This window comes from Akebia trifoliata, chromosome 3 (genome assembly GCF_017979445.1).
Source record: "Akebia trifoliata isolate Shusen 1 chromosome 3, ASM1797944v1, whole genome shotgun sequence".
Lineage (NCBI taxonomy): Eukaryota > Viridiplantae > Streptophyta > Magnoliopsida > Ranunculales > Lardizabalaceae > Akebia > Akebia trifoliata.
This window is the reverse complement of record NC_141377.1, coordinates 50,464,570-50,536,658: the sequence shown is the minus strand read 5'-3', so window position 1 is coordinate 50,536,658 and position 72,089 is coordinate 50,464,570. Positions and strand designations below refer to the sequence as shown.

At 33.7% G+C, this 72,089-nt stretch overlaps 4 protein-coding genes across 11 annotated transcripts; 3 read left to right on the top strand and 1 right to left on the bottom strand.

The window, feature by feature from the left end:
- The first annotated feature begins 4,035 nt into the window (after positions 1 to 4,035).
- On the top strand, positions 4,036 to 25,149 carry LOC147407742 (uncharacterized). Of its 8 annotated transcripts, none has more exons than XM_086436467.1 (18): positions 4,036 to 4,100; positions 4,219 to 4,276; positions 8,664 to 8,714; positions 8,852 to 8,933; positions 11,730 to 11,880; positions 12,419 to 12,554; positions 13,534 to 13,948; positions 14,123 to 14,306; positions 15,776 to 15,877; positions 15,964 to 16,293; positions 16,491 to 16,574; positions 16,668 to 16,826; positions 17,846 to 17,929; positions 18,072 to 18,206; positions 21,687 to 21,799; positions 23,173 to 23,339; positions 23,421 to 23,513; positions 24,869 to 25,149. In XM_086436467.1, the coding sequence occupies exons 3-18, from the start codon at positions 8,672 to 8,674 to the stop codon at positions 24,952 to 24,954; spliced, it is 2,364 nt and encodes a 787-aa protein (XP_086292593.1). In that variant the 5' UTR covers positions 4,036 to 4,100; positions 4,219 to 4,276; positions 8,664 to 8,671; the 3' UTR covers positions 24,955 to 25,149. The 8 variants fall into 8 exon arrangements, 6 of the variants coding, with proteins under 6 accessions (XP_086292593.1, XP_086292592.1, XP_086292590.1 ...); XR_015176870.1 differs by lacking the exons at positions 4,036 to 4,100; positions 4,219 to 4,276 and adding exons at positions 4,772 to 4,915; positions 24,545 to 24,610 and having other exon boundaries at positions 23,430 to 23,513; XR_015176869.1 differs by lacking the exons at positions 4,036 to 4,100; positions 4,219 to 4,276 and adding exons at positions 4,772 to 4,915; positions 24,545 to 24,610.
- A 9,822-nt stretch (positions 25,150 to 34,971) lies between these two features.
- LOC147407741 (AT-hook motif nuclear-localized protein 10-like) lies at positions 34,972 to 47,862 on the top strand. Its single transcript, XM_086436461.1, has 7 exons — positions 34,972 to 35,195; positions 35,379 to 35,454; positions 35,677 to 36,141; positions 37,285 to 37,337; positions 40,883 to 41,014; positions 42,355 to 42,516; positions 47,379 to 47,862. Exons 3-7 carry the CDS (start codon positions 35,694 to 35,696, stop codon positions 47,616 to 47,618), a joined length of 1,035 nt encoding a protein of 344 aa, XP_086292587.1. The 5' UTR covers positions 34,972 to 35,195; positions 35,379 to 35,454; positions 35,677 to 35,693; the 3' UTR covers positions 47,619 to 47,862.
- Positions 47,863 to 53,041: 5,179 nt separating this feature from the next.
- On the bottom strand, positions 53,042 to 60,791 carry LOC147407740 (uncharacterized). The gene is made up of 16 exons (XM_086436460.1): positions 60,624 to 60,791; positions 60,101 to 60,293; positions 59,513 to 59,596; positions 59,328 to 59,399; positions 59,168 to 59,239; positions 58,841 to 59,077; positions 57,867 to 57,977; positions 57,668 to 57,781; positions 57,155 to 57,277; positions 56,931 to 56,999; positions 56,661 to 56,767; positions 55,101 to 55,184; positions 54,830 to 54,926; positions 54,437 to 54,556; positions 53,848 to 54,032; positions 53,042 to 53,576 (listed from the first exon to the last, which is right to left on the bottom strand). Exons 2-16 carry the CDS (start codon positions 60,212 to 60,214, stop codon positions 53,264 to 53,266), a joined length of 1,902 nt encoding a protein of 633 aa, XP_086292586.1. The 5' UTR covers positions 60,215 to 60,293; positions 60,624 to 60,791; the 3' UTR covers positions 53,042 to 53,263.
- A 2,023-nt stretch (positions 60,792 to 62,814) lies between these two features.
- LOC147407739 (beta-mannosyltransferase-like protein) lies at positions 62,815 to 67,566 on the top strand. The gene is made up of 2 exons (XM_086436459.1): positions 62,815 to 63,306; positions 67,086 to 67,566. Exons 1-2 carry the CDS (start codon positions 63,127 to 63,129, stop codon positions 67,257 to 67,259), a joined length of 354 nt encoding a protein of 117 aa, XP_086292585.1. The 5' UTR covers positions 62,815 to 63,126; the 3' UTR covers positions 67,260 to 67,566.
- Positions 67,567 to 72,089: the final 4,523 nt, after the last annotated feature.

Here is a 72,089-nt window from a genome sequence, read left to right as displayed (position 1 = left end):
CCAGACCATGAATCATAAATAATAGGGTTGCCCAACTTTCGTCGAACTCACAAGTATAAATATATAAAATATTATCATTTTTAGTATTAAATTCTTGATTGAGTTACTAGTTCTAGTATTTATTCAATGGAGTAACTTGGAGCACCTCCTTGTACGTTATGTACTCAAAAATACTAGATGAAATGTCCATAGATTGCTTTACTCCAAACTTAGATCAGAAATCTCCCTTCAAACTCTGTTCTCATCAAACTCCCCAATCAATTCAATCTAACCTTCTACTTACCCTATACAAAGAAGATTATGTCAAAGCTCAGACCCATTTCTTGATTCGAATATCAGACCACTAAGTAATCAAAGCTCAAATATTCATGAAAACAACAACCAAAAAACAACTATCCGTTAAGACGAGGGATTATAATGCATAATTCTTTCCCTTTTCTTAAGCAAATCACTTGTCTCAAACTTCTAAATCACACAAACCAATAAGAGTCGTTCTAATCAAAGGTGGCTATTCACACCCCTCAAACTTGAATAGTAACGACTCCATCAGATCACACAGTACTATATCCACCTATAGACATCTCATTGTTGTACTCGTCTGATTAACCAATTCATCAACTCAATTGTGATGGTTCCGGATGATAAATAAATATTCTAAATTTTTTTATTTGTTATTAGATGTGTTTTTCAAAACTCAAATGAGATATTTCATACAAATAAATTTTATAAATCATATTACATTAGGAAAATATGACCCAAAACATAAAAATTATTATTTTGAGATAAAATGAAGGTTTACAAGAAAAAATATTAAAAAAACGATCAAATTATCAAAATACCCCTGACACCAAAAACATCACTGGAGGTTACATTACTTTAGGATAATCATTTCAAACACATAAAATAATAAACTAAAATCAAATAAATTATTTTGTCAATTTTTTAAAAAATGATAAAATTACTAACATGCCCCTTATAAGGTTCATGATCATTTCATGTCAAAAACTCATAAGTGACACAAACCAGCATTCTCATTGAATTCCTTACAAAAAATTAATTATGAAACATTTCAAAATGTCAAAAAAGACATTCCAACTCAAAAATCTCTTTGAGGCTAAAATGGTAAATTTCTAACCCTAAAATTTGAAGATCATAACTTAATAATTAAAATATTAATTAACATAAAGTAAAATCTTAATAAACCAAATTAAAATTTTTAAACAAATAAATTTAATTAATAAAGCACATGGGCCAATTTTCAAGTGGTAACCCATTTATTCAAGTGGGGCCCACCTAATATTTAATAAAGAACCTTCCACCGGGGGTCCCAAAGAATTCAGAATAATTTAACAAATAACTGAGAAATTCTCCAAAATTTCAAAATTCTCAATCTACATAAGTCAAAGAAATAAAACCCAATTAAAATCTTATCTAAACCATTTAATAAATTAGTTAGAGATGAATCTTATCTCTAAGATACCTAATCAAATTATAATCTGATCGATAAAACTCTTTAAAAAGGAGTCTCCACCACTAAATTTTGTAGGTCTTGATAAATCTTAAAAACCAATGTCAAAAACTTTCCAAAATCTTACAAAAACTCAAAATCTAAAGCCCTAAGTCAGTACATAACCCCAAGTCATAATTTTCAACCTAAAAAAACTTATAAACTTTGAAAAACACCCCAAAAAGTCATAAAAACATCCAGATCTAGAAAAAGAAATGTCTTATCTCGAAGATCGGAAGCAGATCTAAAAATAAAAATAAAACTAGAAGATTCGCATGTGGAATGCTCGCCACCAACTTTTAAGGAACCGACTATTGTAATCACTTAGGTAAAAAAAATATAATTTTTTAATTTTATTTTTATTCTGAATTTAGGTCGTCTTTACAATGTAAATATTTGAGAGGAGTAGAGACTGGCTTTCGTCGGACGAGATTGGTGACTAATACTTTTCAATCTCATAACCTGATCTTTATACCCAAAATCCATTTGTAGTTTAGTGTTTTTTTTATCCATTTAGAGTCGTCATTGGTTCCTTAGACCATAAAACTAAGTGGCGACTCCCAAAAAATAAAAATGAGGATCCACACACATAGATCGAGAATGCGCTTTCACCACCACATATGTATTAAGGAGGTAAGGGAAAGGGATGACGAAGACAGATAAAAAAAAAACTTACCATGATTTTTTCCCTATTTTATTTTTGAGATAGATATGAAAAAATAGAAGTTTGGTAGAAGGGAAAAAGATAAGAAAAATGAAGAAGAGGAGATAAGACTTGGGCCTCATAACCTTGGCTGCACGTAAGACATTTTTTTGGGAGTTGTAATTCCGATATATCTAGTTGAGAGTTATAATTCCCTTAAAAATGATTGTTGAGGGTATTGTTATAGTTGCAACTCCATGTAATTGACGAACCAAAGAACCAATTGAAATTTTAATGTAGGAGTTGTCACTCCAACTCCCACCAACTCCAGTTTCCAAACACACCCGAAAGGTTGAAGGGATCCTTGATAAGTAATAGAAAAGGAAATACAATAAAGTTAAAAATTGTCACTGAGATTCGTATAGAGATCAAATCCCAATCCCTTTTTACAGGGGGATGTATGGAGTTGGGTTGGATGGATATCACTGGGAAGTATTAGAAGAGGAAAGATATTAAAGTTAAAAATTATCCTTGAGATTAGATCCCAATTACGGAATGGGTACACCATTGTGTTTTATTGTGGATACATTTTATTGCCACCAACTTTTATTAAGAACATCTCAAATATGTGACATCAGATAAGAATTAGTACACATCTTGGGGTATTATTTGTAAAAGTTGGCGTGACAATAAAAACTCCATCATCATATAGATAGACTAGAACTTGTATGTGCCTACTATAAAGTAGTATTAAAAGAATTACAATAACTTTGGAGGGGCATTATTGAAAAAATGAGTATTATATGAAATACAATAATGGTGGTGGTGGTGGTGGTGGTGGTGGTGGGGGGGGGGGGGGTGGGGGGGGGGGGATTCTTGAAAACGAGGTAGAAGATAAAAAGCAATAAAATTGGAAGGGTGTTATTGAAAAGTAATAGAAGAGGAAAGACAATTAAATCCTAAACTCTCATTATGAGAGGTGGGAGATAAAGGGAGTGGGATTCATTGATTTGTTTTATCATATAAACTAGATTTTTCCCATGTCTACTGGCACAGGCATCCTCTTGGAAGAAGTAAGAAAATGAAGTTATATGAGTATTATTGAAAAGGGGAACTCGACAGTAAATAAAAAGTGGTGAACTTGACAATTAATAGTGGTGAGTTTGACAGTAAAATTTTTGAACTCGACACTAAATAAAAAAACGTCAAGATCGACAATAATTTTTTGAACTCAACAATACGATGTACCATTTAGAAAGAAAAACTTTACTAAATGTTCTGTTAAGCAACCGTGCAAAACTTATGGACTATTTAAAAAGAAATCCTTCAAGTAATTTTTCAAAAACTAAAATACTAATTTGGGGATTTTGAAGGTCAGCTATTAAAATATATTTTTATAATTTAAAAAAAAAAATATTTTTATAATCGTGATATTAAAATTTGTTGATTTTTGACAAAAATTACTTACATGTTAGAAAGTTTAAATATAAATGAAGGTGCGGTCATTTTTTACCTTCTAAATTATTCTCATGTGATGTCACTTGGTTCAGTTTTATTAAATTGACACCCTAATTTTTCGTCCAAAATCTTCGCCCTGACGGCGGATTCACACCAGTTGAGAAAGTTGTTGCAGAGGTTAACATATGGAAAATGGGGGTTATATGCGATTTTCGCGCGCATAACCATAAATGTGTTTCCTCGAGATACAATAAAAAAACATCTACGGCGTGTAAGTCCTATTTTCACCCCAGCATTACTCATAACACATATCAAATTTTAATACAGCGGAAGTTCCACTCATAGTTATATCAATTTTAATATTAAATAAATTAAATTAAATATTAAAAACGAAAAAACAAACAAACGATATATTCCCATCCCGCCTCAATTATTTCGAATAGTAATGGCGGACACCTCTCGCAGAGACTATCTTCTCGAGGCGAACTCTCGGTTCGTCTTCGTTGCTTAATTCTTTGTAGACAAACATAGATTTTCGATCATAGAATTCGTCATTTCTCTTCGATCACTTCCTGCATGGCGTCTGATAATCTTCTCTGCAATTCTCTAGGTTTTGAACTGATGTGGTTCTGAAAATTCCGTTTTAGGGTTTCGTTGCCTCTTTAAAGGTATCTTTCGCTGTGAAACAATGCGATTCCGAGGTATTAGGGTTTATGTTCTTGTTCTTGTGATTATCGACAGTTGAACTGTTGCAACTAATCTAAAAAACTTAAGTAAATTTGTTTGTTTTTTCTGTTTTTGTTTATAATTCCGTTTCTAATTTTTCTTATTTTTCATAATCGAGTTTATGTTTGTTGTTATCTTCTTATGTTCTTCTTCTCGTACAAGGATTCTGGTTTGGTTGGATCCACGCGGTTATAATCTATCTGTATTTAGGAATTTTGGATGGACACAATTACTTTGATTTATTAATAATATAGTAGGTTTCAGGTAGTGTGCCTTTTTCTACTATTTCAAAAGGTTTCACAGTTTTAGCATTTTTATGGTACTTTGTGTGGTTTTTATAGCAATTTTTCTTTGGCTTGGAAAGTGGGTTTAGTACTGTTTTTAGGAAGGTTTGGAGTTTTGGATGGAAGAAAGTTGGTTCTGTTTTGGATTGAAAAGCTCAATCGCTTAAAGTATTAGTCATGGAGGATTGGAATACTAAGCATCACGATATGTTCTGAAACATTTGTCGGCTAAATGACATTGGAGTGCACATATGGCATGTGAAGACTTCTCCATAAGAGGCCCAGGACATACTTGGGGTAAAGAACTTGCTTGGAAGGAGGCAAACTAACAAAATTTTGAGAAGGGGATTGGTTCATTCTCACAATATAGTTTTATATTTTTGTTATTTATTTATAATTTTGTTGCAATTGTTGTTATCTTAATATTCTACACCTTAATTGGGGTCTGCAGCATGAAAAAATCTTATTTCGCTATTCAATTCTATACTGAGCTATATATTCATTCGAGTCATGTGTTTTCATACATATCTTAGTTCCTCCATCCATGTCATTTTTGGGGTTTATTTTCTTTCTGTTTTTTAGAACATTCCATTTGCACCAAAGTGCCTATTCTCATTGATGTTACTATTGATTTTCCTTCATCCTATCTTTTATCGAAGTTTTTCTAAATTTCACCGAATATTCTCATCCTGATTTTCCCGCTCTTATCTCACACTACTCATCCATCTCAAGAAATTTTTTTTTTGAGAAGAGATTTGGTTGTTTTCACACTATAAATTATCTGTTTCTTGAAGTTTATATATATATATATATATATTATTTTTTTTTTTTTTTTTTAATTGGAGTAGTTGTTGTGGTCATAGTAATATTCTACGCCTCAATAATTGGGGTCTGCAGCATGAAATCTTATTTCACTATTCAATTCTATATTTGTTCTTATTCTATTATCAAAGTTTTTCCTAAATTTCACTGCATATTCTTATTCTGATTTTTCCCCTTATCTCACACTACTCATCCATCTCAACATTCTTATTTTTTGTTATGCTCTTTCTTTGAATCTCTTTTCTTGTTACCAACATTAAACTCCATTTAGTGTGGCTGATCCTTGTTTTAGGCATTACTTTCAGAGACATTGTTGGATTGCTTTTCATTGCTTAGCGGAGATAGGAGAATAATCTAGAGGGTCTTTGAGAGTTAAATGTGAATAAGAAAATGTTTCCATGATTTTCATTCATCATCATCATATGCTTTATCCCAAATATGGGGATTGGAAACATGAATCCTGTTTCCCTGTTCCATTTTATCTTAGGTTATATTTTGGAGTCATGCTGGAGTGACCTCAAGATTGTACGTGATATCACACATCTTGGCGTGAAAGTGTGTAGGAACCATATATGCTTTCTGACTCATATCTCAATGAAAGCATCTATGGTTCCTATACACTTTCATGTCAGGATGTGCGATATGAGGTACAATCTTGAGGTCACTTCATCATTTTTTTATATTTTGCCTCATAGCATGAATCGTCATATTTTTCTTACTACTTTCCATATTGTTTTCGAACTCCCTCTTGTCCTTGTCGAACCATGGGCTTGTATCATTATACCAAAATACTCATTCTCCTTGATGTTATTAGATGTCAAGGCATAAGGTGAGGTGCTCATCTGACCAGTGCGAGGCATAAAGCATAAACCTCACATGCATGTAATTTTTAAACAAATAATATAAAATATATAAATAATCAATATTGAAAATAAAAAATAGGGCAACAATGAGATATTTTTGATTTTTAGGTTTCAAATCCACATAATAGAAGTCTAAGTTTTATACCCTTCATTAACAATAAGATAAATATATATATATAGGGAATGGTTCAGCAGCCCTAAAGTTTGCCAAGTTTGGTGCCAAACATTTTTCAAAATATGGGTTAGAAGCTTTGGAATGGGCTGATTTTTTGTGAGGATGATCTCTATGATGAGGAGATCATCCTCACCAAAAATCGGCCTATTCCAGAACTTCTAACCCCATCAAAAGTGATTTACAAAAATTGGATGGTCCACGATTCTTCAACTTGTAAACTAGGGTTAGAAGTTTCAAAATGAGCTGATTTTTTGTGAGAATGATCTCTTCACCGTAGAGATCATCCTCACAAAAAATCAGCCTATTCCAAAACTTCTAACCCCATCAAAAGTGATTTACAAAAAATGTTTGGCACCAAACTTGGCAAACTTTAGGGCTACCGAACCGCTCCCATATATATATTTTAGAACACTTTAACTGCCTAATGTTAAATACGACAAATTATTTATGAATCAAATGAATTCAACAATTTAGTATATATTACTATTTTTATTCTAGTGTATTTCTAAATTTTCCAATCATGTTGCATCCTAGCACAACAACAAAGAAATAGAAGAAAAAAAAAAGGAAAAAAAGAAAAGAAGTAGGGAAAGCAAGAAAATAAATATACATAAGTTAAAAGTAGTAAATGAACATAAAATCCATGTAAAGCATATGCCTCAGCCAAAAGGTGTATGCCTTTTAGTCCGTGGTGTAAGCCTTGGCTCCCTTTATGTTTCCTCCTTGCTCCTCAGGGTGTTTTAATGATTATTACTTTGAGGTGCACCTCGAGGTGTAAGCCTTAAATGGTTTTAAAATATTTCATATTCTAGATCTTTTTTGTACAAGCATAAACCACATGAATGAATTTTCCTATATAAAATCTTTACTATTATAATGAGAGAATGCAGAGTAGAAGTGGTTCGACACCAAAATTTGAGTGGTCATAAATGCACCCTCTTTTAAAAAATTTATGAATTAATATAATCAAGGTCACTTTATTAAAAAACCAATAAATAAACAACCATATAAGTGTGAAAATAAAGACCAACAACATTTCTTTTGTGCACCTGCAAGTTTTTAAGGCCTAAGAGTGAAATCAACAATATTATACATGGAATTGGGAATAATATTGTCATACGTCATATAAAACACTGGCCTAATGAACGAACTGTTAGATTCTATATTCATGCATTATTATATTATTATTATTATTATTTTTAAATATGTATGGATAAATTAGTAATCTATCCAACTAATTATAACAATGACAATTATTATATAAGCACTCCTATATGAACATACTATAGGCTTAGAATATATAATGATATAGATACCTAAACAATTCTTAATCATTTATACTAATAATTGAGTATTATATGTAATCTTTGTTATTATTATTATTATTCTGTGTAATTTTTGAACCTTTTCGCAAGCAATTATAAGTTCTGTTGTTTTTTCTTATAAACTTCATCAATATTTTTAGGATAAGTTTATTAAAATAAAGAATATATCGATCAAAGTTAGGTTTGATCAAAATATTTCAATCAAAATTCATTATGTACCCTAGTATTTTGTGAAATGAAATTTCCACCTGCATGAATGCAAAAGAAACTATCGGTTAGTGCTGGACTTTTTGGAAACGAAAATATTTGGGTATATTTTGTGGAAATATGTTAACATTTAATACTATGGTTTCATTAACCAACACTACATCATTTTCACATGGCATACAAAAAAAGAAGTTTGCTGAGAATGTAATCAAGACAAAATATCACAAATGGAAAACATTGCTCTTATTAGAAGGATGAGCATTGAATCTTAAAATGTCATTAAAAATGTTTTAAGATAATTTAAAAACAAACGTATGTGCCTTGAAAATTTTCACATTTAATGTTGATTTTTTTTATTTGACTGATTTTATCTCTAGGAATTAGGAGTATGTTTAGTACTTAATTTGATATATTAAAAAATTATTCCAATATATTTCAAATATTTTTTTTTATATATTGATATATTTCGTGAAAAATAAGGAATTGTTCTAGAAAATGTTAAAAAATGATGATTATTATTTTTTGCTAAAAGCATTCCAGCACGAAATGAAACTCTGAACCATGTGTATGATCATTGGGATTAGGCTTAGGCAATGATGGCTTTGTTTTCAGTTCTGTTTCAATTTACTTATGCATGACATCCATTTTCACAGGTAGTAGAATGCAACACATGCGTTTGAACTTAAATGAGCTTCCAATGGAAGGTAATTGATCTTTTTCTTCTTGTTTTTAATGCTAAATGAGCCATTGAAACTTTATTTTTTTCCCTTTACTTTTATGTGTGTATATATATATATATATATTAATTCTGTTGTTGTTCTAAGGCATGCCATTTATGTAGATGGTCCAGCATGTTACGTCGATCTGAAGAAAGATAATAAAAATATATGCCGCGTTCAATGCATTAATCCACCATTTGAAGTGTAAGTCAAGCTCTACTAATGCAACTTTGACAGGAAAAAAAATTTTCCTTGTCAGTAGGACACCAACTTTGATTTTTTATTTTTTGAAAGGAACTAAATAAAAATCTGTAGGCTACTTTCACATTGTTATTCTCATTGATTTGATGGTTTGCATGTGATTTTGATACTGGTTTTTGCTGGAATATGAAGCTTTGTGACATTGATTTGGGTTCTTAATATCTAGGTTTCCACATTTTCATTCCATTTTTCAATTAATTTGGAGGTATTCCTTGTTTGGATGGAGGATGGATATAAGCCATTCACCCATTAATTTATTCTTTGTGTTTGGGGTGATGGTGGAAGTAACTACCATTTAGTTACTCCCACAAATGTGGCATTCAAGCCGAGTTGAACTTGATTGGATCTTTTTGATTCTCACTTATAATATAGTGAAAGTCAAGAAAAGTAGATGCAAAAATCATACTTTTATATCATATGGATATGTCACACCTCAAAATCCCAACGTGAATCCTCTTGATCTCGCATTGAAAATTTCGAGGTGTGAGATATTTCCCAATATAATGAATAGTCAGTTATAATTCAACAGATTCTAAATTATATTAATAATAATGAACAAATGGATTGGAACAACTCTTAACCTATGCGATTAAACAAGAAATATAAATACTTGCTTGTCTTTTGGTAGGTTTGTATTTCTTTCTTTTGGTTGGTCCTCTCGACCTGCATTTTTTATTAATGAAATTATCTTTACCTAAAAATGAAAAGCTTCGCCTAAAAAAATCCTTGTATTTTTTGCGTTAGTTGGATTGATTAATTCCTAATGTATATTTGATAAGGAGCTTGGAATTTGTTCGATATTTGAATTCATAAATACATTGAAAAGATATTTCCTAAGGCATCACAAGCAACATCAGTCCTGCTATTTAAGAGGCAGGGAAAATGATATATCCTTTATAATAGAATCAATTGATTCTTGAAGTTCTTGAAAGGATTAAGATAATTCAAATTGGCCATTAAACTGAGACCCTAAGTTAGAAATATTTGGCAATAGTCCTTTAGTATTGTACCGTAGCCTAGGTTAATAATTTAATTGCCTATTAGATTGGGATTAGAATGTGATTGAGATGGTTTGACTGGGTTGGTTTAGATGGGATAGCAAAAACATAGGGCTGAGGAAGGTTCATGAGGATGGTAGAGGCTGTTGTTGGTTTAATAGGGTTTAGAGGGGCTGGAATAAGGTTATATCTAGGTTTAAGGAGGCTGAATGAAAATCTGTTAAGACCTATTTTGGAAAGGATAGTTTAATATGGCTTGAGAATCAATATGAAGAGTGCAATCACAAGCCAAATGTTCCCAAGTGCTAAGGATTTGGACAGCATGCGTCTTGCATTAGGAAATATCATGTAGTAGGCTCACCAAATCTTAGTGATTCAAAGTGCCAGAAAATGATTCACTTTTGGGCGGGCAGCGTCACAAGTAACTCAACTAATTTATGACTTGAAGCGGAGTGGCATGTTGGTTAGAAGATTATTCTTGCCAGGCCCCAAAGTCCTAGTTATCTAGGGTAACTTGGCCAGGTTGGGGATCTACTTGAGCCCAACCCAAACTTGATCAACACCAAGCCACTCCTGTGCCCAACCGAACCTCGGGCATGAAATGCTCATCCTGATCCCAAGCGAAGTCGGGTTGCTTCAAGGTTCTCATTAATGCTAGATAATTTAGTAATGATAAGGGCTTATATAGAGTTAAGTGGTCTAGTGCTAGAAATTTGTTTCAATGTTTACATACATGAAATTATAAGCAAATTTAAAGGATGATTAACTAATGTAACCACCTCTGCTTACATGAAATTACTGTTAATCACAATTTCGAACAAGACAAGCATTTAAAGTTCCAATATAGTTGTTGTGTATAGAAGTACTCAAATTAAAAAATTAATAATGAAGCAATTGATTATTTAATGAAAATAATCACATGTAGTTTTGATATATGGATAAGCAAACAAAAAGCATACATACCGAAACATCAAATGTCAATGAGAGAGAAACAGAGATAAAAGAATGTTTTTAGATTATAACATACTAAGTTAACCGGGCAACACGATGCTTATGCCCATGCCTACCCCGATTTGATTCAGTCTTTTTTTTTCTTTCTTTTTCTGCCCAAACCTGTGCCCTGACCTGACCCAAGCTAAGGTTCAACCTAGTGCGTTCGGGTTAGGCACGCCCATGTTGCTGCCCTGCATTTATCCATTGACTTATCTAAATTCAGTTTTTAGAACGGAGACATGCTATAATTGACTGACTTGTCAACCATATTCTTGTATCTCCAAATGTCTTGTTAAGCTTGACTTGTTCGTCTTGTTTCTCCCAAATAATATCAGTCCTTAAATTTGTGCAATTTTTGGTCATTACACATTTGCTTTTGTATGTGGGACTCTCGTTGTTTCCTTATTGGTTCTATTATGTAAAAACTGAAATCAAATACTTTGTATATTGCTGCAATGGTAAGTTTGATGTATTCGATGCTTTAATTTGTTTGCTTTGCTCTGTGTGTGCGGGACTCATTTTTATATTCTTGAAATTGAAATATAATCATCATTATTTATGCCTCATTTTTAATATCGTTGTTGGGAATGAGTGTCCAATTTTTCTGTTCAACTTCTTTCATACTTTGAAATGTGATTATCTATTTCAATAGTACATTTACACATCTTTTGTAGTATTATTAATTTTACATTTCCTTCTGTCGGCTGTATGAAAATGTCTTTTTGCTGACATTCAATGACTTCTGCAGTCCCACTTGTTGGAACATATCTGATATAAAAGCAAATACAGTGTTTCATCTGTCTGGATTGCCTCGTTTTTTTCTGCATCCTGCTTTCGAAGATGTTCATCGGCAAAGAGAGTGGGGGTTGTTTACAAGTTTCCTCCAGCAGTACAACAAGGTACTGATGTAATGAAATGAAATGCATTATTCCTAAGTTAGTCTATGGATTTAATTTTTTAGCTGCACCTCATCATTTCAAATCTTTATCAGTGGTTGTCACCATTTTCCAGTAATCAATTGCGAACTCCACATTGGGTGTCGTCCTTTAAGAGTTTGTTCTATCTTTTTCCTCTGTTGTCTTCAGAGGGTAAAGTTTAACGATCCGAGTTGTGCTATTCCTAACTCTCTCATGGATTATTTTTGGGTATCTCATGCTCAAGATTTTATAGCAGCAGACATTTGTCTTGTTTATCCCCATTTTTTAACAAGCATTCTGGGGATTTAACTTTCTAGAAGTTTAGGGTTAAAGTGTGCATTCCACTCACTCGTGTTGTCTGTGATGTATTTGTTCATTCGTAATGACCTGTTTAACATTAATTTTGAACTGAGTTTTAACACATTGTTTTTAGAAAATGATTTAAAATTCCTCTTCAGTCATGTTTGTTCCACGTTTTTTTCTTCTATTTCCTGAATATTGAGTGCATGCTCTTTCAAAGGTCGCTGTTGTGCGTTCAGAGTCATATGAGTTTTACATACTTCCTCCTGATGTGGGTACAAATTTTAGTGATGCTGTGGTTTTGTTTCGGGAGGGGGCAAACCATACTTTGGATGATCGCAAGCATGATATTTCAGGTGAGATTTATTACTTTTGGCTGTGTACATTTGTTATCTGCTTTTGATTTGATTTTCCATTCCAATAGAATATGTAGGAACTAATTCTGTTTGATTGATCACATAAATATTTTATTAGAAATGGGAAAGAATTTAACTCTGTATATTGTGCACTTCCCAAATTCCCCAACATAAAGTAACCAACAAAAGTTCCAATAGTAGTTTTCCCTTTCACGAAAAGTTGCCCGACCAAGAAAGAGAAAGTGTCTTCTATATTCCTTGGAAGGACCCTTGCAGTCCCAAATAAATAGTGGAAGAGACCCCATACTTCCCTTGCATACTTGTGCAATAATTGAAGATTTTTTCCTGTGATTGAGCCTTGCTCATTACAGTGGTTTGTTGCCATCTTTGTACTATGTGAGATGATCCATTGTCATTGTCATCTTTGTAACAACGATTGAGATGATCCATGATCAATGTTTAGTGATACATCATTGTCCATTTGAATTTCGTTATTATTATTATTATTATTTTGATAAATGTATATTTTATACATAAGAGGACAAGAACTCCTCAAAGAAAACAAAGAAAGCGATCACTCCTTATTGAAGGTCTTTATTTTGGGAGTTGAGTTCCACTAATTTGACCCTATTAAGCTATTCTCCCTCACAAAACCTGCCAAGGACTCGTAGAAGAACCGATTGGAAAATATAACCTTTGAGACCCTTCCCAGCATGGAATATTATTAGTGTTTCTTTTTCTCTTTTATACGTTTTAATTTTACATATCTTGTTTTAGTGAGAGTTGATAATTTTTTTTGAAATAAAACAGGAAAGTAATAAAATTATGTGTTAATGTTGTCCCATGCTGTGTTTTGTATTGGTTGACTGGTTGAACCTGCTGCTAGTCGAGTTTTTAAACATCGGCCAAAGTATGCAAAAAAGTCTAAATTCAAAACTTGTTATAGGTCTGTAAAGATTTCCTTGTCTTCTTTTCCTAGATGACACTGTTGTGGAGCCTAGGCCTTTACCATCTTCAGAGAAATTTATGCCGAGAAAGACAATACATGGATTTGTACAGTCAGGCAAGGCTGCGACCCCGGATTATACCATGTATGAGGAAACAGGAGAGAGTTTGGATACAAATATGAGGGAAAGAGATTCTAATACAGTTTTGGCGAATCAAGCACCTAATCTCAAATCTTTACGGAGAGATGGGGATCAACATGCTTGTGATTCTAGAGAGGCGACTTGTTGCAAATCTCAACCTATGGCATCGAAGCAAGACCACTGTTTGGAGAAAAATTTTGTACGAGCAGATCCAAGTTACTTAAGAACTCTGGGTCAATCTCATGGATGGATTTTTGGGGCAGCTGCTGAGCTTGTCGACAATTCAAGGGATGCTAAAGCATCGAAGTAAGCATATTTTGATCTAAAATGTCTTGATGTGTTACTATATGTAGTGCCAATCACTCTCAGTTTCAGCTACTTTTCATATTCTTTTTGAATGAATTAGTTGTCTTACGTTTCCAGTGGCTGCACATACTCAATTTCGTTACTGATGACTGTCAATGGCTGTGCTCTGTACAGATTGGAAATTTCTATTGAGGCTCTGTATTCAAGAAAGGATGGGAAAGATATTCCCATGCTGTCAGTTGTTGATGATGGCCATGGCATGTCTCATCAGGACATTGTGAGAATGCTCTCTTTTGGCCGCAAAGAACCTGATGGAGTTGACCCTGATTGTATTGGAAGATTTGGCATTGGATTTAAGGTAGCTGTGCTGTATATTTTATTGTGTTTGATGTTTAATTTTGATGATTTGAACCGTTTTATGTCTTTCTAGTGTTTGTACAAATTTTACTTAGGTAGCATGATTGTGAGTTGGTGCTGCAAACATGGATAAGAGATGTTTTTTTTAAAAAAAAAATTCCTTTTGATTTTATTGAATTGGATACTAGTTATTCATTTTATGTTGTTTATGTGGTTTATAATTTAAGAATATCAGATTAGGGTTAGAGAAGAAAAGAATGGAGAAGTGGGAGGAGTTGAACTTGACTCTCACTATGAATTGTGATATATATATATAATTAGAAAGCAAATGAAATTATACATATGCCCTTATGGTACGCATATAAAATGCCGATATATCTAACAAGAATTAATTTGGCATTTATTTAAATAATGCTTAAATATTATTGTCGTAGAAGAGGAGAGGAAAAATAATAAAGTTGAAGGAGGTCAAGCGGAAAGGTAGTAAAGTGGGCTAGTGTGGACCCCACTCCACTATAGTTGGTGTGGGACATTTATACCCTACAAAATTGCCGCTGGAGTGGAACCCATGTCGTGTTTTATTTTAGAGATTAGAGTTTGCATGTGCCCACTACATGAGCATCCTCTTTGGGGTTAAGGGGGTAAAAGTGAAGAATAATAATGTTCGAGAGGTATTTTAAATTTTTTATTAAAGTTGTAGGGCTAGTTTACAAATCTTTGAGGCTAAGGGGTAAAAGTGGAAAAATAATAAAATTGGAGGGGTATTTTAATAATCTTTGAGGTTAAGGGCTAAAAGAGAAAAAATAATGGGTTGAAGAGGAAAGATTGTAAAGTTAGAGGGGCATTACTGAATAAGGGGGTAAAAGTGGAAAGATAGTAAAATTGGAGGGAAGGGGTGAAGAGTAAAGGCACTATAGCTTAATGGGATGTTTATCCCTCACAAAACTTTACCTGAAGGGATGTTTATCCCCATATAACTGTGGCAACTGTGGGCTCCACAGCTGTGTTTTATATTATATATATATATATATATCTAATAGCCTGCTCAGGGCCTCCAGTTTCTTTTCAAGTGGGAGCAAGTGGACCTTGGTCTTGGTCAGATGAGGAGTTTTCTTGGAACCTTGGTCTCAGGAAAAACTTCAATGAATGAGATGGCTACATTGAAGAAGAAATTGTGGATGATGTTTTAATGTTCCTTTTAACAGTGAAATACATTGTATTTTAAACATTATTTTGCATTATTTTTCTTAATTGGTTTTTTTTTTTTTTTTTTCTTTGCTTTTTTATTGCGCATAAATATTATTGGTAAATTGATTCTGACTGTATTGGCAGATATTATAGGTCTGTTTTAATAATTTCTTTGATGGTGGAAATGGAATCATTTTTGTTTTTTGCTGGAATGTATTTAGGGTCCTGGGATGATCTTTTCATGTGCATTTTAGGCTGATTCTGATCATTATGATTTCGCAGACTGGATCTATGAGACTTGGCAGGGATGCCATTGTTCTTACACAGACGACTAATTCTAGATCCATAGGTTTTCTGTCACAATCGTTAAATGAGGGAAAAGATGTAAGCCAGCACCAACTGTCTTTCTGTATTTTTTCTTCAGTTTTTCTGTTATTTTTCTAAGTGATGGTACTGTTATATTACTGCAGAATCTTCAAATTCCTGTGGTAAGCTATTGCAGACGGGGATCTATAATGGAAGTCGACACAAGTGTTCAGGATGAAGTTTGGGCGAATGATAATCTGAAATTTATAAAGGATTATTCACCATTTAATGAGTATTTAATTGGTGAAAAATTAGCATTATTTCGTGAGAAAGGTACTGGAACACAAATTTACATATGGAATTTGGATGAATGGGGGTCGGATTATTGTTTGGAATGGCAGAATGGAAAGAGTGGGAATAATTCTTCCCATGTAGGCGACATTCTAATTCGCTCTAGAAGGATCAGGGTACGCCCTGGTCAAATTAGCCAGAAGGTTCGTCATACTGTTCTAATTATCGAATTTGATTATTTTGTTACTGATGCACTTATGTGTGGCAAGTCTGGTAGTTTTGACAATGTTGGATAACTGACTTTTTTCCCATAGTGCAGTTAATATTTCTTTGGTTAAATTATTTGTGGCTCTATTTTGTTGATTGATGCGTCGCTTATTTTTCTGTCTCTGGTTTTCAGGTCCCTTTGGATTATTCACTTCGATCATACTTAGAGGTTATTTTCTTAGATCCACGAATGAAGATTTATGTCCAAGGATCATTGGTAAATTGCTAGTATCTGGTAAATTTTTTTGCTTGCATTTTATAAATTCAAATGAACCTGACTACATCATGTTTGTTTTATGTTTGCTTTAAGGTCAAAGGTCGTCCATTGGCCAAATCGCTGAATAAGACGGTCATTGTTAATGGCGATGTCATGGGAAAACCTGTTCAGCTGACTATTGGTCGCAGTCAACTAGAATGGGAACAAATGAACTGTGGAATATTTTTGTATTGGCATGGACGATTGATTGAGGTGAGCTTTGGCTTCATGATGGAAGATTCATTTTTGGTGTTTGGTTGTATAAAATGAAACAAACTAGCTTATGTTTTTAAGATAAATATTTAGCTCTTTAAAAGTGGTGATCAGGAGACTACTGCCTTATAATTTTTATTTTATCGATCCTCAAATACTGAAAAGGATTTAGCATGATAATATTTTTGCTGACTGGGTGTCCATAATTTACGGATGGGATTTATCCAAGTGATTATGTGGTTCTTGTGAGTGCGTTTATGGATGCAATATCATTAGCTTTTCTTATTTCCTTGATGTATATACATTCACACCTACATCAATTTCTCCAAATAAATTGCTGATATTTTTCTTAATTATAAGAAAAAATAAAATAGGCGCAAGTCTCCAGGCCATCTGGCTTATTTGATGCTTAAACCGTCACCTTTTTTGTTTACTCTTCCACCACAATGGTTCATGCAGGCAATCGATAAAAACATTGAAAATCTTTCGGCCTTCATGGAGGGCCTTCTCCTTCACCTCATTCGTGTTGTGTTTGCTCGGTTTTTGCCTAGAGTTCCATCCGGAACTCTCTCTCTCCTTTTTTGTTGGCTCCTTGTAATCCATGTCTCATTTTTCATAGTGCTTTTGATGTTATGCATGATGTCGTTACTTGTCTGATCATGGGTTCTTAATGCAGTTTTGTTCATGTACGTGGCATCGTTTTTTCTATTCTCAAAACTGTTTGCATTATTGTTTATAATGGTATCATTGTATCTTGTATGCTATAGCTTACCCTTTAGAATAATGCTTCGATGACGACTTACTTGTATAATGATCATCAGATTGTTTGAAGCAACACTTTTGGCATAGAATGGATGCCATGCTGACTTCTCTACGTTGGAAGCATAAATTTATCATGAAAGCTTGTTCCCAAGTTTTCCTTTTCTTGTCTGTGCATCTGATATTTACTTTTGATGCATTATTATTTTTATTTATGACATTGCCATGGTTCTTGACGTCTTTTCTCCCTCCCTTTACAGGCTTACAAGAGAGTTGGTAGTATGGTCCATAATCCAGACTTGGGCCGAGGGGTAATTGGAGTTATAGATGTCACAAATGTCATGGTAAGAATGCTTGTGTATGACAATTTTTGGCATTTTTTTCCCTTTGAGCTTAAATTTTTTTCCCTTTGGGCCGAGGTTTAAATTTTTTTGTTAAATTAATTTTATCATACTAAAGCTTTGCTTTTCTTTTATCTTGATTCAGAATAATGGTAAAGAGGTGTGGGTTGTTAACCACAAGCAAGGATTTCAGGACTGTGAAGCATATGCCAAGCTGGAAGAGTGGCTAGGTCACAGAGTAGATGAATATTGGGATCAAAATTTTGACTCACTTGAATTGGTAGTCCTTTCACTTCATTCCTTGTTATTGCATAAAACTTATTTTCTTTCCAATTTGAACATCATCTTTGCAAATTGTTTTTATGCAAATATTGTGTTTTGTCAAACAATAATCTACGAAGATAGAAGAAAATCTAAAATTACACCTTCATACATCTATACCTGGGTACTTAATTGCTATTATGCAAGTTGTTGGATGCACAACCTTAGAAAGTCAAGACATAAGCAGCTTAATACCACTACGTCACAACTTTTAGCATAATTTTCAACAGTCCTTTTCTTTCTAGAGGCAATTTTTATTTGTTACTCTCTCTCTCTCTCTCTCTTATATCATATCTTCCAATTCCCTTGGGTATTGTCATTTCCCTTTTTATCATTACTTTTCTTCACTTTAGTTTTGTGTTTGCATTTCATTTTCCTTCTTTGATTGACATCTCTAAAATTAATTATCCCTCTTGTTGGATTCAACCACTTCATTCTTGGGAAAGAGACACTATAAGCCAGGGTCATGTACTTCTCCAAAAGATCTCTTTTGAATCCATTTGACTCGGGAATATTCCTTTTACTTCTCTGGTTGATGATTATTATCTTTACATTTTTGTTAGAAAGGGAGTGAGAAATTGTATTCAACACCCTCTTTCCAATGTTGTCTCATTTAGTTTATAGTCATCTTCACACAAACTTTGACTACTTTCTAAATGGGTGTTCATTGTGAAGTAAGTCAAATGGTTTAGTAGAGAAATGTAAAAGGTGCAAAGTCAAACTTGTTGCCAAGGAGCAAAATTGGGCTCTTCAATAGTTTGATGCGTGGAATGCCTTTCTTCATGGCAACTTATAGGAGGAGAATGACATGAGTATGCCCTTTGTGTGGAATTCTCATCATCTAAAAGAAAACTTTTTAAATTGAAGAAAGATTTTTATGGGTTGAACTTGTCCTTGCAAGCTTTGTTTGAATGATTTAGTTGAGCTATGGGAAAAAATATGGATATAACTAGAGTAAAGTTACTCGCACTTTATTCATTAAACGCAATCAAAGGAAAGTTATTGCTCTCATTGTATATATGTATGGCATTGTAATGATTGGAACTGACCATGAGGAGATGACATGGCTAAAACATCTGCTTGCAATTGAGTTTGAATGAATTCAAGGCTCTTGGGCACTTCAGGGATTTTCTTGGCATCAAGGTGGCTTGATAAAAAAAAGGATCTTTATCTCTTTGTTGAAGTAGGTTCCTGGTGTTCTAGAGGAGACATGTATATTTGGTTGTAAGCCCATGTACACACCCATTAAGTATAATCACAAGCTTGGGGATGATGGTGGACACCTGTTAACTGATACTATTCGTTATCAGATACTTGTTTGTCGTCTTATTTATCTCTCTTACTCGACCTAGTGTAACGTATGCAGTGTATTAGCCCCTATAGAATGTCTTTTGTTTTGTTCTCATGGTCACATACTAGTATAGGTCTATATTGAAGTGGATTGGGCGGGTTCTATGACTGACGAACAATGTACGCCAGAATGTTCTTCATTTGTTCGGGTAGTCTAGTGACATGGCAAAATATGAAGTGATTTGTTTTTGCTTGATCCAACAAAAGCTGTGTTTAGATCAATATGTGAGCTTTTGCGTTTGAAAACGTTATTTAAAAAGTTGGGAACTCCTGTCATGGTTCTATGAGTTTGTATTGTCTTAATAGACTGCCATTAGCATTGCTCCCAATTCAATGTAGCATGACATGGTGCAACATGTAGGAGTAAAAAAAAAATGAAAAGTTAAATTCTTGACAAGTGTGCACCCCATTTGTGAAATCTGGGGACCAACTTGTTGACACCTTGATGAAAACAATCTCTGGATCTCTTTTAGATGTATTTTAAGCAAGTTGGGATGTGTGGTATCTATTCATGTAGGGGAGTGTTGTTAATGCTACTCTCTGGGTTAATTTAGTCATATTTTTGTATTATTTTGGTTTCCTTAGAGGCAAGGTCCAATATTGATAAATGTCTCCAATGATAATTCCAAACAACAAACGGGGCATTGAGTACAGTACACGATCACCCCCCTTGCAAAGCAACGTTACGTTTCTTTTTTCCTTGTCTTCTGGGCTGCTTTCTCTTCTGAGCAGTCATAGGTCCATAAGTGAAAGGACAAATGGCCGTGTGAACCGAATCGAATGGTGGGAATTAGTATTCATCCCATTACTTTATAATAAAACAGCGAGAGAGGGAATTGAATGAGAGTTCTCAATTCATTTTTTTTTTTTTTCTTTCTTTCTATTCTTCTTCTCCTCCTCTTTGTATTTTTCCTTCCTTTCACTTCTCTCACAAATAACCCTAGATCTTTACAAACTAAGTGATACTTGGATACTTAATTGCACATTTGCAGGGTGTCGGATATGCAATTCTAGAAAGTCAAGTTTTTAGCTACGACCCATACCTTACAACTCATAAAAGATGTGTTCATCATTCACCCTTTACAAGTAGGGCTGCAGCTTGCGTGGGCTGGTCTGAGCTCAATCCGGGGCTCAAGCAACCCATGTCAACGTGATCCCAACTCTATATAATAAGATTTAAATATTTTTATTTATTTGTAAAAAATATTAATTATTTTTTGTTTAGAATATAATTTTTTTATTTATAATAATTATAAAATTTATTTCCTAATCAAAACAAAATCAGGCATGTTTAACTAGCCCAACACACCCAAAACTACCTAACTCAAGCTTACCTGAGTTTAGAAGCTCAAGCTCGGTTTGAGCTTGGGTTAATGAGCTTAGGCTCATGCTCAGGTTGAAGGATCTTCCATGTGAGTTGACTCCAGGTTTACCCTCTAACCCATCCAGCCTGCCCAATCTGCCTAGGTTGCTGCCCTATTTACAAGCCATATTCCACAGTTCAAAATTATATCTTAAGCAACAATTATTTTGTCACCGTTCGATCCATATGATTTTCAACCTTCTTTATATTTTTAGGCTTCAACAAACTGTGACACTTTATTTTCACTGGTGCTATTATTTCTATTTGTTGTATTTGCTCAGTTCATCTTAACCAGCTGCTTTTATTTTACCTTCATTCTTTGAGATTCCTCAAGTGCGCTTATTTTCTGTTTCTTCCTTTCTAGCATTCCAACTTGTCCTGTATTGTGTGAGAAATCCTCTCCTACTTATATTTGCTATCATTCATCGTCTTGGAGTGTTACTTCTATGTCCCAACTTACACACTTTCCAAAAATTTTGTATTTGGTAACAGCTATGTATTATTTATAATAAATATTCATTTGAAATGCCCAAATATATGATACCTAAAGAATGGGAAGGGCTATTGTTTAATAAATATACATTTCATCCAAACTACTCATGCATTTCCATAAATCCATACCTACTTCTGTCTAGGATATGTTTCTGCAATGGCAGATAATAATAACTAGCTTTTTCTATGATTCAGAATTGTGTTTGTCCTAAGTTCTAACTTTTGTTGCTCTAGAAAAGGAGTAATGCACGCTACAAGCCAGATCATGACTGGGTGCAGTGTGATAAATGTCGTAAATGGAGGATTCTGAGCTCAGGCTTCGACAGCAGCACATTACCCCAAGAATGGTATCCATCTTGATCTCACCCTTTTTATCAGTAGAAATTTATGTGAAAACTCAATTGTAATATGTATTTTGTATTGCCCAATTTGTTATTACTTTTGGCATCTATTTCCCCCCAAATATCCATGTGTTTGCTCCTATGGATTTTGTGGCTATGTGAAGGTCTTAGCTTTGATTATGCTTGGTAAATGAACTCTCCATATTTGGAGAACACTTAAAGATCTTGAAATGGTTTGTGATGCCTTGACAAGTTCCAATCTATGTAACAAGTTCGTGTCAGTTTTAAATATTTGTCATCTTCGCATATATTATCCATTGGATGTGTATGCAAAAGCGATTTAGGACTTCCTATTAGTTTAGATATTCTTATAATTATCCTTAGCTTAACAACTGGTGTGGGTTGGGTCAAACGAAGGACTATCTCAAGTCTAGGATGAGCCTCAATTTACTCAACCCCAACCCAGCCCAACATGTGGTGTTGAAGCTGATTCCAACCCAAGCTTCACAACACTCAGCCCAAACCTTGGATCAGGTTGGGTGGTTTTTCTCAAAGGAATAAAGAGAGAAGGAAGGAGGGAGCAATATATTATTTACATTACATATTCATAGGAGCAAGAGGTTTAGAGAATATTTGTTGTAATTGATGAATAGCATCAATTCAATATAAAATAAGGGAAAGATGTTTGAGATGGTTTGAACACACTCAAGGACACCATAATAATAAACAATTTGTTGGTTTGTACTTTTGTACAATTATATTACATGTTCTAGTCTCATGCACATGTTATAAGCTTTTGGATGGCACAATAAGTGAACACTTATCACTTGCATTGACCTAATAATATTGGCATTGGTGGTATGTATCATTTAGCCACATTTTTCAACCTTCCGTCTATAAAGACTCCATTGTTGTTTACAACTTTTCAAATATACAGTGACTCCGTCTTATATTTATCCTTAATATTGCTTTAGATTTCAAATTTTATTTTAGTGCTCATGGTGAATCAACCCAGGTTACCCTACACTTCAATATGAGCATCATACTCGTGTCAAACCCTTCACATTTAGGATTAAATGCTAAACCCATGATTCTTTTTCCCACGTACGTGTTACAAAGACTGGAGCTTGGCGTTTTGTTCTTAGTAGAACTTGAGAAATGATTTACATACCTGAGATGGAGATAAAATCTCAGTATACATTCTAGAATGCATGAAATAATGTATGGACCTTTAAAACAAGAGTAGAAAATGGAACCATCTGACTCTTGAAACTTGTATCTCTTGCCAAGTAACATAATAAAACTGTAAAATTCATCTAAAATGGTTACATTTTAGTGTGACTACTATGGTGATAGTTTACCGTATTCTTTTTTGCTAGGTTCTGTTATATGCCGCCTTTCAATGGAAAATGTGAGACTCCTGAACTAGAAGTTGAGCGTGGTGTAATCACAGTGGCTGCAAAGCGATCTGGATGTGATCCCACACAGAAGCTTGCATTTTCCTCAGAAGGTGCAAAGAAAGTCAATACCAAGCACAAATTGGAAGGTATGCCAAAACTCGCTCCTTCTTTTGTGTTTATGACTATTGTTAGTTTCCATTGTTCAATGAAAGTTAAAGCTGTCACAGTGGGTGCAGAGCAATCTGAATATGTTCCCAAACAGAAGATTGTTCTTCGCAGTGAAGCAACTAAAAAAGTCAGTGCCAAACAGAAATTGGAAGGTAAGCCATCATATGTCACTCTTTCATTATAGCCTTTATTACTAAACCTTTTACTAAATTACTAATGCATGGTCAAGTTAAAAATTTATCTTAGAAAACTACAAACGGATCCTTGGATTCAGAAGCTGACTTTTGTTCCAAATGGAATGATATTTTGACTGTCTATGACCTTCAGTATACTTGTCATGTAAACGGTACCAAATGGCAGGACTACAAAAATAAGTCTTAGTGGATTCTTTAGGACTAGCAAGTGCCTACTTTCTAATTGTCTTTATTGTTGGATTGTAAATCCTCAAAGATTTAAAGTCTTGAAATTGAATATTGAAGGGACACATTGAGCATTTAGGGGCATCATAAATCCCTTGGGATCACACTTTCCCTTGTGTGCTCCTTTGGATCTGCTAACACGTTCTGTTGTAATAACCATGTTATTTTGAAAATTTATAGAACTTTTGTTTGCGGTCGTATTTGGTCCTTTTGAATCTTGAGGTGACTGTTTGTGGGACCTATTGTGTCATCAGGACTTACTAAAACATCCTCTGGGTAGTGAGAATGTAGAAAAGTTGCAATCCATGGTCACAAGTACTTTTTTTCCCCGATTTTAATCATAGTTGTCTGTTTTGATAACAACTTTTGGTGAAGAACATTATTTCATATCTGAGCCACACTCTCCTAACAATCTCTGTTAGGAGAAATACTTTGAGCATATTTTTAGGGAATTTGTCTTGTGAAACTCTGAATGGTTCTGGCACCAAGGAGAACTAACTTAATTCAGCAATAAATCGATGGTTAGAGATTATTGTAGCACATTACAATGGCCTGGTAATAAGGGATCTCTTCTGGCACTCTCATATCAATATTGCATTTAAAAAGTATCATATCACCCCAATAGTACACATAAATTCAATGTATGTGAGAAGCAAGTTAAATGTGAATGTATTCACATCATGCAAAAGTGAGTCATCAAATATTATGGTTTTATTCTATTGAAGTTTTTACAAATATACTTACTGGTTTTCTTGCACATGGAGGTGGAGGTTGATGCAGCAATCCTGACGACCAATCTTGATTTGGACCCTCTCGATTGGCCACTTTGTGTAATTGTTTTGCTTACCCTTGTAACTCCCATATGATGATGCATTCTGTTGTCAAATATTTCTGATTTTCTTATGCGTCAAATCCTGCTATAAATGGTCTTTAAACCTTGTTATTGCAAGTGAGACCAAAATGGGGTGTTGTTTTTGTTGATTGAGGGATGCTTGCCCATTGTTATATGCGAAACCATTTGATCTGGTCTCATTTTAATGCTTTTTAACTTTCTAATTTTTTTTATTTATTTATGATAATTTATTTAGGTGATAGCGAAGGTTCAAGTCAAACGGTGGAGGAGGAGGTCCAACCGAAATTAAAACGACTTAGAAGGGGGCCTGCAAGGAGATGACATATGGTCTGACAGAATACAGTAATCTTTTTGTTTCCCATTTTCTCTGCAGATATCTCCTTTATGTCGATGATTTTGTAAAATTGAATGTTTTCATTTCATACTCATCCTAGTTTAGCAATTTTTGTAAATATTCTTTTTAGTTTTCTATTTTCTTTTCTTTCTGAAACTAAAACATACAACATAGGTCTTGCATTTCTTTGAGCGTTTATCCTGGATTCTCTTTTAAATTTATATGGAAAAATGATATTCTGAACACAATTCAATGGTTTGGTTTGGGGTACAGGGCTCATTGTCTAGTCAAGATAGCTACATTTTCTAGCTAGGTTGAGGCAAAAATAGTGTTTTCTACATTTTAGGCTATCTGTACGATTCCTTTCAATTGTCATAAGGGTGTGTATTATATGATTGCTTTGAAAATTGCTTTCTTGGGAAAATCATTTCCTTTGGAAATGGATTTCGGTGCAAAATGTTTGCTGACACTATTGAGTGATTTAAAAACTCAAATGATTTTATTTTATCTCCCTTGAATACAAACTTGCTGAACTTCCAGGAAGATCTCAACCCTTAATTGAAATCTAAGAAGAGTTCTTGCTGAAATCTCCGCCCACCATCACCTCTCTTACATCAACTTTCTCTCTCTCAACCTCCATCTAACCCCCTCTTCCCACCCTACTTTTCCCTGGAAGAGGCCATTCTTTTGGTGTATTTCCTTTTTTTTTATATATATTATTATTCTGTTTTGGTCCGACCAGCCAGATTCAAAACTATTTTTCTATCAAAATAATTGAGGGTAATTTATGAAAAAAGTGTGTATATACCACTATTCAGTTTGTCTTTTTGGGTAAAGGACTTTTATGTTTATCTTTTATGTTACCTGATATATGTGGTCTTTTGGGTTATAAATGCGAAGGGCATTTTAATATTATTATTATTATTATTACAATCAATGCCAATAATATTTCTATACATTTATAATATTTACAATAAGGAAAATGCCTTAGACATTGGATCTGTTATATTTACCTACGTAGCATGAAGACTAATATATCATTGTTTTTTTCATTAAAAAACATGTTTTAAAACACTATTGAAAATTGAATATGGCGGAAAATGTTGAAAGTTAGCAATCCTCATATATATCATTTTTCTAAATTTGTTCATAAGATATGTTACATTTATAATAAGGAAAATTGTTTACTGCCTGCGTTGGACACTAGATCTATTATATTTACCTGCGTGGCATGAAGACTAACATATCAATGGTTTTTCATTAAAAAAATTATTCTAAGGTATTAATAGAACTTGAATGTGGCAAAGAATTTTAATGTTCTTGTGAGGTCTTGAAAATTAGCAATACTCATATATATGGGTTGGGATTCATTGACTCCTAAAAATGAAAAAAAAAAAAGTTCTTTAAACACAAAATCCAATGATTGTGATTTATGAGTATCTTTATAATACAAATCTTAGAAATATTTATTTTGAGTATAAATCTTAACCATTGGATTTTGTATTAAAAGGATTGGGATCATGTGTTTTTTTTCATTAGTCATTCTTAAGAGTTAAGGGATCCTAACTATATATATGGTCCCGTTCAGCAACAAACATTTTGACAAATATTTTGGCAAAACATGGGTTAGAGGTTTTGAAATGGGCTGATTTTTGGTGAGGATGATGTCTACGGTGAGGAGATCATCCTCACCAAAAATCAGCCCATTCCAAAACTTCTAGTCCCATGTTTACAAGTTGAAAAATCGTGAACCGTCCATTTTTTGTAAATCATTTTTGATGGGTTAGAAGTTTTGGAATGGGCTGATTTTTGGTGATGATGATTTCCTCATTGTAGAAATCATTCTCACCAAAAATCAGCCCATTCCAAAACCTCTAACCCATGTTTTGAAAAATGTTTTGCCAAAATGTTTGTTGCTGAACATTTCCCGTATGGGAAATGTTCAGCACCCTAAGTTTTACCACACACTTTAACAAACGTTTTTTGTCTTACATGGGTTAGAAGTTTTGGAATGGGCTGATTTTTGGTGAGGATGATCTCTATGATTAGAAGATCATCCTCCCCAAAAATCAGCCCATTCCGAAATGTTTAGCCCCATGTTTACAAGTTGAAAAATCGTGGACCGTCCATTTTTTGTAAATCATTTTTGATGGGTTAGAAGTTTTGGAATGAGCTGATTTTTGGTGAGGATGATCTCCTCACCATAGAGATCATCCTCACCAAAAATCAGCCCATTCCGAAACTTCTAACCCATATAGGACAAAACGCGTTTGTTAAAGTGTGTGGTAAAACTTAGGGTGCTGAACGGGACCCTTCCCGTATATATATATATATATATATATATATATATACACTAGAGTTTACTTGTGCCTACGACATGGGTATCTTTTCTTGAGTTAAGGGGGTAAAAGCAAAAGAAAAAAAATGTTGGAATATGTAGTGGTAATTTCAATACATGTCGTGAATACAACTCAAAATCAACACAAAATTAGTAGATTTTGGTCATGTCTAATTGGGTTTAGGGTATTATTAAATTTTTTTTAAGGTTAAAAAGGTAAAAGATAAAAAAAAAAAAACAATAAAGTGGGTTTTTAAATTAAAGAGGTAAAAAAATGAAAAATAATAAAATAAATTAAAAGGTAAAAAAAGAAATCTAATAAAGTTAGATAAATGAAAATAAAGTTAAGAGGATAAAGAAAAAATACAATAAAGTGATTAAAATGGGACCTACACAAAGGTTTGTGTCTCACAACTATACCTCTCAAGAAAGCCTATAACTTTTAAATCATATAGGACAAATGTGTTGGTTCCCTAACGTTGGCTATCGAACCTGATCCTGTGTATATACTAGAGTTTGCTCATGACAACACAAGTATCTTTGTGGGGTTAAAGGGGTAAATGAGGAAAGATGAAAATGTTGGTGGGTTATTATTAAAATAGGGGAGAAGATTAAAGACGATAAAATTGAAAGAGTATGGTTGGAAAATGGATTTAACTTGAAGGAATTTTCTTGGAATGAAGGGGAAAAGAGTTAGAGGGATATCATTAGTAAGACGGGGAATAAAGACAATAAAGATAAAAAACAATCCTTGAGATACGTTTTATACGTGATATTAGTCACGAGACATAGTGAAATTTGTCCAACCAAATTGAATGAGGCTGTGGTGACAATCTTACCTTTTTGATAATTTTTTTTAAAATCACGTGTTTAGGTTTTTAAAATATTAATTCCTTGCTTGGATCTTTACATCAATAATCGGCTTTGTAGATGAATTCTTATTGTTGGTTTTTTTTTTTTCTTTTAAATTATGAATAAAATTCATGTTTGGCAAAATTACTGAGGATTTTTAAGTCCCTGGTCAAATTGACTCATCTTTGTAGGATGGTGACAGCATTTGTATGGAAAATATGGTGAAAAATTAAATAAAAATTATTATTAGATTGTTCCAACGAAAAAATTCAAGTTGAAACCAGACTTTATGTTAGAAAAAAGTAATGAAACGACATTAATATGGCAGACTCTCTATCTCTCTGTAGCTCAATTTACCATTACTTTGACACTCACTCTAGTTGACCTAAGCTCAATTGTTCTTTCCATTGTTGGTCAAGAACCAAGACAAGTGTTTGAAAGTGAGAGTTCCTTTCTGTTTCTTATTATCTTCATCCATTTTCTTCCTACTTTTTTGGACCTTCAACTTGAATAATTTTTCTAACTAGGGTTGTATTATTGCTTGAATGAAAATTTTCAAATTATTTATAAATTTTCTCTTAATATATTATCTGTTAGGTATTTCTACATTTTCTCAGAATGTTTATTTATAATTTCATCTTTTGTAATATTTTAATTCATTTATATCTACATTTTCACATCTGCTGTGTTCATTTTATTAATATGATGTTTATTTATCATCCAACATTCAATCGTTAAGATTTTAACTTGACTTGTTGATAATTACATTCCAAAGTCAATGGGTCGGTTCCAGTTTGATTCCTAAGGAATTAGAATTATAATCATTACATTTAGTTTGATTGTGGTTTTTTGTCGATTTTGGGTCCGGTTATAAAATAAATGTAATCAGAATCGTAAAAAATCATGAATACCCATCGATTCCACTTCTCTAGATTCGAATGAGAAAAAAAGTATCCAAATCATTATAAATCTTTTTTTCTTTCAAAAATTAACATATTATCATCAGAATTATTGACTTAGTTATAATTTGTTATACTAAAGATATAATTAATGATTTTTATTTTCAAAAAAGAAAATTGATCATTGTTAAAAGTAATAAATTTTTTGAAGTGAACTCATTCTAAGCTTTGATCGATAATTTATATAAAAAATTCAAGAATTTTATATAATATGCATTTATTTTAAAATAAAAAAACATCTTAAATTATCTATAATATGACAAAATAAATCAATTTTAGGTACCCATTGGATAGAACCTAACGATTATGATTCCTATTGGTTTGATTCTATTATAGACTCGATTTTAATAGATTCTAATAAAAAGGGAATCAAAATGGAGGGTTTTCGATTTTCGATTAAATGGATACCCATTAACACCCTTACCTTGCAATTTATTTAAGGGCAAACCAAACCTTGAAAATATAAGATAATATATTTAAAAAATGAGTTGAAACCATGATTCATGAGGAAAATAAAATTTCATGTTTATCAATGGTCAGCATTTTATATTCCCATTTGAATGGGATTTTATCTCGAGGAATCTAATTTCCTGAAAAATATAAAAATGATTTTTGGAAGAAAGGATAAGACAAGTAGGTGAATTGTCCTCTTCTTAGAAGTCAGTAATCGGCTTTTCAATTACCCCCACTTTATTCACGAGCTGTGTCTATGTCATTTTGAGTTGTTCCTCTAAGATCCGTACCGTTAAATGTTCTTTCTAACACACCCACCGAAGGATCTGGGAATCATCCAATGGTTTAGATGTTAGGGACGATGTCTTTCTCAGGATTATAGTATTATAATGTTACCTTTTCACACCTAACAACAGTGTTTGGTCGAATTTCCTTAGTAGTAGTCTTCTCTGTCAAGGTAAGCTTTGAGTATTTTAATTATTTCTTTTCTAAATAAAGAAATAACTTAAACACTAATTTCTCTCCAGCTGTAAAAATAAATAAAATAAATTATAAAAATAAAAAGCTGTCTATTTCTCTGTGGAGTCTCGTCTTTTTCTCCATTGCTATAAAGATTCTCTGTTGAAAAATGCTTGATTTTTTTGCCTACTTTAAAATGTGGTCCTAAACCCATTAATTATAAAGTCCGACTAACCTTACTAATAGGAGTGAGAAAAAAAAAGTTTTACTAAGTCTCATCCACCATTAAAAAACCTCGAGATTCGTAATAATAATTTTGGATGAGATTTAGTAACGCTTTTTTCCTTACTATCTTAGTAAGGAAAGGATTCCTCTTAATTATATTTACTTTTAAATGTACAAGTTGTAAAATATTAACTTATTTTCGGGATTATAATAATCCCACGCCAGAAAAGTAGTAGAATTTTTAAAATAAAATAAGATTCGAATAGAAATCACAACACAAAGGTCATATTTTAATAAGTTTTGCTTAGATTTTTATTAACTAATGCGTCTGTCCAATACATATATTTGGAAAATTTTATTAGTTTGTGAGTTGGGTGAATAAATAATTTAATATTTCTGATTTATACATGAATTATTGGATATAATATTTTATAATAGATATTTTCAAAATTACTTTATTTTCTTAAGCTTTTTTTTTTTTAACATATATTCATATTATATTTTTCCTAATTATACACAAAAATTTTCTTACCAACTAGGGTCTATTTTTTTTACCTCGTGTTGGAGAAACACTAATAAATGGTTCAAAAAGGCATCAAATTGGATAACTTGATTGATATAAAGTTGTGCTAGTGGGCACACATAAGAATGAGAGAATTTGATTTAAAGGTAATATTTTTCTAATTACAGGTCAAATAATTTGATGACTCGTAATGATAATATACACCAAAAGCATATATTACTACTCCAACATTCTCATCAAGTTTGACATCTTTGATTTTGAATAATCATGAGATAAGCACATAAGAGGATAGATGCACTAATCTCTTATTTATTGTGAATATATTGCCAAGAATTCCTTGGAGCCACCCTCTAGGATCTGTTGACCCTCGACTTAACCAGCTGCGTGTAGGACTTTTCAAAGGGGTAGTATGTGTGACCGTCAGATTAGTCTCACCCGAAGGGTGGAGATACCCAAGATAAGCAAATAAATAAATAAATAAAATAAAATATATATATATATGGGTTGAGATCCGTCGATTCCTAAGAATGACTCATGAAAGAAACACATGATCCCAACCCTTTAAATACCAAATCCAATGGTTGAAATTTATAAGTATCTTGATAACACAAATCTTAGAGATACTTATCCCGATGATAAATCTTAACCATTGGACTTTGCATTTAAAGGGTTAGAATCATGTGTTCTTTTCATGAGTCATTCTTAAGAGTCAATGGATCCTATATATATATATGGGTCCCGTTCAGCACCAAACATTTTGACCAACATTTTAACCTACCATTTTTGTCCTACATGGGTTAGAAGTTTTGGAATGGGCTGATTTTTGGTAAGGATGATCTCTACGGTGAGGAGATCATCCTCACCAAAAATCAACCCATTGCAAAACTTCTAGCTCCATGTTTACAAGTTGAAAAATCGTGGACCGTCCATTTTTTGTAAATCATTTTTTATGAGGTTAGAAGTTTTGGAATGGGCTGATTTTTGGTGATGATAATCTCCTCACCGTAGAGATCATCCTCACTAAAAATCAGTTCATTCCAAAACTTCTAACCCATGTTTTGAAAAATGTTTTGCCAAAATGTTTGGTGCTGAACATTTACCTATATATATGGGGCGGTTCAAGGGCCATATGTAAAAACATATGGAAAAACAATGATTTTTCAAAATATGGGTTAGAGGTTTTGGATTGAGCTGATTTTTTGCGATGATGGTCACTATGATAAGAAGATCATCCTCACAAAAAATCAGCTCAATCAAAAACTTCTAAATCCATCAAAAGTGATTTACAAATTATTGATAAAAATTGGTAAAAAATCGACGGTCCACATTCTAAATCACTTTTAATGGGGGAAGTTTCAGATTTGACTAATTTTTTTTCCGGATGATCTTCCCATCATAGAGATCATCCTCACAAAAAATCAGCTCGATCCGAAACTTCTAACCCATATTTTAAAATTTTATTAATGTTACATTGTTTTTACATATGTTTTCTCATACATCCCTTGAACCTGACCCCTTATATATATATATTGCCGAAGAGAAAACAAAGAGAGATACAAAACCTACAATTTAAAAAGAAGACAAAGGAAAATATAGATGCACCATAAATTATTTTTTTTTATTTTAATGAGTCACACTCTAATGGATTTTAAAAAATAGATTGTTATAGAAAAATATTGGTAAAGTAATATCAACTCGTGATCACAAATTTCCATGGAAAGTTCGTAAAGTGTGTCAAAGTAATAATAATTTGGGTAGTAATATTGAGGTCGTGGCACCCTCAATAATCCCTATGGTTATATTAAAATAAAATCATTGATTTATCGGATAAGACACTTAATGATATTTATCATCCTTTTGACATGCAAATCATAAGAATAAAAATTAATAGAACAACCTTCATTCATTTCTATGCTTTTATGTTGGGTTTTTATATTGGCTATCACAATTTCCCCTATATTTCATTCATATAGAAATTTATATGTCATTAAATGTGATCTATCAATTAACTATTCCAACAAAGTATACTTTGTTTCCTAAAGCAATTAAATGTGATCTATCAATCAATAAATCAAAAACATCAATGGTAATGATTCGAACATACAGATAGAGTCGTCTGAGATTCCCTTTATCAATAATAAGAATATAGCTTATTTGGTTTGTTTGTTTTTTTTTATTTTTTAATGACAGGATATAGCTTATTTGTTATCCACATGGCATAACTAAATATTCTAATGACTGAAAAAATATATCTAATAAAACATGATTTTAAAGGCCCACTAGAAAAAAGACTTAAGACATCACTTATCAAAATGGTTATAAGAAAAAGTGATGTCTATGCTTTGGATGGAAAAGTGCATGTAAAATGCAGTTTTTAGACATAAATTTCTCTAAAACTAATGTTTAAAGATCAAACGTAAATCGATGTTTAACGGCCCCCATTTTTTTGTGCGATCCCTACACCCTTGAAAAATACACTTTAGAAAATGTTATGTTTATTTAAAAGAAAGTGATGACTAAAATCTTTTTTGTAGTAATATGCATCCATCTATAATGTTGTAGGGGACCTCTCATCCAGTTATAAATTTGAGGGGTTTACATACTCACTTTAATTCCTTTCTTTTTCACTCTTCAATTTTATTGTCTTTCCTTTCCTCCTCCCCTCCACCCCCCCCCCCTCCCTCCTTCCCTCCCCCCCTTTTCTTCAATAATATCACTCAAATTTTATTATTTTTTCATTTTTTTACCACATTTTCAATAATATCTCTTTAACTTTACTAATTTTCCTCTTTTGCCCCTTTTATTATTTTTTCCCGTCTCCCCCTTTTTTAATAATACCTAGCAAACTTTATCCTCTTTTACCCCTTAACCCTAAAGAGGATGCTCATGCTATAAGCAACAATAAACTTTAACATATGATAAAATGGAGAATTTATGTTGCCACACCTATCTTTAAGAATGGGAGGGGTCCTCTGTGGAACTTTTTTTCTTTTAGTTCTCTATAGCACGTTTGAACAATTGATAGAGTGCCACATAGAAAAAACAAAAAAATGACACTACTTAAAATTGGAAGTCCAGTCGGCGTCAATTTTCAAAGATTTGGATTAATCCCATTCTTTTTGTATATATATTCAAACGTGACTCTCTTTAACATGTTAAGAGATCATTACAAAGAGTTAAAAGAAAAATAGTACCACAGAGGATCTGATCCCTTTTATAGTTCACATTTGTTGTCAACAAAAACTAATGCAAAGTTGAGTAATTAATGCCAGACACCAGGTGTATTTATAAAAAAAGAAAGAATAATCCTTAAGTGATTTTATAGGACATCGTTATCGAGATTGAGTTGATGTGGTTATATGCTCAAGACCATATATGCTTTTCACTCGCAACTCGAGAAAAAAATATCTATGGTTCTGAGCACAACTCCACGCCAACTCAGTGTCGTAGTGTTCTGCGAAGTCATTCCAACATTACTCTTAAAAAAATTACCCAATTTATTAGGTGGAGAGAAAATTGAATGATAAGATGATTAATCTTTTTTGTCATTAAATTTTTATAGTTTTCTTTGTAAGGTAGTATCATTCCATTCATTTTTCAACTCAGCCTAGATTTTTGTTGACATTTTAACTCATTTTTAATTATAAAACTTTAAATAACTAAAATCAAATCAGAATATTGGTGGATCATAATCTATGTACCCTACTCTCCACTTAAAAAAAGAGTTATGCTACACTGACTTCATTTGACATTATGTTGATGTCTTAATGCACAAATAATCATAGATTTATTTTCTAGAGATATAAGTATAAAAAAATATATACGATTCACTGCATCGCCACATCAACGGAGTATTGAATTTCGTAGAATGAGGTGTGGTGATAAGAATCAATGAGTGATTATACTCACCCCAATACATCCAATTTAAAATTTTCATGATGGGTTTTATGATAAAAGATTGGGTAATTTAAAGCAATTGTTAAAATAAAAAAAAAACAATAAATTTAAAAGAAAAAACGCGTTAATTTAATTGAAGTGGAAAGCTTTATAAAAAAGAGATTTTGGATTATTATAAAAGAAAGTCGTAGTTTGGTTGCTGGAGTTAATGCAATTATTTATTTTATGTATTTATTTATTTATTTATTTTTTTGTACGAAAGCAATTTCGGCCTGCTTTACCTGCTTTTTTAATAAAGCCTACAAACAAAGGGAAAGACATGAAATAAAAGATGAAAATAAATTAAAAAAAAAAATTAAAATACGACGAAATGCTTCGAACAATTCACACATTTCTCTGAGAGTTTTGAAACCCTCTTCTTTGTTTTCTCTTTCAATCTCTAAAAATATTCTCTTCTCTTGCTGTGATCTTAGGGTTCATATCTCAGCTAATAGAGTTTTTGTTTTTTGGTTTTTTTTACGGGTAAGAATATGAGGTTTTCTATTTGATTTTCTAATTTCTCCGATTTCCCTAATTTTTCGGATGATATTTTGGAATTTTTTTTAATGCGGTAAAAATCGAAAAAATAGAGAATTTTGGAAAAATCCTGAAGGAGAGAGAAGGATTCGGTTATGAAGATTTGAATTTTATTTGTACTTTTTGCAGGATCTCGGCGTGGATTTGAGAAATTTGGGAATTTTCCTGTTAAAATTAGGGTTTGCATCAGCTTCTCGTTCTTCAGGTTTTAGTTGGAGATTTGTTCTTCTATACTTAATCTTGGTATAATTTGAGTAGAAGTGATAGATTTGTAGGTCTAAATCTTATTCGCGAGTCTCAAAGTTCAGACCTTTTGAGTTCTCTCCAGTTGATTTTAGTGTTCTCTAGGGTTTTCGAAGTTAAAGTTTTGTACTGGCTGTAGTTCTCTTTGAATCCAAAGTTTTATAGGTTCGTTAATGGTATTTAGGGATTGGTACTCCATGTATGATGTCTGGATCTGAGACAGGAATCATGTCGGGTAGGGAATCATTCAGTGTTGGTCTTCAGAAAAACCCTATCCACACTCAATCTTCGGGAACACCAAACATGAGATTAGCTTTCAGTTCTGATGGGACTGCAGTTTACAAGCCGGTCATGGCGAGCTCTCCAACTTACCAAGCTGGAGGTGGAGTCAGTGGTGGTGATAGCTCAACTGGTAACATTGCCCAACATGCTCTTAATATGAACATGGGTGAGCCCATGAAACGGAAGCGAGGGAGGCCGAGGAAGTATGGGCCTGATGGCGCCATGGCGCTCGCATTGACACCTGCAGCACCCGCTGCTCCTCCTCCGAGTGCGTTCTCTCCTCCTTCAGCTGCATCACCTTCTTCGAATAAGAAGGCTAGGGGTCGGCCCCCAGGTTCGGGCAAGAAGCATCAATTGTCTGCTTTGGGTAATTGATTCCTTCATTTCTTCTTTTGTTACTGTTGTTTAATTGTTTTGTTATATTCTCATGCAACAGTTCTCTCTCGTGTTTTTAATGCTTGGATGGTCTGTGTTGGTTTATTTTGAAATATTGATAGATGTTGTGTGTGTTGTGTGGTGGTAGCTTTGGGGGTGGGGGTATTAATTTGGGTTGTGATTGAAAATGGGGTTGATAAATAGGGGAGAGATGGGTAGATGCGTCTGTGAAAGGGGAAGGTCTGATATTTGGCTTTGCTATAACTTAGAATCTGTTGGATCTGATCCACAAATAGTATCTGGAAATTACCTATGTACCCTTGTCAGTTATTATGGTTCATTGGCACTGTTGGGTTGTTGAACTATTGTGGTATACTCTTGTTGTAATTTAAACAGTAATGTGTATTTCAACTGATGGGAAGGTACTTGTGTGTAATATTGTAGTTTTTATTTTAATTCTCTTTTTTTATTTTTTGGATAGATCTCTTTTTGTTGGAAAATTTGATTTCTTATGTTCATTTTTGTTATGAAATAGATAAGTATGGTAATGATATTTAATGACCGATTATGTTATATTGTGGTCAGAGATATTGATAATTAACTGTGTAAAATAGAATTGACTGGTTCTTTGTTGGGATTTGTCTTCATTTGATTTTTCTTATTACAGAATGATAAACTACGGGCTTAAGAGTTGTGGCTAAATTATTGATTTATTCTTTTAATCATTTAGAGGCCAATTTCTAAAATCTCGTAAAACTCACTTGAATTAAAAAACCCCCCAAAAAAAACAGGCTTAGTTGTGTAAGGTTTAATAGATACTCTAGATTTTTAAAGTCAAGGCTTTTATATATTTATATCTTTTTGAATTTGTTGATTTAATTTTGAGAGTACCCGTTTAGCAGTTATTTAAATTGTTAAAAATAGAATATAAAATCTTTTGATGCAAATAGTATGTACTTATGCATTAGATTTGGGTTTCTTTTCTTTTCATTTCTCTATTGAACTACATGTATATATCTATATCTGCTAAGCATAACTATTAACCCATGTATTGCATCTGCTATGCCGATTCTTTTTTCATTAGTTTATTTGCAGATTCTTTTTTCAAGTAATTTATCGAGGTGTTGGCTTGCAGGATCACCAGGGATTGGATTTACCCCACATGTCATCACAGTTAAAGCAGGGGAGGTGTGCCTTTTTTATTTTCTTTTTACCCCCGTCCTTAAATGTCTTCTATGCTGGCTTACTAAAAAAAAATATGCTTTTTCATGCATTTAAGCATGATTTTTTTTTTAAAACTTTATGGCGATGATGCTCAGTAGTTGCTTTTATGGCATTATAATCCAGATATTTGTTGCAAGGTTCTATTGTAAAGGAACTAGTTTTTTTTTTCTTCCGTTAAGTATAAAGGAACTAGTTGGACATGCTTATACTCTTTATTTTTGTTTATTTTTAATAAGAACAGGATTTTTACTAAAGCTACAATGGTCGAGATTACCACATGATGTGCAGACACAAACAAAAGCAGCAACCCCAAGGAAGACCCAATTAGGTCAACTGATAGAGCTACAGTCTCTTGTTGGGATTGTCGTCATCCTCTTGTTGGCATTATTGTCATCCTCTCTATGCCATATCTCAAATGTTATGCGTAAAAGAGAAGGTCTGGAAAATTAACAATCCAGAAAGTCTTGAAGTCAACTTAAATCTACATGGAGAAATGGATATCTCATAAAATCATTCTGCATGTATTACTAATTACATGTGGGATGATTGTATGAGATATTTCTTTTCTCCGTATATGTACATAAGTTTTAACTTTACTTGATAGCCTTTCATTTCCTGACCTTCTCTTACACCCACATCCTGACTCCTTCCATTTTGTGCTCTTTTTATGTTAAATATTCCTTTTGTAGCTCCAATGATTAATTAATAGGATACCACCAAATAATCTCCCAAAAAGATATGCCTTTATAAAATGTTTTTCTAGTGGTGGATTTTTTATCCATAGAAACATTGAGGTGGTATTGTAATGACTGACTTTCTATTTAAAATCAGTGTGTGTTATTCGTAGGTGCTATTTTTTTCATATAGTATATGCGTTTATATATCTTTATCTGTGCATGGAGGACCATAAGCATTTTCCATTTTTTTCTTCTGGCTGAAGAGTAATCTAATAATGAGATACAGACCAGACTCTATACTAAAAAAAAACTAGAATAAAGAAATGAAAGTGTTTAGTGAAGGTTTAAGTTAAAGTGTATAACTTAAGATGAAAAGTTACAGATTGGTAAAGTAAAAAAAAGAAAAATGGAAAAAGATTTGGTTGCTTAGATGGTAACACCCCTATTATAGGGTTTTGAAGATGAAGTTAGAACTTTAGTCATATTTATTAATCATCTGTTTCTTCCTGTAGAGAAGTTTACCTCAGGATCTGGAAGCTAATGTGTTGTATTAATGGAAGGGAAGAAATGATGAAAAGAAGCTGAAGGATGAATCTCATTACCATTATTGTTTCCCCTTATCCTCAATTAGTGTAGTTGGCAACATGAATCCCATATCTCTATTTTACTCTACTGTAAACTATATTTTCCATCCAGAAAGATGAATTCCAAGGTCAAATATTTATTAATCCTAGGAAAATAATTGATGAAAGAAAGTAGGTGCGAGTATCTCATAAAGGAGGAGATTCGTATGCTTATGCTCTTTCTTAGAAAATGCAACTATGATCAAAACAATCTCCATAAGTCCATTTTAAGGCAAAATTATTTCAATTCTTTGCACTGGGGAGGCAAATCATCATTAGTTGATTTTGCCTATTTTCATCAGTCACCAAGTCAGAATACGGGTTTAAAACAGCAAGGGAAAACTTCAGAAAAAAAGGGGGATGTAATAAGAACAAAACAGAAAAATGATAAATATAAAAACTATATATTAAAAATTATGAAAAATTATAAAATATATATATATATATATATATATAATATTAGACATTTATTCTAAGTTTTCAATCTATTTTTGACAAAAAAAAAATACTATTGAATATCTATGCATGATAACATGTTTCCTCACATAATTATATATTTTATGATGCTAAAAAAAGTCTAACCATCAACATAGCTTTTGAGAAAAATAACCCGCTGTTGAAAAAAAAATAAAATTGTAACATCGAGACATTATCATCAAATCCCACATTAAATAACATTTATGAACAAAATCACAAACAACCATAAGGCTATAAAATTGACAATAGGCCTAAAAAAAAGGTTATTAGTAATTAAAAAAACGTGTTTAAAACCTAAAAAAATGCATTTATAAAGTGAAAAAGTGTTCAACACATAAAAAGCCAAGCCCCCCCCCCCCCCCCCCCCCCCTTTCCTTTTTTTCAATCCTTAGAGGTACAGAATGCATTTTAAACGAGACTGTAAAAAAACAGTTTTTTTTTACTATGATCTTCATTATATGGAAAGAGATTCCTCACATGCAAAATACATGTAATCATATTGTACACTGAAAAGAAAATGGTAAAATAAATAAAAGTTAATAATTTTCTATTTATGAACAAATATGGGAACTTCTGGTGTGCTGTTTGTCTCAAGATTCATTAGGTTCTACGTGGGATATAATCATCGTCATTGTAGCATTATCCCAAAAAGTTTGTGTCATCTGAACAAATTATATTCCTCTACTCAATTCTGTTTAAAACCATGTTTTCTATTGTTGTAAATGTGTTCTTCTCCACTCTCACTAGCTCAATCAATGTTCTTTTGTGTCTTACTCACTTCTTTTAGAACCTTCATCGTGCATGTTCTTTTATCTGGGACTTAATTGGTATTCATTGCATATGATTAACATTTTTTAGATTGAAACTATTGCTTAAAAATTCAGCTATTAATGAACAATCTGTCATCTAAGTGATCGTTCTCTAGTGAAATTATCATGTTCTTAACTACGTGATTTTCAATGTGAAATTTGATACTTGGGATTGGAGTCGTTACCGCTCATTGGGATGAAGGTGTGAATGGTCACCTGGAATCCTTTCTCTAGAAAGCTTGTTTTTTTTTATGAAAAAAATGATTCTTTAATGGTGCTGGTATATGTCCACAGTTTAGGTCACGAGGTTCGGTTGGAGAATGGGGTTAAGTCATTTTTTTAATGGACCTACATTCTAGGTTGACCCAAATGACATGGAGATCTTTGGAGAAGGTCACTCATCAAAGCAAGGCACACAACTTTGCATGAACATGCGATAATAACCTGCTTGTGTGTGAGAGGAGTAATGTAAACTCCATGTCAATGCTATCCATGGAAGACTACCAGGGTTAGGAATTGAGTTTGGCTTAGGAATATAAATTGTCCCATTGAATAAGATATTCCTTTCATTCTTTTTGCCTTTAAGAGTGGTTAAAATGGTGTATGCATGTAATGTATCTCTAGATGTAGCGAAGAATGTTGGTCAAATGTTGGAGGGTCCATCTCCTAATGAAGGGTCCCCAATTGAACTTTTCCTTAGGAATGCTAATTCGATAAGTCTCAATATGTTTTCATAGTAGTAGCCTGTAATTGACAATATTTATTTGTCATTTGTTTATATTGGGAAGATATGGTTAATGCTTTCTAATGCCGACTTGTTTTTTATAGTTATGTATGCTGTAACTTTCCCCTGCAAAAAAATTTGGGTTGATTTTGATTAAAGTCACTAACTTGTTTTTTAATTTTGGGTTTTTACATTTCAGGATGTATCCTCAAAAATAATGTCATTTTCTCATCATGGTCCACGGGCTGTTTGCATTCTTTCGGCAAATGGCGCTATATCCAATGTAACACTCCGTCAGGCAGCAACGTCTGGTGGAACAGTAACTTATGAGGTTTGTGTGGCAATTAATTACCTTATGCCTGCCCCTTCATTCTAGGGCTTTTCTTTCTCGTGGAATATATTCTCTTTGTATTTATATTTTAAGGTATTGTTGGCTAGCCTCAAAGGTACTCTACCAGCAGCATTACTCTAAATGCATTCAAGGAATTTTTTTTTTTTTTTTTGTTGGGGGAGGGGGGGGGGGGGGGGGGTTTATCCATGTGAGGTCTAAAATCGACCTGATTTATTTGTGCTGGACTTTCCACTTTCTTTATATTCTGATTGTGGTGCATGGGATGTTGCAATCATCTGACAGAACAATTTTGTTCCCCAAGATAACTCTCATATGAGATCCATAAAATATTGTTCCCACCACTTGAATGTGCCCCATTCTTATGGTCCTAAATCTACTGAGTTCTTCAATATGTACTTCCTGAAGAGCTAAAATCTGCCATGAATTTGTTATGCTTTTATGTTTGTGAGCTTATCAAGAAAAAGGAAACGAGTAAACACACATTCATAAATACTAAATCTAAAATTGATACTGTTGGAAGTTTAAAATAAGAAAATAACATTGCTGGTTTGTAATGAAGTAGTTTCATAACCAATTTTGTGCAAGCTTAGTTGCTTCACGTCATTGTAACTTGTTCATGTGGCCTTCTTCGACCGACAGACAAGGAACCCCCCTCTTCTTCTCTTCATGTATGTGGGCTGCCTGCCCCGTCCCGAATAGACGAACAGGAACAAGCTGAAGAAAGGCGCGAGAGAGAGAGTTGATACTAAACTCCCCTCTTCCACAATTAGGTGAAGACCAGGAGGGCCGGAAATCCCAATGGGAAACCACTAGCCGCTGATGCTTATGTTTTTTAGTTGCATCGTATCGTACTATGGGAGGGGTCCGTACCTCCTTTAGATAGATAGAGCCCCTGTGCTCTTCATGACCATGTTTTAATTTATCGTGTTGCAAACTTGATTTGTAGGTGCCACTATGCCGATTTACCTCTCAAATGTATTGAATGCATATTAATGAATGCTCCTAACATGTCCTAATCTAACTATAAACCGTTTGTTTTTCACCATTATATATTTGAACCTGGGGGCAGCTGTTTCAGTCTCTCACCATGGAAAAATAAACAGATAAATGAATGGATTGTAATATCTATTGGCCTATCTACAATTCTTTTCTTTTTTTTTGCTTAAGAAGGATTTACATGTACAGCTTTCTACATCAATTTTCAATTCATATGAATAACCAATGATATTGTTCCTATTGTGGAATATTCTGGCTCTACATGTTTTTGTTTCTCTAGAGACGAAACATGTTATATGAAACTCCCTTCTTTTCTCATGCAGGGACGATTTGAAATCCTGTCACTTTCTGGTTCATTTCTGCTTTCTGAGAGTGGGGGCCAACGTAGCAGAACAGGTGGACTGAGTGTATCCCTAGCTGGCCCGGATGGTCGTGTTCTAGGTGGTGGTGTGGCTGGACTTCTAACAGCGGCGTCCCCAGTTCAGGTTTGTATAGTTTTCTGTTCTTTGAAGTATACATTTTCTTCTTGTTCAATGGAATAATAGTGTTTTTACTCTTATGCAAGGTATTAAATTTTGATTTCGGTCAGATTGGAAATGGAAATATTTCGATCAGTGTGGAAATTAAAACAAATTTTAGAAATAATAGAAATGACAGAAATATTGAAGAAATGTTCATTGACCCTGTAGAAAATGATAAAATAAGCATTCAAAACACATTAAGTCAACAAAATACAATAAACAACCATATGGATTGTGAAAATGAAGAACAACATTTTGCTATATGTACGTGCGCAAGTATTGAGAGTCTAACAATGAAAAACAATATATTTTACATGGAAATAAGAGTAATATGTTGCGTTGACTACATGTTACATTGAACAAGAAGTTTACTATTCCTCGAAATATGGCATTTCTATACCTAAAATTTGATATTTCGGTTGAAATTCACTTTTCATCGAAATATTTCGCAAAATGAATAGTGATTTCCACCGAAGTGTATACAAAAAGAAACTGTTGGTTAAATTTTGTGTCGGAACTAGTGGAAATGGAAATATTTCGGTAGATTTCGTGGAAATATGTCGAAATTTAATACTATGCTCTTATGTTTATTCCTTGACACTTATCCTTGATTTGGGACCATTCATATAATATATTGGCAAATCCAGTTATTGCTGATAGTTTGAACTAATGAGTTAATTATCTCTTTGGATCTGTACTAGCTTAGTAAAAAAGAAGCAGTGACACTAATTATCTTGTATATTGTTGTGAGTCAGTTGTGCTTGTTAAGGATCTACAAATCCATCTGAATTAGGGGTCTCACATGGGTTGACACGGTTTTGATACTTAAGGGCACATGCTCAAGGTGCCCCACATGGATATGATCAAAGGAGTGAATTCTTAGTGTGAAGATCATCCTAAAAAAATATCTGCACTTTTTGAATTGTCTACCGAAATAGGAGTTCAAGTTAATTCACTTTTGATAAGGCTAGAAATGTTGGAATCTGGGAGATCATTATAATATTTATTTGATAATTAAAGAATTTTATTGGATAAAAGGAGAGGAGGATGAGAAGGCCTCCAATACAAGCAAGACAACACATGACAAAGTAGCTACTCGCCTTACGTATTGTATCCCCATAAAAAAAACAATCCTCAAAAATCACACCTTTAAACTCTTTTAACACTATCCCACAAAAACTGAAAATCAAGAGTGCTCCTTACCGATCTTGCCATATTCTCCAGCACTCAGCAAAGGAAATTAGATTCTGAAGGATCCTTTTTTTGTCATAAAGGCTTAGGATTGCCAGGAATGGAACAAAAGCAGCACAAAAGTAGCGAAAGACCACTGAATATGAAGAAGGGGTAGAAAATTAGCCACACCTCACGAGCAAAGTCACAATGAATTCATAGATGATTAATAGATTCACCACTCGATTTATATAAGAAGCAATGGTCCATAGAGATGATTCCCTAGCTTGAATACGATCTTAAGTTAAGCTTTTCACTAAAGATGTACTCCAAAAAACAGGATTTTTGAGGGAATTTTTGGTCGCCACTGCTCAATCCTAAATCTCCAAAGCCATTTCCCCAATAGGTGCAGAATTTCAAACTCTAAATTTCTTAAATCTGAGCCCTTCTTTCTTAACATCTTAACAAGCTTCCATTTAACCAACTGAAATCTACGATTACAAATTTAGCATCCTTGAAGTTCCATAAAAAATCCCTAAAGAATTCTTCCGAGCGTGTTTTCACCCTCTTTGGCATAAAAAACAGGGGATGGAAGTAAATTGGAATATTGGCAACAATACTCTCTACCAATGTCATTTTACCCCTTTTGGACATTTTTCTCACTTTCCACTATACCACTCAATGACTGGATCCCAAATGTTATAACATTTTTGTATGCTGTACCAAGAGAAAGAACTTGGTTAGATGCGGGAAAAGACCACATCTGGCATCCAAACATCCAACAAGATAGGATATTTGGAACTAAACAAACTTTGAAGGTCTAACTCATCCTAAGTTTGATTGGCAACTTAGGCATTGCTTCAAAAGCCCACTAGAAGCCCACCTAAGCATAGTCACTAGCTTGGGATTCGGGAATAAGTTGGCAAGGGAAAAAATCGGTAAAATTGGGGAAAAATTAGAAAATATAGGGTTAATCTTAAGTTGTGTAATTATTCATACTAGGTGGTGTTCTCATATTATATCACCAAATCTCATATTGGACTACAATAATAAATCATCAACCCCCCCCCAACCACCCATATAGATATGATCCTTGCATCCACAACAAGTAACCATAAGTCCACACCACCAAGGTTTATATTATTCTAAATATAAAAATATTCAAGGTCATCCTCATTATCTAATGCTTCATTAATAAAGTGGTCACCATCATCTTCTCTTGCTAGTGCTTCAATTTCATCTTTCGTTTTTTTTTTTCGATTTAATCAAGAGGTTCATGATTTAGTTGCAATGTTCGTAAATGTCACGATTTATTGAACAAGTCGTGATTAAATTGGTAAAGGAAAAATTCATGATTTAATTGCAAGTTTTTCAGTAAGTAGGAGAATTTGGTGACTAGGCACCTAAGAAGCATACCAGACCAATATTCATATTCAGGTAGACCATAGTGTCATCCGCAAATTTTAGATGAAAGTGATCACATGCCACTATTATTGACATCAAAACCTTTTAGCTTGCCCAGAAAGACTGCTTGAGATTTTGCATCTGAGAGCTTCGACAACAATTTTAAATGAAAAGGGAGACAATGGATCCCCTTGCATGTGCCTCTAGATCTTCTAAAAAGAACCTGTTGGGTGAATTCATTAGGATTGAGAACGAGGGGGAGGAGACAGATTTCATAATGTATAATGTCCATTTTTCCTTAAACCCCATCTGTCCCAACAAATATCTCAAGAATTCCCAATTAATGTGATCATAGGATTTTTCCAAATCAAATTTACAAACAATCTCTACCTTCCCAGATTTCCCTCTCAAATCAATACACTTATTTGCAATTGGAACTTCATCTGAAAATCTGTCGACCCCTAATGAGCGTTCCTTGTACTTGGCCAATAATCATAGGAATATAACCTTAAGTCTAGTAGCGTGTTGGGATAGGGTTTTGTAAATAAAGCCGACAACACTTATGGGCCTAAAATATGCCAATTCCTTGGCTCCAGATTTCTTTGGAAACAAAATATTAGAAGGTTGATTTCGATCCAAAGTCTTTATCATTCATGGAATTCTTTAGTTGCTAACATTAAATCTTCCTTGATGATATCCAAGCAACATTTATAAAAAGCCATTGAAAATCTGTCTGGCTCCAGGGCTTTATCTACACACGTTCCCACATTGGTTGATAAACTTCCTCTTCTTGGAAGGTCTTTTCACCCATTCTTTAATATCTGAGGGAATGGACTCCATGGTAAGGTTATAAGAGATGGGTGCTTCACATGATTCTAGGTGTACAAATCCTTATAGAAGTCCACTCGGTGGAAGAGATTCGTATTATTGTCACCCTCCTTCAACCTTCTCTCTCTTGATTTAGTCGCCATCTAATCTTATCAAGCAATATTTGTTGAAAAACTCAACCCTCGTATTAAAATGAGTTGCTCTTTCCTCCAAGGATTTGACGATAAGACTTCATCCTCCTTATCTTACCTCTCAAGCTCTTCTACAACAATTTTCTTCTTGACCTCAATTCTGCCGAATATCTACTTATTCCAGATTTTCAACTTATTAAGCTCTTTAATTCTACTTTGAAAAATGAAACTTGGCCTACAAGAGATGTCAATTTAGTTCCAAAAAGAAATCAGCTCATTAAAACCTTGACGATGAATCATGGATCCACATTTTCTCGATGCGAAAGGGGATTGGAATGGCTTAAATCCAAATTTGCATCAGGAATAATGCAGGAATGATCTGACATTGGATTTAGAACAGTTGCATTACAAAACCAAAGTGTTCTTCCCAATAGTTTTTGACCAAAAATTTGCCCAATGTTGACGAATAGGCTCTTCCTGATTATGGGACACTGTAATACATTTTAGTGTACTGTATTTAAACTTTTTATTGCAATTAACTTAATCTAGGTCAGACACATGGCACCTTGAGTTATGTGCATTGGGCTTAAATCGGGAGATTGCCCAGTTCCTTGTTCCTAGACAGTTCAAATGAGAGTTGGCTTAGGGATGCATTTAAAGATTGAGCCCTATATCCCTTGCCTGAGGCATCCCGCATGTTAAAGGTGCAAGGTGGTGCGAGGTAGGTAAAGTGTCCGATAGAGGTAGGACTTTAAAATTTGAATTAATATTCACCCTACCAAAGCATGGCCCTTGACCAGACTTGTTGAATTGACAACCAACCTACTGTATATATGGTTTAGACAAGACTTATGGTCCTAGACATGATATCACACGTATTACAAATGAAAGAAAATCTTGGAGAATGGGATAATTTTTGGGCAATCAAAGGAAGGGTTGTAAAGACGAAATAGTTGTCTCTTTTGGCTATTGACCTTGTCAGCAATTCGGTTCATTATGTATTTTTTACTGAGTCGTACTGGAGTGACCTCAAGATTGTACCTCATGTCGCACATCCTGACATGAAAGTATGTAGGAAGTATACATGCATTTTGATTCGTATCTCGATGAAAGCATCTATGGTTCGTACGCACTTTCATGTCAGGATGTGCTATATGAGGTACAATCTTGAGGTGACTTCAGCATTGTTCTTTTTTACTTCCTCTCTCCTTATCTTTGTGTATATGTTTGCTTAAATGTGCTGGAGAAAATCATGTACGTGTTAGCTTACTTGATCTGCTTGGTTCATTTCAGGTGGTTGTGGGTAGTTTTATCGCTGATGGGCGCAAAGAGTCAAAGTTAAACCAATCTGAACCTTCTTCTGCAGTGCCAAAGCATGGATCGGGTGGTGGTGGAATGGTGGGGTCTGGTAGTCCACCATCACGAGGGACCATGAGTGAGTCATCTGGTGGTCCTGGCAGCCCCCTCAACCAGAGCATGGGAGCCTGCAATAACAACAACCAACAAGGCATGGCTAACATGCCGTGGAAATAAAAGGTTCCCTCGTAATTTGTGTATTAGGCGTGGATCTAGTCCATCGGTTTTTAAGTTGTAGTGTCAGCTTTTCATTCTGGACTTTTGTATAAGCTTATATTATTAGGTGCACCAAGGAAGGATTGTTGGTTAGTTATTTTCAACCCGGCTTTCTGGGTAGTAAATTTCAAGCTAGTAACCACTTGTCCTTTTGCCTTTGTATGAGTTATAATTTAGAAATACAGTTAGCTTTCTAGTTTTAAAAGGATGAGTGTTACATCTTTAGTAATTTGTAGTGCATGTGCCCTGGTAGTGGTATTTACAAGGTTATGGTTCTCAGTCTTCACCAGTTATTTTTTATCCTTAGAAATCTGCCATCGTGAGAGAGAAGGGAGGTGAGGTGCTGCTCCTCCTACAGATTTTTTGAGGGCCACATATTAGTTGTTTATAAGTTGTTTCAGCTAATAAAAGGCATTGCAATTTGATGACTTTGAAGCAAAATACACTTTTTTTTTTAATTGAAGGTCAGGCTGTCAACAAAGTGGACATGGTGAATTAAAGTATGTTTGTTTTCCTTCCCTTTCATGTCATACATACAGTTGTGTTAAACTTTTGTATAGTCTCGGAGCTTAATTTTGCTGTTCTTTTGAATCGGTCAGTTCAGTTGTAAAGATTTGGAAACATATATCATGTTGTGTTTGAGGTCATGTTTACCTATCCAAATGGCAATATTATATTCGTATTTTTTTGACAATTAAGTTAAAAAATGTCATATTGGACATGGTAACATATGATTTGAAATTAATGCGACGGGCCTCAATTATCAAAAATGACTTGACCACTAACTCAGCCCCGTGGGACAAAATTGATGTCTCTCTAATGTTTTATCTTAAAAAAAAAATACATTTGTATTTTCTTTGAATGGCAATTGGTAAATAAATAATTCAAAATAAAGTTTTTATTTTTTATTTTATTGTATTTTTTGGATGACAGTTTAGTAAAAAGAATAACGCAAAATACACTTTTTCCAACCTAAAAAATATTTTAAAATTATTTGAGATATTCTAAAAAAATTGTATATTATTTATTTCGGTGTATCTAACTTGAACCCAGCTTAATGTTTAATTTTGCAATATGGGTCTGAGCCCAACTTAATGTTAAGTTGTTTGTTTGGTTGTTATTTATAATTTCGTATACGATACAAGGAGCAAAGTAGGATCATTTTTTATTGTGCTTCACCACAACTGTGTCCAATGGATACAAGTGCTTTCACAGAATGGTCGACTATGATGCAAACCATGAAATTCCCAACAATATCCGAGTTAGATAATAAATTCTTACTTGAATATTTTATTTTTCAGATTAATAATATGTTTTTACCACCTTCATCCATATCATTCATATGATTTATAGAAAAAAAATCACAATTATTTTTTAATTTAATTAATAAAATAATGTGTAATTACTGAAATAGATGCATGGATTTAAATCTTGTCCCATACATCTTGGTATTGTCCACCAATGAGATTGATAGACAAATCAAATGTTTTGGATGAGATTTAAAATTGTGGTTCATTTGTCTCATTGTAGAACGAGACTAGACATCAAAACGAGTTTTAAAACCATGAACCAATGACAATGGCAAAAACAAAACAGTGTGTCATTCATTCTCCTTGTATTTCAACTATCAAGTTACAAATATTTAAAAAAAGAAAAGAAAAAAGGAACATATCAAATGAAAATTCATCCTTTTCATTTCGCTCTTTAGTGATGAACATATAACAAATCCTTTGTAAAAGGAAAGGAAATATGAAGAGAGTTGTGATTGCCACACCAACTGTTGGTAACTCCACACCAACTATGTGCAATCCTTTGGTGATTTACATAGGAACTGGTGGGGCATTAACAAAAGTTGGTGTGGCAATAGTAGCTCTCAACATTAAATATATGTAAGAAAAAAAATGGAAACCACACACACAAACCTGAGTTTTTATTTTTCACGGTGGAATTCTTAAAAAATTAGAAGAAATTGAAATTATTAATTCTCAATCTTCCATAGTTCCCATTGGCATAAACATTGAGGATTATCTCATTTTGTGGAGACCAAAACTCAGCCTTCAATCCAGCTCTTCCCAGCCCCTTCAACCTTCTCAATCCCTAGAAACCAAAAACCCAATCATATTTCATGACTACACAATAAAAATCAACAAACATTATAAAGATCGGCGCAATCTGATGGTTTATATCTATATTTAATAGTATTAGGATAGGATGTATAGTATTATCGTGTAATCAATCAAACATTCCTATTAATGTATTTGGAAATTTCAAATTATCTCAACCTCTTAGTTGTTATTGTTCAGCTGTTTTGAAAGTCTTTTCAAACCTCATGACTCAAAATAGAGAATGAAGCAATTAGAAGGATTTCAGGTCTCCAACTTACTCGATTTTATAGCAAATCTACATAATAACTCATTATCGCCTTTAAACAAATGTTATTTTTTGTACCTATTGTCCTCACTCATGATGAAAAATCATCAAATTCAACGGCTAAAAATCATCGATGATCAAACATTTGGTGTGTAGAAATAATATTAAATTATAACTTGGTTTATTTATCACAATTGTAGTTAATTGCTTGTGTAGTTGGACAGGCATTTTCTAAGTCGCTTTTCATGTATCCCCACCATCTCCACCTTTGATTCGACCGTCTGCAATGCAATGAACCACAATAAATATGATAATTCTTGTTTCATTCCACTAAATTTAATTATTTGGTGAAGAAATATTACTAATGAGAAAATTATTTGCTGGACAATTCATGCAATCGAGTACATTTTTACATGAAATGGATTGTTAGCATTTTGTTTGATTACTTAATTTACGATAAATTGGATATCGGCCAATAACTTAAATGGAGGTTATAACATAAGAGAGTCAATCTCCGATGAGAAATTCCACCACCAATGGGGTATTAGAAATCATTTACTTTCTACCACTGAAAAATTGGAACCCAAGTAAAAGAAAATTCAACAAAATGCCAAATTAAGCTTGGAAAAATTCATGTTTTCTTGAAATCAAACAAATATTCCCTTGGAGATTTTATCTGATGAAAGAGCATAAACTATTTAAAATTAAAATTTACGAAAGAAAGAAAAAAGAGGGAAAATTACCTTGAATAGAACAAACCTAACACAAAATTAGGAAAAAATTATACCCATGTTAAGGAGATTAAGGCTAGGTTTGGTAACACTTATGAAGATTGAAGTCTGGAGTCTGGAAACATCTGAAGTCTGAAACTAGAAATTAGACTTCAAAAGTTTCATCTAGCATTCCTCCGTTGCTGTTTGAAAAATTTTGAATTTTAGTTTTAAAGTTTAAAATCTGAACCAAAACAAACTGAAATAAAACTTCTAAAGTGTAAATTTTAAAAATGGACCACCTCCACTCAGACTTCAGAAGTGTTACCAAGCACACACTAACAAAAAAAAAAATCATACTGATATTGGGACCAATCGATTTTAACGATGAGCGCAATGAACACAAATCAAAGAGAAATTTTATTTTATTTTTAATACAAACCCAATGTCCCTAACTATGAAATTATGTTGGAAACTATTAGTATACATAGCATTAATGCAAGAAATTAAATAAGTAACTATACCTCCAAGAGAACTTCTAGATTTAAATATAAAATAAATAATAATAATAATTATAGTTTTAATGATGTAGAGGAATGTATTGGTATTTGGTATAGATAGAGAGGGAGACGAGATGAAAGATGAAAGATGTTGATGTCTGTCATGATCTTCTTTGGCTTTGCTTTAACAAAGAGAAACGTAATAAGAAAACAACTCACTCTATACTCTGGAGAAAGACAAGTATTTGAACTGATAGGCTTGGACAACTCCAACTAAGCTTTTGTGGGATCTTTGGGTTTCACTTCGGGGAATGAGTACAATACAACATCCTGACACGTGGTGCTCATGTATAGGATCGCCTCGTACGTTGAAAAAAAATAAAACAATGATCGGTAGATAATGATCTCCTATAAACTGCCACGTGTCTTATATAAAAAGATTATAAAGGACTCATGATTGGATTATTTGAATTTTGAGAGCTGATTACTGGCACCCCAACTTTTACTTATTAAACCCTAATTGCTTAAATTATTTATCACTCCCAATTACATATTAAAAACTTTTACTTATTATTATAAACTGTTCACTTTTTTTTTAATTGGGGTGTAATAAATAAAAGTTGGGTGCCAAATAGTAATTTTTCATTTTTATTTTTCAAAAAATAAGAGAAAAAGGGAATAAAAGGCTACTGCACGATAAAAAAAAATGAACCATATTACAAGCTTGGTATTTTTTTTTCCCTTTTTTCTGTTGTAGATCCCGTGTTCGAAATAGCATATCTAGCTAGCAAAGCACGTACGACCCCTATGGATGACCACCAAAGAGGCAAAGACACTGCCTTTAATAAAAGTAGGCGGCAGAGAATTATTTTTTTCTTTTTTAAGAATTTTGTTATTTGATAATAATTTAAAAAAAAAAAAAAAAAAAAGAAAATTATAAGATAAAAATATCATCTTATTTTACAATAATAGATGTGGTGTAAAATATTGGTCTTATTTTAATCTCAAGAACCCTCCCGCTCTCATCTGGTTTGTGGTTGATTGCTCTATGTTTGGTCGATGGAATCTTTGTCTTTTTAAGTCCATATTTTGTAAAGAGTAAAGATTAAGTTTAAAGAAAATTATATACTTCTGCCATCAAATGTACCAGGACTTGAATGTACTCCAATTTAGGGCACAAGTAACAAGTTCGAAGCACCCTAATCGCAAGTCCATACTCGATGAATGAACACGACTTGCATTATTAGCTTTTCATATTGGTTTGTGAGTCACATATAATGACTCCCTTATGGTCCACTTTTATCATTATCCGACCTCATATCTATTTACTAGATCCATCGGATTCAGGCATTCTCATCCCCCGACCCCAAATCCAATAGCTACTACAATTCAAGCTGGTTTTTTTTAATATATATAAATAGATTTCGATCTAGGGCATCGATTTGCATTTTATTGAATTTTACAAAATTTGGGACACCCTAGAAAATTTTACTTTTATGCTTGAGGGGTCAATTTCTGCCTAAAAGTTGTTTTCAGGGTAAAAAAATGCTCTACAGAAAATCCCAATTTCTTCTTGTTGCAACAGAACGATTAGTTATATTACAAAGCTCATTGACGAAGTAAAATGGTGCGTGCCCAACAGAATCAACATTGGAAAATGTTTGACAAAAATTCCACATTTTGTTCGGGAAACTTAAACAATTATTGTAGTATTTCCCATTGTTTTAAAGAACTACATTCCCATGGATTTTTAGAGCAACCATTGCACGTAAGCTTGTGCATCCAAGAAAATTCGAAGAAAATCTTAGCACAAAACACCAAACTCTTTACAAAGACCTTTAAGAAACCAAATGGGTATTATAAATAATAATAAATAAAAAATCAATATAAATATACAAACCTCTTAGGCCATCCAGCCTCAAGCCTTCAAAGAGACTGCTGCAATTACTGAGCAAAACTGGTTGACTGGTTCTCAACAAATAGGAAAACTTCTTCTCCCACAGTCTGGGAAGAAGCAGTGACTTAATCACAATGACTCTGGACTTGTTGAAGGCCTGATTCTAGCAGGCATTCGCATGGGGGTCCGAAAACCATCACCTGTCAACTTGTGTTTCAAGGAACTCTTCGGAGTGATGGACATTTCATTCAATGAGTTTTTGAACTCATCAAGATCGAGATCTTGTTCATCAAAGCTCCTTGCCATGGCATCATCATCTAAGAAGTCGTCCTCATTCCTGTCCATGAAATCCTTATCGAGATCTTCATCACTGCTTCCGTTTTCGTCATCATCATAGGTAGTTTTCACCATCGACCAATAAACAAAGTTTGGCCGTATATATCTTCAAATGAAAAAAAGATATATATATATTTGTCAATAAAGCATCTGAAAGCAACATCATTGAACCTGCAACCAGGCATCTTGATAGGACAGAACAAGGAGTCCTTTCCTCTGTGTTAGTCACACAGAGGGAAAGAGAAGGTATTCTACTTCCAACAATTCTCCTATCATAATGGGAAATTTCCCTCCCATTTCTTCAAAATTTCTTGTCATGAGAGAAAATTTCCTTCCTATCATCCAAGAAGTCTACATCTAAATGTTAGAAAACGCACCTATCACATTTCTTCAACAAACAAGGGTCAAATGGAAAGAACATGTCAAGTCTTTCCATCCCACCATAAGCTTTGGAGAAATCTGACTCGAGCAAGTTTTCAAAGAAAAAGTTCTCTGAAGTGGTGAATAGATGAGCTGCTTTTGCCTGTTGGAGGAATTCCTCCACTATGGAAGGCAAACACACCTGTTGCAAAGCAAAACCAAAAGAAGATTAAACCTCAAGAGCAGTAAAGCTAAGCTAACTATCACTTGTGTCAATTTATGAACATGAAGAACAAGAATTGTTAATATGTTATCTTAAAATTTTTCAAAAATTTCTTTTATTATTTTAATTTAGAAAATCTTGGATTAAATATACTCAAAATCTCATATTATGAGACACGTGTGTTATGTGTCAGCATTTTGATCTTCTCAAAGACCAAACACCTTATACCCATATCCAACACTGATCATGACCTTGTCACAAGTATAATAGCAATTAGTATATGTTTCATTGAATGTATTAAGCATACATGACCATCTGATTAAACTAGCAGGAATTCTATTCTATTTCTAAAAAGGCAGATACACCACCGACCATAACTTCACCTTTAGTGGGTCCAACGGGTGCTGCAAGATTGGATCTAGAGGCATATGGAGAAGCTGTGATTTTAGATAAGGAACATCCATCATCAACTTCATGCGGAAGCACAGCACGTACATTATAGCCTGCATAGCAAATATTTATATAAAATCATTCTAGCGATGGTTTTAAATTATAAAAGAATACATGTGAAACAAGACATAAATAAATATCATATTTCCCATGAATTTTTTTAATATATTTGCAGATAAGTTTCTGAGAAAATCATATAGTCCTCAGTTTCACTAAGAAAATGACAAAAACGAGTTAGATTACTAGTACTTTCATTTTCTAAAAAGGTTCTCTCAAGTTACAGACAGTAGCAACATGAACCTCGATAACTGCATGTTAAAACGTACCTGGCATCCTGAATAAAAGACTCTATGAACTTCTGGATTTATTATTTTCTCTTCACCCTTGTGCAATTGGCAATATTCGAAACACCAATCTACCAGTCTGAAGCAGCATTAATACCAAAAAAGAGCAAATTCATATCAGTATTTTTTCCCCCCATCTCTATCAAATCATATAAGAATAAATCCACTAATCCTGTTAGCAAAAAAACATTGGATCAAGAACATTAATTGATTTTCAGTATCTAAAGAGTAGAAACCAAGAATATACAGAGACCTTTTCAATGTGCTAGCCACCAAAGATGACGGTAGAAACCTCCCACGAGATAAGTAACTTGCAAGGTAGGCAACAGCACTCATCCTTCAAAGAGTAAACAGGGAAAAAGAAATCAGAAACAAAGAGAAAACACCCCAAAAACATACGCAGGAAACATAAAGATTAAAAAGTTCACAGAAATAATACTTGTGCATTACAAGTATTCCCAATATTTCTGAAATTCCTACTAATGCAACACATTCCCCCCCCCCCCCAAAAAAAAAAAAAAAAAAAAACATTTTTTTTCTCTTGTTTTTGTTAATATATGCTTCTGAAAATCTGAAACTACTTTATTTTCTGGCAAACGATATAATGACAACAAAATGAAATTTGTTGATATTATAAATTCAAGTTTTAATATATTATCTTTTCTTTTCAACAACATTCTTGACGAAAACATGCCAAATAAAACTTGATAGTGATACCCGCCATCCAATAGGAACCACTGAATCAAATTGCTAGTTTTTTTGTTGGCAGGGAGAGGGGTATATTGATGCCAATATTTTACATGTTGGCTACGACAACAATATAAAGTTCAGTTATCCATGATCCTCTGAACATGCATTTATAATAAACTAGTTTTTTAAAAGTGCTTGTAAGTTAGAACTTCAATCGTGTCTAATGATAGGTGCAACTACAAGAGATTTAATGGAAATTTATGGCCAAAGGAAATTGTGACTGTTGAGAATAAAAAGACCTTTTGGATGAAATCAAAGATGTAATCTTTGCTCCATTAATTTTTTTTTACTTCTATTAGAGATATCCACGTTATTCTGAAATAGTAACCCCGGGGGAAGGATAAATTCCAAACAAGTTTTTGTTATAAACTGAGGGATAACACACACTTCACTTTCCTATTCTAAGAGAGGATATTTGTCAAAAAGAAATTAGCAAAGTCAAAGCAAGACAAGGATTATCAGAATATGATGTGTGGTTAAGTTAAGAATCCTCAATAACCTCAAAAATGTCACATACTATGGGATTCAAGAGCAAAAGAATTGCTTGAATCCATGCTAACTAATCCCTCAGTAGACTTCTATGGTTCCCTTTGAGGTCCTGGTTTTGAAGACTCCTAGTAATAGAACTTGCAATATGAACATACAATTGCTACACAGATCATGTGCCAACAAGGGAAATTGGCAAGCTTGGGGGTGTGCGTGTGCATGTGCATGTGTGTGTGTGTGTGAGAAAGTGACTAAAAGATCATAACCACACATTATGCTGCACAAATCTGATGAGTTTCCAGCTGATATAGTATATATGAGTTTGGATGTAATTATACACTTTTTTTGACAACCTAAATGACATGCTAGTGGGGGCCTACAAGGACATGAGTAGAGGCCTGACTTCAGTGAGAATAGGGGGGGCTTACCCCCAACCTTATATTTCAGCATGTCAAATTTGGTATCATAAATAATATAGAATGAGAGGCTTTAGATAATTCAAATAATTCTAACAGTTAAAGAGATCTCTTTCTGATTAACTGTTAAGTATCGATTAGGAAAAAAATAAATAAATTACCTTGTAAGTGGAGGGAATGTTTTGGACACAAAAATATCTGCAAGCATAACCGCAAATCTCACACCACAATTTTCAGGATTCAACGAACAGGCATAGAACATCACAAACTACAATTAAATGGAAATCGAGTCACAAGTGAAGGTGAGACAACCAAGGAACAAAAAAAATGTTGATTTCAAGAACCAGTTATTCAATGCTTATCAAGAACATAGATAAATGAAAAGGAGACAGCACAAAAAACAAACAAACTGGAGTTAAAACCAGACTTACCTGAGCAAACTTTGACTTGTAGGCATTCAAAACAGTGATCTGAAATGACTGGAGAAGTGTTTCAAATACCTAACCATTGAAATACAAGGAGATGGATCAGACATATGTGAAGGTTATTATTTCTACTTGCTAGTTTCTGCCCTATATGCTAAGCTCAAGGACGAAAAACAAATTAGAGTGCACTAAATAAAGTAAAAAATAAATAAATATAGCATAGGTAATACCTTAATCAGACGTCCACCCTCAGCACATGATTTAAGATGCTCACAAGTGAGAATCATCAAGCTATCTAATTTCTCAGCAACAACATTGCCCCCCAAACTATGTCGACCAAATCCTTTTGGAAGCTGAATGCAAACATTGACATCTAAGTTTCTACTTCAAAACTTGAGGATATCCATGTCTATTAGCAAACCACACTTTACAATATAAATATTTTGGAACAGATAAGGAGAATGAAGAAAGTTGTCCTCCCTGCCTCTGCATGCACTTGAACTCATGCAGGGTAGTGGTGACTCAACAATCAACACATCCAACCAAAAAAATTAACCTGATAAATTATCATAACCATCAGATTCATCACGTAGTTTTTTACCCTTGCAAGAGTGCCCATGTGTACAGCATAGAGAGGGAGGATAACAGCTTCATTAAGGTCTATCCAGGGCCAAGTGCTCAATTTTTTTTTAAATAAAATAAAATTGCTAAAGTAAAATATTTTGATACATATAAAAACACACCTCATTGCCATCTTTCTCACTATAATCTTCGGCTTCTTCAACATCCTCTAGTTCCATGTCAAATATACCTTTACTAGTGTCATCCTGCAGAATATCATCCCATCCTATCTCCACCTAAACAGGTTCAAATAAAAATTTTCCCCTCATATCAGTAAACATACCCACAATAATTATCTAGGAAGCAAGTTCACGTACTCACATCCAAATCTATAAGCCTATCCACCACAGCCATTAGCATTGTACTCCCAACAAGTTCTCCACATGCACCGCTCTCCAACCTTAACATGTTCTCCACATATATCACGATCAACTGGAACAAGAAATTCATCTTGATCAATGGTAAGATTTTTATAATTATCAATAGTGGGAAATTTCCTGAACTTCTGTATATTTTTAGAAGAATCCAATAGTTTTAGCGGGGGGGACATTTAATTGCCAAGAATGGATTTATAAGCATAGGCTTATTTTTTCATCCTTCCCAAGGTAAAAAGTCTTTATCCACTTTGATAATGTAAGTCAAGAAACAAGATCAATACAAAGGCATCTTGCTAAAAAAATAATGCAGGTTGAGACAACTCACTCCCAGACAGTCGCAAGTAATTTGATTTAGTGAAGTAGTAATACTATTTGGATGGACAGTATATGCAATATGAATGAAACAAGAATTTGGGACGATGACCTCCACCGAAAAAAAAGGCTAAGAATAATTAGGATTCTGTCTGATTCATGTACACAATTGACACGAAATTCAGAGGATTAAAATAAATGTGGTAAGTTAAAAAAAATGTATATAGTTATGCACATGGAATAATGTAGATTTAAAGGGAAAACTATGTTATAAGTAGCTAACATTATTAAACATGACAGCAGGGAATCACCAGTCGTGACCCACTTTTGATGAGATCCTGTTAAGAAAGATCTCTTACATAAACAATCAACGCAACCATATTATCATAACATGGTCACAATCAGAGAAATATATTTTATCTTCAAGATCTCCCTGGAGGGATCCATTGATCGCCAAACGGCGCAAGACTCATAAATGTCTGCCATGCATTCTGAAAGTCTGCCTTTAAACAGTAAACTTTACCTTACATGGCAATGTAGATGTACCCAGAGAAATCAATGAGATAAACATCAAATTAAAAAAAAAAATGCAATCTTAGGACTCACAGCCTCCTTGGCAAAAGTGTGTGGCATTCTCTGAGAAATTATCGGCAATAACCTCATAGGAGCAAGAGGCACCAATTCAGCAATGTCTCTCAGGGCTGAATGCACATGATTGAGGACTTGCTCCTTTCTTGGAAGGCCACGAGGCTGTCCGAGTACATGTAGAAAAGATTGGGGTGGCATAAAATTTCTAACAAGCATATCCAAGCATGAATCAACAAATTTTCCACTTGAAGCAGCCTGAAACAAAACATAAGAGGAAACAATCATAATAGGTCAGCTTAATTGTTTTGGAAAGAATCTTAAGGGTAGTGATCAAAAGCTACACACCAAAGATATTATCAATTCCACCAATGCATCATTCACATCCAGTCCATAGTTCCACATATTCATTCCAAAAATCTGTAAAATAAAGGCAGTAAAAAGATTATCATAAAGGCTAATTTCAAGTCCAAATCATTTTATGTATGATGTGTGAGTATGAACTTACAGAAGAGAGAAGAGTTTCGTGGTGAATAATATCAATATAAGACACTGTTCTGGATAGTGCCTTTAAACTTGTCTGGCATACACATACAAACAAAAATGAATGAGATAGTGCTACGGAAAAGATATGAGTTACAAATATTACACTTGAGTTATAATTCTACTTATGAATTGAAACTTGAAACCCACCACAAGTAACGCCACCTCATCAGGAGCAAGATATTCAGTATTGTTAATAACCCCAATCAGCTGGTTATAATGGTCAGTGTCACCCTATGCCATTGAAAATTTAAATCGGATAAGCACCATAATAGAATGAAGAGCTAACAGAAACAATTATTTATTGCTATCGTCTAAATTCAAACAATATATACAAAAAATTCCAAATTTCCCAATTATCCATATTGCAACAAAGTAATTTAATAAGAGTCAACATTCTACAATAAACGGCCACCTAGGATTAAAATAAGAGTTATCTAATTCACTCAGGTCCCATTTGGAGTACCCTCAACAAAAGAGCAAATTTTAAGTGTGCACCGTGCACCAAAGCTTTTTTGGGAATTTGGGAATTTGGATGGCGCCTATTTTGCTTCTCAATTCACATTATTTTCGGAATTAGGAAGCGAATTTTGCAAAGCTGGAGGCAAAATTGTGTTTATTTTAGCTTGAATTGGGCAAAATTAGGTTAATTCATCAAAATTATTATGGGTTAACTATCTAAATCAAATCAAACTAAAAACTAAGTAGAGACATCTAAATAGTCTCCGCCATGCTTACCTCCGAGACCAATCTAAGGGTGTCGCGAACGTGAGAGACTAACTCTGAATCACTAATATCAACATTCTCCATTTCGTCAAATCCTGCTTTGTTGCTTGCTAATTCCAATCCCATAGTCACCAATTCGAACACAGAGATCGCTATGGATTCCACTTAATTTATCAGCACGGATGAACAGAATTAGATTCCTTTTCTGCATATAAATTCAGTACTATTTTTAATGTTCTGAAACGAGCTTCAAATCAAACGAAATATATACAAATATGATGAAAATTTGAAAACTGTAAATTAAACCACCGAATTTCATCTAAATATGAGTTCCAGAAAACCAAATTGAGAAAGAAAATAATAATAATAAAAGCATTCATGATAAAAACAGTTAAGGAATCCATTCATGAAGACTGAAACATAAAATCTAAAAGAATTCATCGAAGAACCCTAGAGAATAGAAGGGTACAGACGAACTGATCCATACCAGCCTTTAATACAAAATTTAAATTATATTTAGATGAAAATCTCAAACCTTCGAAGCGGCTAGTTAGAAGGTTGAATGAGAGAGAGAAAGAGGTTTTAGGGTTTTATGAAGAGCTTCGAGTCTTCGACTGCAAGTCTGCAACTGTTTTCGTATATGTATTTAGATCCTTTGAATCGGAGTGTATACGTGGTATTATAGTTCCCAATTTTTAGGGGTGTAATCTAGTCCGGTTCAAATTAGAATCGAACCAAATTGGTCGGTTTGGAAGTTGGAACAAAAGTTTGGTTCAAAGTCAGGAAAACGTAGAATGCGACTAAATTATTTATCACACCCCAACTTTTAATTATTACAGCTCAAATTCTTAAATTATTTAAAGTAAATTACACTTTGACCCCCTTATAATTTAGCATAATTTAATAATGACTCCGTAATATTTTGATAATTGCACTTACCACACTTATAATTATCTAATGGATTCACTTACTCTTTCTTTCAAATTGCCGTCAACCTAATTGTTAGATTCCTTTTATAAAGATCATTTTACCCTTTTAAAATGTTATTCCTTTTTATAAATAAAAATATACATGTGAAAAAATGGGTTTAATGAATATTAAGGGTTTGTTCTTTATAGAAGTCAATTCCAATTCTAGAAATAGATTTGTGAAAGAAACAAAAGTCGAGAAGCCTAAAAAATCACATCCAATAGAAATTTGTTAGTTATAAAAACACATAAACTAAAAATTGATGTTCATTTAATAGTTTTTTATTGTTAAATTCTAGTAAAACGATCAGAATACATTAATAAATATATAATTACACTATATATATAAGAAAATGTTCAGCACCACTCATTTACCCAATAATTTGCTCAACATGTTTTGTCTTACATGGGTTAGAAGTTTTGGAATGGGCTGATTTTTTGTGAGGATGATCTCTACGGTTAGAAGATCATCCTCACCAAAAATCAGCTCATTCCAAAACTTCTAACCCCATGTTTACAAGTTGAAAAATCATGGACCGTTCATTTTTTGTAAACCATTTGTGATAAGATTAGAAGTTTTGGAATGAACTGATTTTGGTGAGGATGATCTCCTCACCATAGAGATCATTCTCACAAAAAATCAGCCTATTCTAAAACTTCTAACTCATGTAGGACAAAACATGTTGGGCAAATTGTTAGGTAAATGGTTGGGTGCCGAACGAGACCCATATATATATTAAAAAATTATAAAAATAATTATTTTTAATTTAAATAAATTTATAAATTTTATAATTTTATTGAAATTTCGGCAGTATCTCTTCTTAAAAATAGACATATGAAAAAATTTTAATAAAGAAAATACATATATAATAAATAATTTAATATTCACATAACATCCTAGACACAATCTAACATTTATATAATATTCTATACACATTAACATTCAAACAAACACATAATATGTACATCAACATGTTTTAAATCATTATACTTCATAATTGTTGAAGGAAAAATGTTACTACTAACATTGTAATAAAAAATGATCAGAATGCCTTAATAAATATATAATTACACTATATATATATATTAAATATAATTTATATTAAAAAATTATAAAAAAATAATTATACTATAAAATAAGAACGTAAAATAATAAAATAATAAAATAACATTTGAATTTTAAACCCCGTAAATGAAAAGGTAGATAAGAATAATTATCAAACCATTAGGGAGTCAAAATATAATTATATCAAATTATAGGGGGTTAAAATATAATTTACCCAATTATTTATCACACCCTTGATTAAAGATTAAAACACACCATTCCAAAATTAGTCATTTTCTCAACACTACGAAGCTAACACATTCAAAATCTAAACAAAAAACAAGCGAGAATTTCTAATGCCACACCATACATGAATTCAAGCTCGTCTACTGGCTTTAAAATCAAGAAAACTTAATTGTTTTAGTAAAATACAAATTCAATTCAAATTTTCTTTTTTCTTTTTCTACTAAAGTATACGTTGTTGTTAGGAAGTAGGATTATAGGTTATTGGTAATCCAATTATCGAATCAAATCGAACTAAATTGACCTTAGTTCGATTTGATTTGATTTGGTTCGGTTTAATTTTACAAGGGTGTTTCTAAAATACCCATTTTAAAATCAGAGGATCGAGATTTGAGAATCACGAGTCAACTCAGTGGAAACAAGACGTCAAATCGAGTTCAAAACCATGGGTTTGAGATTTGAGAACGGTAAGCGGCAAGGGACCATTTTGATTTCCTCTATTTTCTTTTTCTCGATAAATCCGATTCGTTCCTCGCTGTACACGCATTTCTTCTCCCGCAAAGGTATTTAAACCTATCCGTCTCTCTCTCTCGCTCTCTCTGAAGGAATTTCAGAGGTGCAGGACGAAACCCTAGCCATGAAAGATGGAAGTTGAAGGAAACACTCTTTATGCAAATATGCAGATCTTCGTCGATTATCGAAGCAGATGAGTTGAAAATGGTGGGATTACGCATGCTGTGTGGTTAATTTGGGCGATTGGAACTGAAATTTTGGTCGAAGACATGTCTCTAAGAATTAAAGCAGTGGTAGATAAGTTTGTAAAGGAGTTGAAGGAAGCTCTTGATGCAGACATACAAGACAGGATCATGAAGGAGAGGGAGATGCAGAGCTACATCGAAGAAAGGGAGAGAGAAGTCGCCGAAAGAGAATCTGCTTGGAAAGCTGAGTTATCTCGTCGGGAGGTAAGTTCAAGTACGAACTTAAAAACATAAATCATAAAATGAGTTTGTTTCACCTGTTTTAATGGATGATTAAAGGACTATGTTTTTGTTATTTTTAGATATCTTTTACTTTAAACCCCGGAACTTGCCTGAAAATTGTAGAAAAATAGGTGAGAGAGTCGATTAAAACAATCAAAATAAAATGCAAATTGAAAGTAAAGAGAACAAAACACAGAGTTTAAGTGGTTCAGCAAGATTGACTAGGGAGACAATGATTTCTGACACTATTTCCATGTAAACTACGGTTACAATCTCTCAATGTCACATACTAACAGAAAACTGAATCTCTCAATCCAAACATACCCTAAGATGCTCAGGAACACTAACAAGATATTTGTTGCATCTTAGGTCGAACATATTACATCTTTTGATGGAAATTTAACTTTCTTGGCCCCCTTAAAACTGTATAGGACTTGGAATCTTACCTAGGTCTTATAAAGCCCGAATCCCTTTGATGTAATCATTTATGCCTCACGATTTTGATGATGGAGTGACTAGTCACATTAGGGGCATCACCTGCAACTTTCCACTTTACTGTCTTGCTTGCCTATCTGTTCCAGCTGAGTTTGCAGTCCTTGACACCATCCCTTAGTCTATTTTGATGGTATTGGCACACTCTGCTAACTCTTCCCCCTACCAATTTCCCCTCCCTATTACTCCTGTTACGAATGCTAGGTCCTTACACATCGATATGAATGCTTGACATGTAGCAGTATGAATTGAAATGCCTCTTAAGATGAATTGCAGAGATATGGTTAAAACACTCTCAAACTATAAATTACATGTAAATGTTAAAACACTCTCAACCTGGTGCCTTTTCCCCACATTAGCAGTTCTAGAAAGAAATGAAGGATAAATAGAATTCTATTCTAGGAAAGGGAATTCCCTTCCGTAATTTGCAAGTAATTTCTTTATTATCTTTCTGACCAACTAGTCCGCCCATTAGCTGCTTCTCTTAAATGCGTTCTCTAAAACTGCATCCAACCGTTCAACTTTTCCTAGATCTCATAGAAGTGACAATGACTTTGTAATCTTCCTTGAGGTCATTTTCATCATTTTGAGAGAATTATTGTCCATGTGGGATGTGTCCTGCTTTTGCAACCCAATCACTGGAGTGTAGTATCCGGACTACTTCCTCTGCTCAACATAAAAGAATCTATGGAAGACTGGGATTCCGTCAACTTGAGCTTTATCAAATGTTCTATTCCATTTTTTTTAATACCAATTGGACCTGATAAAGCCTATATTAGGACTTTGTTGCCCTCTCATCTTGAATGAAACCAACCATGTTGTCATGTTGTGTGCCAAGCTTCATTGATGTTAATGTTTGATTTAACTTAAAATTCTTTCTTGTCTTACATGTTCAACTTTTTTTTATTTATTATTATTAATATTTTGAAAAAGACCTCACAGTTTTGAGGATTAATATTGCCAATTGAAGGATAACCCCAAGGTTAGCTGACTAGGAGATGATATTGAATTACAGTAGGGATTGATAATTCTTTTGAGTTGCTCATGTTGCTGTTGACACTGATAAATCTTTATTAATGATAATAATGATGTTTTTTATTATCAGATAAGTCTTTATTATTGGCCATCAATAGTCCTATTGAAGTTTTAAAACCATGCATATACATACCATCAGAAGCAATAGCCTTCCCATAGTTTTTGTTTATTTAATTCTTGGCTGCATCCAAATTATTGTTTAGTCTTTTTGTACACCCCCCAGCCCCCTGGGGCCTCTTTTTTTTGAGTGGTTTCATGTACTAACCAGAACTTGTGGCTGAATAGGATGATGATGTTGAGTTACAGTCCTGATTGATGTTTCTTTGTCATAGTGAAGCAACGGCAAAGATCCAGCCAATGGTCTTGCAAATCCTGTGGTTTCTTTGCCCAATGTCCATATTTAGGAGTTGGTTCTAAATATGGATTAAGTTGCTTTTGACTCAAGTCTTCATCACTGACAAGCAAAATATTGAAATGTTAAGCCAAGAGATCTACATAAGTAATGAGTGCTTCACTTCCCAAAAGATAGAATTTGCGGTTTTCCCCCTTTTCTTTTACTGCATCAAAGTTATCAATTGATGGTCATGCTTTTGTTTTTTAATTGGAGTCACTGTGGGGTTTTCTCTTGAACTTATTATACAATTCCCTGCTAATTGCTTATTAGTTCTTGGTTTCCTTTTATATATAACTTGATTGAGATGGTTTAGAGATGTACAATAAAGATCAATGATGGAATAACTATGGAATTCTGCGATGCAAGTTGAAGTTTTTAATATTGGAAATAGAAAATCTGGAAGTGATGTGGATTGTAGTAGTAAGAGCAGATTTGAAGACACAAGCCTTGGTAGAATATATAGGTCTAGATAGAGTTGAATGTTGAATTAAGATTCATACTGTTGTGCCCATTTTGGGGAAATGATGTCGATTGTAGTAGTAAGAGAAGATTTGAAGACACATGCCTTGGTAGAATATATAGGTCTAGATAGAGTTGAATGGTGAATTGGGATTCATACTGTTGTGCCCCCCATTTTGGGTTAAGGCATAGATGCTGCAAGATCATGGGCCTGGAAAATTTGGTCTTGCATCCAAAAGAAGCCCCTGGAATAAGCCTTGGTGCAAAGCCCAAATGTCCAGCAATTGTGGGTCAACAAGTAGCCTCAAAGATGCTTCTTTAGCTTATTATATTTTTTTAGAAGTTTTTCTTTGCCTTTTTAGTCTTTTATTTTTATTTTGAGCGAGAGGAAGATCAACAAAGAGGAATTGGGGAACGAGATTAGTTTAGCCAGCCCTGAATCTTTGGGGTAAGGCTTATGTAAGATAAATTTTGGGAATTTTGCCCAACACGTCTATAAATCCAAGATGCGCTTCCTTAAGTAAGATAACTTATATACTGTCGAGGAGTTTAACCTCTCAATAGGTGGTGAGACTCCATGAAACTGCTGCAGGGAAAGGTGTGACTCCTTTCTCTGAGCCCTTTAAATTTGTGATGCTTCAATTCTCCATTCTTATCCAATCCCACTCTTACTTTATTTATGATCTATTAATCAAACCAAAATCAAATTTACAAGACTTGAGCATGCTTCCGTCCAACAGTTATGATTGTGGATGAATCCTATTTTAAAACAATAAAACTAGAGAAATGTTACTGTAAATGTCCATTAAATGTACCAAGTATTTCATTTTCAGAGTTTATCTGAACACATGTTGGAAATAAATATCTGGTGTGTGTGTATTATATTATATTAGTTTATCTTTTCTTCTAGGTTTTGTTGAATTGTAAAGCTTAAATTTGTTTTCCTTATTTCGTGGAATTTTCCATACTTTAGTCATTATTACAGGGCAACTTCACAAATACCTATTGCAGTGTCCTTGTTCATCTCCTTTACTAGAAAAACAAAATTACTCATGTAATTTATATCCCAATCTTCCGCAATCTCGTGAATTTTCATCTGAAGAAAGATTCTTTTCCTTAAAAATCTACGAGCTTTCTTTATAGATCTTGATATTCAAGCAAACATGTTCTCACCAATCTAGTTTGTTCAGGTGCAAGGCCATTTTGTGCAATGGTCAGAGTTGATAATTCAAAATTGTACCGTCGTGTGTACTTATTATTTCTAGATGTGTAATCTGCAACTCGTTGATGAAATGACCACGTTTATATTATTGGTTGCAAATTGTACTGATCCAAGAATTTTTAGCTTTAACATTATTTAAACTTTATCTTGTCTTTACAGGCTGAGATCGCCCGACAAGAAGCAAGACTGAAGATGGAGAAGGAAAACCTTGAGAAAGAGAAGAGTGTTCTAATGGGGACTGCATCAAGTCAAGATAACCAAGATGGGGCTCTCGAAATCACTGTCAGTGGTGAGAAGTACCGATGCCTCAGGTTTGCCAAGGCAAAGAAATAAAATTGCTGGGAAACACTGGATGAGACTACTGAACGTCCATGACCTCTTGAGGTTTTCATCAGCTAACCAGGAACCACATCATGGTATTGATTTTTTATATATATTTTTTGATAGACACGTCATGGTATTGATGGAAGCTCATGATCTTTTAGATGCAATTTGTATGAGTTCATTTCAGTCTAGGCAATCTTTTGTAGTCCTAGTAGGAAATCATAAGATCCAATTCAATGCGGATGCAAGGGAGAGTTGACATTGAGATATAATTATTTTACAAAATTTTATTCTACTTCAGTGGTAGCTTCCAATAGATGATATATCAATTCTCTTTCTTGAATCCTGCTTCTCCCAAGACCAATCAAATTTTTTTTTTTTTGTAGTTTGATGACTTGATCCATACTGCCGTGTCAACATTCAATTGATAGTCACCATGAATAGTTCAGTGGTCTTACTACAATTGGTTGGAATATGAACCCAATTCTTTTGATTGAAGGAATATGAACCCAATTATTGCAATTGCTTAGGACATCAGGATCCTGAGTCACGAATCTCTCAAATGTTCATTATAAGCATATATACGCATCTTGATGCAGCTGAACCAGGCTGGCACCAAAAAATCCAATTAAAGACTGTAGTTAGGGTTTTAGCCCAAATGATCATAGGGGTGTCAATGGGTCAGTTTGGTTTCTAGTATTAGAACCATCATAGTTTTTGGGGTCTGGTTCTAATTCTGATTTTTGATTCTAAAATTAATGAAAATGGAACCGTCAAAAACCGCTGTGCCCATCGTGTAGTGGTAGTATTGTTTGAGTAAATATGAGAACTTTTTTGCAATCACTAAAATCCATTGTCTTTACCTGTAGCAAATTTATAGGAAAGATTAATATTTAAAAGAGTAGTGCTGGAGTGACTTTACTTCGATGCACACTTTGATGGTGTGATGTGTGTACATAATCACATTTCGATTCACACTTATATTATTTATGATATGGGACAAAAATGGTAAAATAAATCAGTTTCGGGTACTCAGGAGTATCCATCCGATAGAATAAAATGATTCTTATTCCTATTTGGTTTGGTTCTTTTTATACCTGACTCTAATCGGATATTGAAAATTGGTATCTAGAATGCGGTTTTGGGTTTTGGTTCAGATTCAGGTTCAGTTCCTGTTAAATGGCTAAGGCATTGACGTGGGAGTATGGGTGAGAGAGAAGAAAGTGAGGCCCATACTCAGATTTTGAAATTTATAAAAAATTAAATTCATACGCATTTCAAAATCTTTCATATTATTTTTTATCAAGATAGGAGTTTAGTATTGTCGTAATTGATAAAGAAAAGATCTAGATAGTTTTAATTATTTTTGGTTATAGAAACATTCATGTGACCAAGGTAGAAGAGCAACTCCAACCCATTCGGGCTATAGGCATCCCCACTCCCAACTGCTGTTTTGAAAGTTTTTGGAGAGAGAAAGAGGAAGAGCCTAAGGAAGAGAGTGAGATTCTCTCTCCGTGTAGATGGTAAAAAATGATGATAGTTGTGAAGAATCGTTTTTATTTGTATAATTGGAGTACAAAACCCTTGAATATACAAAATGTCTCTCCTTAATAAAATGCCTATCAATTAAAAAAATATTTCTTTAATTTTTGAAAGTTAGATTTTCAAGAAAAAAAAAGGGTCTATTTTTGAGTTAAATAGAATCTTGTGGTATATTAATTGACCAAATGTCGGATCTATCCATAGGTCGGGCCATGGGTCCATGGACTGGGTCGAACATCTGCAACTTTTGGGTTTTCAAGGTTAGTGTCATCAATGTATATATATATTTTTTTCAAAGCGTAGGCGGCTTATCCATTATACGTCTTTCAACACAGGCAGGATTGGTATTGATCCACCCACACCCAGCTGAGCTAAGATTGAGTTTTGGGAAGAGAAACCAATCACGTCCCTTTTTTTGTTGAGGCCCTGATTTATTATAAGAGGCTAATGACTTGCAGCAACATTTTGTAATTGAGGAAGTTGCTTCTATTCCTCGAGAGCTTCAACGTATTTTCGAGGAAGATCTTATCTGTAATTACAACCGTCAGTAGTGTTTTCTGGGAGGGGCCCATCAACCCCAGCTTATCAATAAAAAATAAAATAAAATAAATTGGAAGCCTTCAAAGATGTTAATCCATGGAGCTGATTTGAGATGACCAAATAATGTTAATACACCTTATTACAATTACAAAAGTCTAGAGTTGAATGGCTCAAAAAAAAAAAAAAAGGATAAGAATACCAAATTCTTCCACATGTCTGCCAAAGTCAGATCTAGCAGAAATGCAATCAAGAAAATCCAAAGTTCTAATGGATATTCGTTGGTGGATCCAAAAGAAATTGATTCCAAACATTTAAGAATTTACTTTCTTCTGAGCATTCCCGGGTAGAGGCATGCATTCTAGAGGGATTATCCTCGGTGATTTCTTCAGATCAGCGAAGGAGTCTTTGTGCTACTCCTGATGAAAAGGATATCAAGGAGTCCGTTCAAGGCATGAATGCGTTGGGAACGGCTGGGCTAGACGGCTTTTCAGGTTATTTCTACCACTGTACTTGGGACATAATCAAGGAAGATCTAGTAGCCGCAGTAATTTTTTTTTAATGGAAGCCATCATCCCAAGATCAGTTAATGCCACAACTATCACTCTAATACCTAAAGTGGAGGTACCCATTACTTTTGTTGATTTTAGACCAACTAGTTTATGTAATTTCATTTACAAAATCTTGTATAAAATTCTTGCGAATAGACTAAGTAGTAGATCTCCCTATGATAATTTCTCCTGAACAGGAAGATCAGAGGAAAAAACATTGTGTTGAAAATTAACATGAAGAAAGCATATGATAGGCTTGAGTGGCCATTTCTGTTTGCTGTTCTATCTAAACTAGGCTTTTTGAAACATTTTGTTTAGTTTGTTAGAGGGTGCATCTAGTTGACTTCTTTTTCGATGCTAATTAATGGTACATGGCATGGTTGCTTCCAATGTTCTTGGGATCTTAATCAAGGGGACCCTCTTTCCCCAGGTCTTTTTATTTTGGCATAATAAGCTGAGTACTGGCTTGCGTAATTTGGTTACCACAGGTAAGATGGAAAGATTTTCTAGCTCTGGAGGTAGCCTTGTCCCGAGTCATATACTTTTTGTGGATGATCTGATTATTTTCACGAAGGCAACTAGAAGATCTTTATCAGCTTTAAGGAAGATTCTATAGGAGTATGAAATGTCATCTGAGCAACAAGTAAGTTATGGGAAGAGTAGTTTTTTCTTATCTAGCTAGGCAAATCATAGATGTATTTCTCTAGTTAATGAGGTCTTTGGATTTTCTCAAGGATCCCTTCCCTCAAACTATCTGGGAGTTCCATTATTCAGTACTAGTAGAGTTACCAGAGAAATGTGCAGAGAGGTGGTTGCTAAGGTGTACCATAAGCTTGATGGATGGAAGGCTAAATTCTTATCTGAAGGAGGTCGACTCACCCTATTTCCCTTGTGCTTCGTCTATTGCTATTTACTTGATATCTATATAACTTCTTCCAAAAGCCATAACCTCCCAATTAGAATCTTGTTTTGCTAAATTCTTTTGGGGGATGCAAGAGAGGAAATGAAACATCATTTGGTATTCTGGAAAAAAGATTTGTAATCCAAAAGATGTAGGAGGGTTGGGGATTCGGGATATATCCCTAAAGTAGTAATGGTAAATTATGTTGGAGGACTCAAATCGAAAGTGGCTTATGGGTTGATTTTTTGAGGAATAAATATGTTAAAGACAATGACTGGTGGAGTATTAATTTCTCACCAAGCGATTTCAGAATTTGGAGGAGAATGAAAAAACAAATGCATTTTACGCTGTTAAATTCTAAAAGCTTAATTAAAGGTGGGTGAAAGACATACTACGAGAAAAAAAATACTATAGACATCACTTTTTAAATGATGTCTATTCTATGGATGAAAAAGTGTGTGTAAAAAAAGGTTATTAGATGCCAATTTTTACAAAATTGATGTTAAAGATCAAACATAAACCGATATCTAAATTCTCTCACTTTTTTAAGCGATCCCTCCATCCATGGAAAATACACTCTAGATTTAAAATTTGATGTTTATTTTTAAAAAAAAATTGATGTCTAAAGTCTTTTTTGCCCTAGCTTCCCTACTCTTGCATAATTGGAGGGAGGATTGTCAATTGATTTCATTCTCCCAGATGCCAGTAAGAGGTTGCTGATTGGAGAGGTGTGGTCTGATGGGTCATGGAATGCTGCTTGATTAAGTTCTATGGTGGAAGATTAGGAAGTGTTGGCTGCAGTGGTGGGTTCTGAGCGCTCCAAATAAACTTAGCAGAGAAGCTTATTTGGATGCCAAATACTTCGGGTGACTTTTCCTCCAAATCGGTTTAGGACATAATTCAGTCAAAGGGTGCTTGCTTGCTCATCCATTGTGGATCGGGAGGCATTATGGAGTTTGTTTGTTCCAACAAAAGTTAAAATTTTTGGGGTGAAAACTATTACATAAGGCAGTTCCTGTGGATTTTGTTAGGAAAAATGGTCGATTAATATGGCATCAAGATGCCTTCGTTGTGGAAGGTGTGAAGAAATGATAAAACACTTATTCATGCAGCATGGCTTCGCAGATATGGAAATGCTGAAGGCTTGGTTTACTTCAAAGAACTCCCAATTTGGTTCAATCTCAAGGATGATTCCTTGGGTAGTTCTTTGAAAAATCTGGAAAGCTAAAAAACAAAGCTATTTTTGAAGACCTCACCCTGTTGGCTGCTGGTGTTATACACAATGTTTTGCATTGGATCGGGGAATTG

What these genes read in the sequence shown, in the direction of transcription:
- LOC147407742 (XM_086436462.1), top strand. Translation starts at nt 4,870, where the DNA reads ATGGCATGTGAAGACTTCTCCATAAGAGGCCCAGGACATACTTGGG. An exon ending in AAATGAGCTTCCAATGGAAG is followed by an intron (nt 8,715 to 8,851) that starts GTAATTGATCTT and finishes CCATTTATGTAG; the next exon opens with ATGGTCCAGCATGTTACGTC. An exon ending in ATTAATCCACCATTTGAAGT is followed by an intron (nt 8,934 to 11,729) that starts GTAAGTCAAGCT and finishes TGACTTCTGCAG; the next exon opens with TCCCACTTGTTGGAACATAT.
- LOC147407741 (XM_086436461.1), top strand. Translation starts at nt 35,694, where the DNA reads ATGATGTCTGGATCTGAGACAGGAATCATGTCGGGTAGGGAATCATTC. An exon ending in GCATCAATTGTCTGCTTTGG is followed by an intron (nt 36,142 to 37,284) that starts GTAATTGATTCC and finishes GTTGGCTTGCAG; the next exon opens with GATCACCAGGGATTGGATTT. An exon ending in GTGGAACAGTAACTTATGAG is followed by an intron (nt 41,015 to 42,354) that starts GTTTGTGTGGCA and finishes TTTCTCATGCAG; the next exon opens with GGACGATTTGAAATCCTGTC.
- LOC147407740 (XM_086436460.1), bottom strand. Translation starts at nt 60,214, where the DNA reads ATGGGATTGGAATTAGCAAGCAACAAAGCAGGATTTGACGAAATGGAG. An exon ending in TGGAATTGATAATATCTTTG is followed by an intron (nt 59,078 to 59,167) that starts GTGTGTAGCTTT and finishes GTTTTGTTTCAG; the next exon opens with GCTGCTTCAAGTGGAAAATT. An exon ending in AGGGTGGACGTCTGATTAAG is followed by an intron (nt 57,000 to 57,154) that starts GTATTACCTATG and finishes TTCAATGGTTAG; the next exon opens with GTATTTGAAACACTTCTCCA.
- LOC147407739 (XM_086436459.1), top strand. Translation starts at nt 63,127, where the DNA reads ATGTCTCTAAGAATTAAAGCAGTGGTAGATAAGTTTGTAAAGGAGTTG. An exon ending in CTGAGTTATCTCGTCGGGAG is followed by an intron (nt 63,307 to 67,085) that starts GTAAGTTCAAGT and finishes TTGTCTTTACAG; the next exon opens with GCTGAGATCGCCCGACAAGA.